General features: G+C 33.2%; 7 protein-coding genes and 2 long non-coding RNA genes across 21 annotated transcripts; 6 read left to right on the forward strand and 3 right to left on the reverse strand.

Moving 5' to 3' along the window:
- Positions 1-1,793: 1,793 nt before the first annotated feature.
- LOC147406828 (7-deoxyloganetin glucosyltransferase-like) lies at positions 1,794-5,268 on the forward strand. The gene is made up of 2 exons (XM_086435110.1): positions 1,794-2,419; positions 4,051-5,268. The coding sequence occupies exons 1-2, from the start codon at positions 1,879-1,881 to the stop codon at positions 4,983-4,985; spliced, it is 1,476 nt and encodes a 491-aa protein (XP_086291236.1). The 5' UTR covers positions 1,794-1,878; the 3' UTR covers positions 4,986-5,268.
- Positions 5,269-11,071: 5,803 nt separating this feature from the next.
- On the forward strand, positions 11,072-16,431 carry LOC147406829 (uncharacterized). 5 transcript variants are annotated; one of them, XR_015176608.1, is made up of 7 exons: positions 11,072-11,723; positions 11,844-11,955; positions 12,226-12,312; positions 14,021-14,276; positions 14,831-14,979; positions 15,329-15,400; positions 16,136-16,431. XR_015176608.1 is itself a non-coding variant. In XM_086435112.1 (7 exons), exons 4-6 carry the CDS (start codon positions 14,107-14,109, stop codon positions 15,398-15,400), a joined length of 306 nt encoding a protein of 101 aa, XP_086291238.1. In that variant the 5' UTR covers positions 11,072-11,723; positions 11,844-11,955; positions 12,226-12,312; positions 14,021-14,106; the 3' UTR covers positions 16,136-16,431. The 5 variants fall into 5 exon arrangements, 1 of the variants encoding a protein (XP_086291238.1); XM_086435112.1 differs by having other exon boundaries at positions 14,831-14,894; XR_015176609.1 differs by lacking the exon at positions 16,136-16,431 and having other exon boundaries at positions 14,856-14,979; positions 15,329-16,129.
- A 4,116-nt stretch (positions 16,432-20,547) lies between these two features.
- On the forward strand, positions 20,548-23,958 carry LOC147406830 (7-deoxyloganetin glucosyltransferase-like). Its single transcript, XM_086435113.1, has 2 exons — positions 20,548-21,173; positions 22,805-23,958. Exons 1-2 carry the CDS (start codon positions 20,633-20,635, stop codon positions 23,737-23,739), a joined length of 1,476 nt encoding a protein of 491 aa, XP_086291239.1. The 5' UTR covers positions 20,548-20,632; the 3' UTR covers positions 23,740-23,958.
- A 6,225-nt stretch (positions 23,959-30,183) lies between these two features.
- Positions 30,184-32,504, reverse strand: LOC147406831 (structural maintenance of chromosomes protein 5-like). Of its 4 annotated transcripts, XM_086435115.1 has the most exons (7): positions 32,216-32,497; positions 32,021-32,137; positions 31,790-31,917; positions 31,325-31,441; positions 30,923-31,022; positions 30,779-30,833; positions 30,291-30,503 (listed from the first exon to the last, which is right to left on the reverse strand). In XM_086435115.1, exons 4-7 carry the CDS (start codon positions 31,439-31,441, stop codon positions 30,416-30,418), a joined length of 360 nt encoding a protein of 119 aa, XP_086291241.1. In that variant the 5' UTR covers positions 31,790-31,917; positions 32,021-32,137; positions 32,216-32,497; the 3' UTR covers positions 30,291-30,415. The 4 variants fall into 4 exon arrangements, 2 of the variants coding, with proteins under 2 accessions (XP_086291240.1, XP_086291241.1); XR_015176610.1 differs by having other exon boundaries at positions 30,184-30,503; positions 31,212-31,441; positions 32,021-32,504; XR_015176611.1 differs by lacking the exon at positions 30,923-31,022 and having other exon boundaries at positions 30,191-30,503; positions 32,021-32,501.
- Positions 32,505-32,561: 57 nt separating this feature from the next.
- On the reverse strand, positions 32,562-36,580 carry LOC147406832 (uncharacterized). Its single transcript, XR_015176612.1, has 3 exons — positions 36,240-36,580; positions 34,391-34,466; positions 32,562-32,946 (listed from the first exon to the last, which is right to left on the reverse strand). It is a non-coding gene; the product is annotated as an uncharacterized LOC147406832 (long non-coding RNA).
- A 5,828-nt stretch (positions 36,581-42,408) lies between these two features.
- LOC147406833 (7-deoxyloganetin glucosyltransferase-like) lies at positions 42,409-45,693 on the forward strand. The gene is made up of 2 exons (XM_086435116.1): positions 42,409-43,003; positions 44,623-45,693. Exons 1-2 carry the CDS (start codon positions 42,469-42,471, stop codon positions 45,555-45,557), a joined length of 1,470 nt encoding a protein of 489 aa, XP_086291242.1. The 5' UTR covers positions 42,409-42,468; the 3' UTR covers positions 45,558-45,693.
- Positions 45,694-53,680: 7,987 nt separating this feature from the next.
- LOC147406834 (7-deoxyloganetin glucosyltransferase-like) lies at positions 53,681-55,793 on the forward strand. Its single transcript, XM_086435117.1, has 2 exons — positions 53,681-54,264; positions 54,592-55,793. The coding sequence occupies exons 1-2, from the start codon at positions 53,736-53,738 to the stop codon at positions 55,524-55,526; spliced, it is 1,464 nt and encodes a 487-aa protein (XP_086291243.1). The 5' UTR covers positions 53,681-53,735; the 3' UTR covers positions 55,527-55,793.
- A 178-nt stretch (positions 55,794-55,971) lies between these two features.
- On the forward strand, positions 55,972-62,299 carry LOC147406835 (uncharacterized). 6 transcript variants are annotated; one of them, XR_015176614.1, is made up of 11 exons: positions 55,975-56,149; positions 56,275-56,367; positions 56,453-56,654; positions 58,100-58,345; positions 58,430-58,497; positions 58,580-58,643; positions 59,308-59,529; positions 59,624-59,746; positions 60,082-60,172; positions 60,791-60,900; positions 62,041-62,299. It is a non-coding gene; the product is annotated as an uncharacterized LOC147406835 (long non-coding RNA). The 6 variants fall into 6 exon arrangements; XR_015176615.1 differs by having other exon boundaries at positions 56,043-56,066; XR_015176613.1 differs by having other exon boundaries at positions 55,975-56,367.
- A 1,997-nt stretch (positions 62,300-64,296) lies between these two features.
- LOC147406836 (Haloacid dehalogenase-like hydrolase (HAD) superfamily protein) lies at positions 64,297-68,171 on the reverse strand. The gene is made up of 11 exons (XM_086435118.1): positions 67,697-68,171; positions 67,516-67,609; positions 67,331-67,375; positions 67,187-67,237; positions 66,918-66,992; positions 66,794-66,827; positions 65,334-65,389; positions 65,174-65,233; positions 64,845-64,904; positions 64,680-64,726; positions 64,297-64,587 (listed from the first exon to the last, which is right to left on the reverse strand). Exons 1-11 carry the CDS (start codon positions 68,092-68,094, stop codon positions 64,539-64,541), a joined length of 969 nt encoding a protein of 322 aa, XP_086291244.1. The 5' UTR covers positions 68,095-68,171; the 3' UTR covers positions 64,297-64,538.
- Between the last annotated feature and the right edge of the window lie 2,684 nt (positions 68,172-70,855).

The following is a 70,855-nucleotide window of genomic DNA, read 5'->3' on the forward strand; positions in this document are numbered from 1 at the left end:
CTGAAACAAATCAAGAGAAGAAGAATCTGATTTAAAATAAATATACCTAACATAAAAATTAAATTAAAATTTAGATGGAATAATAGAATTCCATACATTTCAATTTGAATAATTTGAGAATCACTCTTCTGTCTCGAGAAGTAAATTCAAATAGCAATTTATGAAAATTATCAATCTCTCTTAGTTTCCTCCTATCTCGACCTCAATTTCTCTATTTTTCAAGGGTTTCTTTCTATACCTTTCATCTCCTTGATCCCAAATGTAGTCAAAAAGAGATCGAAAGAGATGTTATTTCAGATTTTGGGGGAGTTCTTCTCCAACTAATAGAGAGAGAAAGATATGTTTTAGTTTTAGGGGATTTATGAGTGACTAATAGCGAGAGAGAGAGAGAGAAAGAAGTTTCATATTTTGAGTGTTTACGAGTTCTTCTCCGACAGTGAGAGAAAGAGATATATATGAAGCCAACAAATTAAAAAGAGAAGAGACTGCGAAAAAAAAAATCTAAAAATTACACTTGTAGCAACGGATCTTTTGTTCCTTCCTTATCATTCATAACAGAATAATTGAATAATATTGTTGTAGTGTCATCACCAAAAAAGAGATATCTCTTATATGTTAAATATTTTAAGAAGGCATGACACATAAATTAATTTTGACTTCTAGGTTGTTTGAATTTGCATTTCACCCATTTAAAATCCGGAGAGTCAAATTTGTCAATAATGTACACTCGATTTAAATAGAAAGAAATTATTTGAATGAATCATTGACTCATTCGTCAAATAGGTGGAACTTTACACGAAGTGGACAACCAATTCTTTGTTTTTAGCTAATTAAATATGTAAAATTTTGTGAAAACTTTTCTATTGTGAGATATGATTTTTTTGTGAGGATGATCTCCACATGAAAAATCAGCCCAATCTAAAATTTCAAAGTCCATCAAAAGTGATTTACAAATTTTAAATAAAAAATCAACGACTCACAATTCTGAAATAATTTTGATGGGATTATAACTTTCATATTGGACTGATTTTTGGTGAGGATAAACTCCTCACCATAGAGATCGTCCTTAAAAAATAAGTTCAATTTGAAACTTTTAAGTTATACAGGACAAAATGTTTGTTAGCATTTTGTCATCCTAAGATTATCAATCGAACGCCCCCCCATATATATATATATATATATATATATATATATATATATATATATAAAAGGAGAATGCAAACATCCAAGACTTCATAGAAATACTTGTATTATCTAAACTTTTTTGTATTTAATCAGTTTAATCCAAAACTTATAAGCCATGTGTTGTCTCCCTTGTGTTGGTTGCCGAACCTTACCCAATATATATAAAGTTTTGAGATCCAAACTCATATAGTATTCATCAATTTTATTTTATTTTATCTATAAAAAAAATGGGTTCTTAAAATGTGATTTCAAAATAGCTATCGTCTTTCTCCGACCTAAACTTATACCCAAACACGGATATATGACCTTTATTGTTTATTTATTTTAATTTAATTTTTAAGAGGCGAAGTCAATTAATTTTCCGTTGAAATCCGCTCTATGACTTGTCCCCCACGCGAGCGGATACATTACACGCTATACAGATGCATAGTATTTTATTGCCAAGAAAGAGACCCCGTCAATAATCAAGCTTCTTGAAGCTTAGATTGGACTGCAAATTAATATTTAATTCGTACGCATAGTATTTTATTGCCAAAAGAGAGAGAGATAGATCCCGTCAATAATCAAACTTATTATAGCTTTTGACTGGGCTTCAAATTAATGTTCAACTTTCTCCTCACTATAAAGCCAAGACCTTCCTTCCCTTAGAACTACACCCACACCCCACCTACCTATAGGAAGAGAGGGAGAGAGATGGATTCTCTTATAAATGCTGTAGCCAGTAACAAGCCTCATGCAGTATGCATCCCAGGCCCAGCCCAAGGACACATAAACCCAATGCTCAAATTAGCCAAGATTCTCCATCATAGTGGCTTTCATATCACATTTGTTAACACAGAGTACAGCCACAAACGCTTACTCAAGTCCAGAGGTCCTGACTCTCTCAATGGATTACCCGATTTTCAATTTGAAACCATCCCCGACGGTCTCCCACCATGTGATATCGACGCCACCCAAGACATCCCAGCCCTTTGTGAGTCCATCAGTTATAATTGCTTAGTTCCCTTTCGCAACCTCATCTCCAAACTCAACCACATTTCATCATCATCACCATCATCAAGAGTAGGGCCTCCAATCTCTTGTATAGTATCTGATGGATCAATGAGCTTCACTCTACAAGTGGCTGAAGAGCTGGGAATCCCAGAAGTATTATTCTGGACCACCAGTGCATGTGGTTTCATGGGTTATCTTCAATACCCCCATCTCCTTCGTAAAGGCCTTACACCACTCAAAGGTATTATTATTATTATTATTAATTCAAGAGTTTACTTGCCACCCTTATTTCTGTTTTTATTAGATGATCCTGCACTCCTTAGAATATCAGATTGAATAAAAATAGCAAGTCAATCCTCTTTTGCTCATAGTTTAGATCAGATTTGAGAAAAAGAAATTTTTTTTACACCTAATCAAGTGTTTGAAAATAGACGGTAACCATTCGTTTAAATATTTGAACGACTGGATGTAACCGTCTTGATGATGGGCCACACCCTCACCTGTTGATGACAGCTACAGAAAAATCCGGCTACAGAGGATCTGCCCCCAAGATTGTATGGGTTATTTTAGACCCAAAAGAATATGCTATCCTGACATCTTTGATTTGTGGCCATTTAACATTCCAAGCCAGAGTGAGGACAATGTTTGGTCTTGTACGGCACTGAACAGATTTCTCAGCATTTTGTTTACAAAACCATCCCTATCTTCCTATCTCAACTATCGTTTGATGCTCTGAGTCAAAACATTTTCCGTGGACCTTTGGACTCATGAATCATGATAAGATTATTTATTATTTGGAAGAGATCATAAATATTGGCATTTAAAAGTAGAGTAGGGATCCATCCTTCCTAACTAAGGTCAGATGGCACCCCATGTTATAATACCATTTTAAAGTTTTAATGACCCACTAATCCAATGGATATGTGATCCATCCCTTGATGAATCTACACACAAAAAATCAGTTTGATTAGCGATATGCATCCATTGATAATTTCATTGTCTAAAGTTCTAACAGATACTAATATGACTAGGTATATGTCAACAAGAATGATGAATGCATGCTGTCTTGATATGCAGTTGGATATGTGGCTGATGTGGCAAGGGCACATAACAGCACATCTTTTTTGAGTGTATCTCAATAAAAATGATAAAAGGTTCTGTACCCTTACCACGTCAGCCGCATATCAAGACCGCGTGCATTCGTCACAAGTTCACGACTCATATATCAAATATTCTTTATTAAGAAATTTTTTATTGCCACTCCAGCATTTACTTGTAGCACATTATTAATTTTCCAGTTAACTAATTTACCTTACGGTAGATAGTTGGTCTTTATTTTTTATTATGGCACCATAGTTTTTTCTTCTCTAAGTGCTCATTTTAGAGAGAGGAGAGAAAAAATATATTTCTTCTCCTCAAAATATTCTCTTGAGAGAGAGGTATGGATGAATTTTGTGGAGACTAAGATTCAGCTTTTTTAAATCTAAGGTTTCTTATAAGATCCTTTGTTGATTTAAAAGTACATAAATATTTAAATCTAGGGTGAATTACCATTTCCGTGAGCTGAAAATAAGCTATTTAGGATTCCATCTTACTGTTCATTTTAATTACGAAAACGTGAATGATAACGTTTTCGCAGGTTTTAAGTGACTGTTTCCAATTAGCCACTTTAGACCTGCAAAATTGTCACCTTAAAAACATCCGAATTGGTTATCTCACATTTTGGCAATTAAAATGAACATTGAGCCATCCAGAATGGTAAATTTGTCAAAAGTTGATTACTCTTTCATAAATATCCCTTCAATCTAAGATTTCTAATAAGATTTTTGAAGTTAAGCCTACATTTCTATGGTGTTTGTGTATGCTATGTAGATGAGAGTTATCTAACAAATGGGTTTCTCGAGACTCCCATTGATTGGATTCCTGGAATGAAAGACATCCGTTTTAGAGATCTTCCAACCTTTTTTCGAACAACAGACCCCGACGATATCATGCTCAACTTCTTGATCAGAGAAGTAGGGAGAGCTTTCAAAGCTTCTGCCATCATCTTTAACACCTTCGATGCCATGGAAAGTGAGGTTTTAACTGCACTCAAGTCTCAATCTTTACCTCCAATCTACACCATTGGTTCTCTTCAGTTGCTTCTCGGTCATATTCCTCAAAATGAGTTGAAGTCCATTGGATCCAATCTATGGAAGGAAGAACTAGAATGTCTTGACTGGCTCGATTCGAAAGATCCCAACTCAGTCGTGTACGTGAATTTCGGTAGTATCACTGTCATGACTCCTCAACAACTGACCGAGTTCGCTTGGGGTCTTGTTAATAGCCAACAACATTTCTTATGGATCATTCGACCAGACCTTGTTGTTGGTGACTCTACAATTCTGCCTCCCGAGTTCATAATGGAGACGAAAGAAAGGGGTATGTTAGCAAGTTGGTGCCCACAAGAACAAGTACTTAACCACCCTTCGATTGGTGGGTTCTTGACACATAGTGGATGGAACTCAACGATCGAAAGCGTGTGCAGTGGTGTGCCAATGATTTGCTGGCCATTCTTCGCGGAACAGCAGATGAACTGCAGATACTCTTGTACCTATTGGGGTATAGGGATGGAGATAGATAATGATGTTAAAAGAGATGAAGTTGAGAGTCTTGTAAGAGAGTTAATGGAGGGAGAGAAAGGTAAGGAGATGAAGAAGAAGGCAATGAAGTGGAAGAAGAGTGGTGAAGAGGCTGTTGCACCTGGTGGGTCATCTTATGTTAATATCGACAAGCTTGTCAACGAAATTCTTCTCGCCAAAAATTAGTCAAGGTTTCTTATCTCAATCTCTATTGACACCGATCCAAATTGCAAGAGAGACTTTTGTTTTATTTAGTTTTATTTCCTCTCTTCTATGTAATAAGATGAGATAACTGGATAGTTTATAAAAAAATAAAAAATAAAAATTGGTCGGAATTTTTCCATTATTACTACTCATCTTGTATGTTTAATCGGTTTGTAATTTGTACCGAGTGTTTTAAAGACTCGACCATACAGGTCGTTCATCCAACCGAATTTTGCAATAAGATCAGGGGTGAATAACCATTTCATGAGCTGAGTTATTTACGATTCTAGCTAATTGTTCATTTTAATTACCAAAATGTGAATAATCACATTTTGTTAAAACAAAATTCAAAATAATAATGAATTCGACGATTTTAAAGTGCCTATTTCACAAGTTTAAATCAGTCACTTTAAACCTGTGAAATTATCACTTTATAAACCTCCCAATTCATTATCATTTACGTTTTGATAACTAAAATGATCACTGAGTCAGAATCATAAATTTGTCAACAGTTGATCACTTTTTCATAAATATCCCTAAAATCAGTTTTGCCTAATCAACCATCACTTTTGTGAATGTCATATATTTAAATAATTTTGAAATCCTTGTTCCCTTATATCTTCACTTTCAACTACACAGTAAGAAGAGATGATTTGTGGAAACAATCCTCCACCGTCAAATCCGAATTCAACATCATATTAAGGATGTTGTTTCTTGTCTTTTAAGGGCTTGTTTGCGTGTGCCTAAGGAGAGTGATTATTTGCTCACATCTCATCCCAACACCTATTTGACATGTGGCGTTGATGATATAAATAATAAGAGACAAAATTCTCACTCCTACCTGCATATCCACTACCTAAAAATCTTAATTTTTAGATTTCAAATCTTAAAAAATATTGTGGAATCCACGTGGATTATCATATTGACAATGGAACACCACGACCTTTTAGATTTCATGTAAAAAAAAACTCATTGTAAAAAAAACGAAAAAGAAATGTTTTTCAAGCTTAATAATGGTGTTGAAAATGAAATACTATCGAGCACCTAAAATTAAAATTAAAATATAATGGTGAAAAATAACTTTTAAAATCTTTTTTTTCCTTTCTGAAATTCATAGAATTTCATCCTCTACATTACCGTTGTATTGGATCATATTTTTGAATGCCACGAGGTGATCTTAAGAGAAAATTTAGTTTTTTTTACTATGGGCAGAAGATAAAAAAATCTTCTATTATTGTTTATATCATCAGTACCACATGTCAAAATGATGTTAAACTGTGAGCAAATTTACTTATAACGTTATGAGCAAACGATCACTCGTGTAAGGTTACGTGTTAAAGCACAATAAATATACTTTGGAAATTGGATTTTATATCGAAAATGTCCTTTAAATTTTTTTGAAAAATTTATCGGACAAACCTAGTTGTAGCATTTTAATTTTACGATTGAATTTTAATATTAAATCTGGAAGTTCAATAACCATCTATTTTCAACACCTGCGATCAAGCTAAGGTACTTTTTTATAATTTTTTCTTTTGAATATAAATTTTTTCATATAATCTAGATGTCTGTGATATTAGATTGGTAATTTGATAAGTCTCATGGGTCAATGACCCTTACAAAATTTGAAATCTTATTAAGTTAGTCATGCAACAGATGGATCTGCCCAGTAAATTTCTCTTATATTTTTATTATCAAAATATCCACAGATACCAATTTCACTTTGAAGTACGCGTGACATTAGGCACGAGTAAAACCCCGTCTTCTGACGAGAAAAAAAAAAAAACACCGTTCAGCCGACAATCCATTAATTTTGGTAAGCCGCGAGGAATGATGTCACGTGACATCCCATCCTTACGGAACTGAGATCTGTCGTTTCGAAAGTTACATGGAAAGCTAATGAACGAATGGCATGATGCCATGTGTGCTAAATGAGCAAAAGAGAGAAAATTTGGCAGCAGCTTAAGTGCTTATTTTTATGTAATTTTTTTATACACGTGGCGTTGTACTATTGATTCGTCAACTAAATACATAACTTTCAGAACAGCAAATCTCTTTCCAAAATTTAATGAGTCAACATTACTGAGTTATCCCTCTGTGGACCTGCATGTACGATAAAATCATACCGTAAATTCTAGTAGTTTTGATTATTTATGGTGGAGAAAGAGAATCATGTTTGATCTTCTTAGTTTGAATCATCAAACCCTTAAATCATTTGCATCTCAAAAGAATGATATTCATTTGTTTTCAATTCTATACAAAAGTGAAGAACATAATAACAAGATTGTGACTTATAGAATTATCATTGAGTGGACAATAACTAATATTTGAAAAGTTTTCTATGATTGACAAATAACAATTAATTTAAATGAAAATTTTGCAAGATAATAATAAGATCGACACTATGGAGCTAAATGTTGGATTGTTAAGAAGCAATATATTTATAAGATTCGGAGTAATAAAATAAGAAACAAATGTATTAGATGAAATTTAGTACTAAATCAAATAAGAAAGAGTTGTCGGAAATGATTTGAACATGTGTGAAGAAGATTAATAATTGCATTATTGGGGAAAAAATGTTTGGTATAAATAAAGACGTTAATGGAACGAGGAGAGAGACCAAAGAGCGATATAAATGAAGGTGGTGTGAAAAGATTGTAATAATAATCATTGAGTGAAGATATATAATTCATAGTACAATTAAATGACAAAGGGTTGGAGTCATCCATCGGGAAGAAATACAAAATCCTATATATGGTTAGAATTTGTATCTTATGAGTACATGATGTATCATTGAGATACGTATTTCATCCCAACAACATGGTTTAGAATTCGTATTTTTTATGAGAGCTTTTTCACTAGTACTCTGATCTCAAACCCATGATTAAATGTAGAGATTCTTTAAATGCAATGATTCTCATTACAAACCCTAATAATTAGGATAACAAGTAGTTGATGATGATTTCTAGCCCTCCAAATCAACAGTTAAAAATTATCAGAACATGTAGATTTTTAATACCCCAAATTAATCCTTCAGACCTTTCTTCATTAATCTCTATTTGATGTTTTCATAGGGATTTGATAAATTTGGGGTCTAACTCAAAATCAATTGACAATGAGTGAAGAGGCTCGGAAGCTTATAAGGAGAGAGACAAGGCAATTTATGTCTATTGTGGGACTAAACTCAATAGGGTCTTACAAAAACATCTACACAAAAAAGTTAGTTAGGAATTTGACAAAGTAACATAAGAATATTACAGATTGTTTGACATTGCCTTCAATTAGATCTATATTCATAGATCAGAATTTCTCCTTCAGAAAATTTTCTTATTAGGAATAAGTTTTCCTCTTACACAAAACTTCAAGGTTATCCTTTTGCCATGTATCTACAATTGTTCATGAAGCATATAAGATTATCCCATGATTTTCAAAGGCACATACATGTTTGCCTTTATAAAGGAATACATTCGGGATTTTATATTTGTGCTAATGACCAAGGAGCATGAAGTAATATATAATGGGTTTACAAGTTCGAACCCAACGTGGTTCAAATTGACCCTCTTCCTAGAACTTAGGATGATGGGATATCTACACGGGTGAATTACCATTTCGTGAGTTGAAAATGAGTTATTTACGATTTCGAATAACTATTCATTTTAATTACTAAAATGTAAATGATCATGTTTTCGTTAAAAAAATTAAAAACGGTAAGTTTTAAAGTGACAATTTCGCAGGTTTAAAGTGGTTATTTCCGATTCGTTGCTTTAAACCTGCAAAATTGTCAAATAGTCATTTTAAATCGGTAAAATTGTCACTTTAAACATGCAAAATAGTCACTTTAAAAACCTCTAAAATCATTACCCTTCACGTTTTGATAATTAAAATGAACAATGAGTCGGAGCCGTAAATTCATCAAAAATTGATCACTTTTTCATAAATATCCCTATTTAAACACAGACACAGACTTTTTATATCCCACCCTCACAATCTCACACAACAAGAAAAAAGGTCTATAGCAGTAAATATTTATGCTGCTACAGGGCAAGAAATCCATTGCTACAACCTATTGCAATGGAAAAAAAAAATCCGCTTGCGTCTCAGCCGCCATTATTAGTTTAACGACATAATTTGCATCAGTTGCTACATGGCTATTGTAACGGATTTATTCATATCCACAACAGTGGATATTTTAGCTACAGCAACAGACGTTTTTGAAACATCTATTACTACTGCTATTTCAAACAATGCTTTATAAAGTTGCTAATGTTACTTATATCACTACCTACTATTGACTACTAATACTAATAGTAGTAATTCCTTACTATGATACTACTAACTACAGCTAATTACAACTAGTGCTAGCATGATTTTGAAACAGGGAATTCACTGTACCATAACTAATCGATTTTTCAAAGAAAATAACCAAAACTTCACTTCCATTGACACTGAATTGCAGGAAGCAAATTTAATTATCTGAATTTTCAAGGCTCAATGCTAAGTTCAAATATCGAAGAGCTTTGTTCATCCTAAGAGTGATAAAAAAAAATGTATTGCCAATGCTAGATCTTTAACTCATGCGTCAAGATCCATTAAAAATCGGCTAAGAATCACGAATTAGATAACAAAACTAGTATGAACACTCGGATTTGTAATAATTTCTATCAAACTCCACAAAACATGCAAAATCTAATCGATTTACAAAAGAAAACAACCGAAATAGGAAAAATGACAAAAAATCGTCTAAGAAGAGCAAAATCAAACGTTACAAATGAAAACAACACAGACGAACAAGATGAGCTAAAATCGATGAAGAATAGGAGGAACTACAAAGACAAGAAAGCTACAGAGATAATTGTTTTTAAGAAATCGAATCAATCTCTTTCAAAATTTGTTTTAGAGATGAAGATTTTTAATAATTTTGAAAAGCTCTTAAACAAATCAAGAGAAGAAGAATCTAATTTAAAATAAATATACCTGACTTAAAAATTAAATTAAAATTCAAATGGAATAATAGAATTCCATACATTTCAATTTGAATAATTTGAGAATCACTCTTCAATCTCGAGAAGTAAATTCAGATAGTAATTTATGAAAATTATCAATCTCTCTTAGTTACCTCCTATCTCGACCTTAATTGCGCTATTTTTCAAGGGTTTCTTTCTATATCTTTCATCTCCTTGGTCCCAAATGTTGTCAAAGAGAAATCGAAAGAGATGTTATTTCAGATTTTGGGATAGTTCTTCTCCGACTGATAGAGAGAGAAAGATATGTTTTAATTTTAGGGGATTTATGAGTGACTAATAGCGAGAGAGAGAGAGAGAGAGAAGTTTCATATTTTGAGTGTTTACAAGTTCTTCTCCGACAGTGAGAGAAAGAGATATATATGAAGCCAATGAATTAAAAAGGGAAGAGACTGCGAAAATTTTTTTTAAAAAATTACACTTGTAGCAACAGATCTTTTGTTCCGCCCTTATCATTCATAACCGAAGAATTGAATAATATTGTTGTAGTGTCATCACCAAAAAAGAGATATCTCTTTTATGTTAAATATTTTAAGAAGGCATGACACATAAATTAATTTTGACTTCTAGGTTGTTTGAATTTGCATTTCACCCATTTAAAATCCGGAGAGCCAAATTTGTCAATAATGTACACTCGATTTAAATAGAAATGAATTATTTGAATGAATCATTGACTCATTCGTTAAATAGGTGGAACTTTAAACGAAGTGGACAACCAATTCTTTGTTTTTAGCTAATTAAATATGTAAAATTTTGTGAAAAATTTTCTATTGTGAGATATGAATTTTCTAATAGACTTTTCTTATAATTAAATGACTGAGATGTCCTGAGGTATATTGAGAAAAATCAATGCTTGTTTCCGAGGAATCAAATTAGCTAGGATTCCGAATGTTAGACTAGTTTAGATTTGATTTTCTATTATTAAAATTGATAAATTATTAAGAGAGTTATTTATTTCTTATATTAATTTTAGGAAGAATGATTCAAAGGACTTTTTTTGTGTGTACATATTTACAATAAACAAGTGTATTTTTTACCCATCTTCTTCAGAAAATAACTGAACAAGCTCTGTTTGATACAATATATCCCTTCAAATGTTTTGATGGAACCTGGACAATAGCGGTCCAAAGTAAAGGTAGAATTGTATGTATATTTGTTCTGCATAATAAGAACATCACGTTTCACTAAATGATCTCTTATGTTGAACACTCGTTGATATGTATCAGATGTTTGTGAAAATGGTTGTTACAGCAAGATCTTGATTAATTTTTCCTTTTTTTTTTGTTGTAATATTTATATATATGGGGACGTAGTTTTACTGTGTCCATCAATCTACAAGTCTTCTTAGAATGTGGTTAACACTATCTTTAGATTTTGTTATACTATATATTGCAGTACTATAAATAATTGCATTTGTATCTGATGTTTTTTCCAGGGTTATCATGTTTGGCTTCAACACATATTTTCTTGTCTGTCTGACAAACATTGTACCTATAATTTGTACTCAACTAGCTACCTCTTAATTATTTTAAGCACATTAAGAGTTACTTTGTAATGGTTTTCACAGTATACAACAAGTGGGAATATTAAGGCTGTCCAAGAATGTGATTCTGCACCTGCTGAAAATGGTGTATTGTCTGAGGAAAAACTTTTGAACTCTAATGTATTTACCGAATTTAAGTTGGCTGGGAGTCAAGAAGTAAGTCTTGTTATTTTAAGTTATTAACTATGTGATGATGCTTCCTTTTGATTTCACCTTTGTAATTCTAATAGACTTCCAATTTTCTGTTCTCTTGTTTAACCTCTTCGTATTTATTAGGAGGTAGCTGCTGATGAAGATAGTGTGAGAAAGGTTTGTTTATATCTTAAAGATGAAGTGATCCCTAAGTTTGTTCAAGATCTTTGCACGCTTGAGGTTTCACCCATGGATGGTCAGACATTAACTGAAGCATTACATTCTCATGGAATTAATGTCCGTTATATGGGAAAAGCAAGCATTAGCTGAATATGTGGACATTCCTTGTGCATAAAGGACATGTTGTTTAACTGCCTTTTCCATGCATTTTCTCTTAAGCTGTAGAAATTAGGAAAATAAGCCTTTCTTAATTCCAATTTGAAGATTTGTTATATTTCTTTCTTTTTTCTTTTTTAATCTAATCGCTACTTGGTTCTTTCTGATGAGTCTGAATCATGTTCTCCAGATAGCTGATATGACTAGGCATTTACCTCATATTTGGGATCATTGTGTTGTCAAAATTATTGTTAGGTCTGCAAAACACATTCTCAAGGTGAGCCTTCTTATCTGCTTAACTATTTATGTTCTTGAAGTTCTTTCTACAATTTTGAGATATTGGGTTTGAACCTTTACCATTGCACATTTAGTTGCAGTAAAAATCTGAAATGTTGCCATTGCATGTAAATAGAAAGTAACTTCATTGAATAGATCTTCCATGTTTGAAATTTGAAAGTAAAAACATATTTGAAACTTGAAAGTAAAAACATGGTGGTTTTGGTGCCAATCTTTAATGCTCTCAACCCTGCTTTTTCTACATACTATTCTGCTTTTACAATAAACAGGCTGTCCGATCAATATACAATATTTCTTTGCTTAGAGCCTAGCACCCACCTAATGGTATATTATCAATCCACTTGATAATGGGTGGTGGCAAACGTAAAAATGTGGCAGATTTTGAGATTTTGATGTTGGAATCCAATTATATATATATATATATATATAGCAAACTGAAAAACAAGACCTAAATTAAAGTTCTATCATCTCAATTATTATTGATTTATGGTTTCATTCCCAAATCTTAAGTCTTGTAGTTTTGACATTTCATCATGGACTGATTTGTTATGGCCATTCACCATGAAGCAATTTTTGTATGCACTTCTGCTAGAAGTTGTATCCTTGTTCTTTGCTTCTATGTCTATGAAGAAATTGTAATTTCAACTCATTTTTGTTACTCTCCTGATTCTGGACATTTCTGGAAAAAGCTAAAAAAAATAAAAATATAAAAGGAACAAAAGCAGACGATAAAACTGAAAATTAAATTGTTTATGCGTCGCTATTTTTCTTGTGTTAAGTTTTTTTTTTTTTTTTTGATCAGGTGCATTTTTCAAATTCTATTTTTTTAGTGGGTAAGCCTAGATTTGAACCCAAGACCTCAAAGTGCCATTGCAATCTGTAAATCAACTAAGCTATGGGTCCAAAACTGTCTAAAATCAATGAATTGAAGTTTTATGAAGAAAAAGGGCAATCGAATACTAATTGAAAAATAAGGGAACATGAAAAGGAAAGGAAGCAAATTTGATGTGGTGTTTTGGGTACTAATGTGACGCTATAGATTAGAGAGAGAGAGAGAGGGAGAGAGTGAATGGTTTTTGAAGTTGCTTGCTTTGACATCCATGTTGTATTCTACATTTTGGTTTCTTTTATGATCTACAATGTGCATGTTTGGCTCCCTTTTCACATTATTTTGGGTTTATAATTTGTATAAACCTTGCTTTATAGTTCTTTTTTCTTTCTATGTATTTAAATATGAAGAGCTTCTTCCACATTCACCGTTTGTTTAATGTTAGTTCAAACCATCCCATTGCTTCAGTTAACTAGAATATTTCGGCCTTTGTGACTTCATAATTTTAGAAAATCTTCTCAATTTAAATATTTTCTTTTTTAAATAAATTTTTGGTTGTGATTTCGTCATTTTTAACTTGACTTAGTCTATCTACTAGTTTTTTAGTTGCTGATGTCAACTTGTGGAAACAATGACATGTTTCATTTGGGATCATTGTTGTGGCTACAGTTGCATGGCTCATTTTTGAGTAGTCGGGATTGTCCTTTCTATCAATCTCTTCAGACATATTCCTGATTATAATCGTAACTACAGATATAGCTAATTACAGATATTCTTTCAAGAGTCGTTGTTGTCAATATGATTTGCACTTGCACTAAGGAAACAACTTACTTTTCTCTTTTATTGGATTGGAAAACAGAAGGATGCACATGCTTTGCATGCTTCACGGAAACCTGATCAGATTCTAGCACAAAACTCAGAACAACGCTTGGGAAACTCAGAACAATGATTAGGAGGAGGACTAGGGTGGTCTCTGTTTGTGCAGATCTCTCTCAATTGTACTCTCATGTCATCTATCTTGGGTCAAGAAGATTGAATTTCATTCAGCCCAAGTCTGATCCAAATCCAAAGCCCACCTCTATGAAAAACAGTGCTGAAGAACAATTTCATTCATTGTAAGTTCCAACTCCAACTTACTTCTTCAATCTAGCATAACGTGGTAGTCTTTTTAACAGAAATATTATTCTCTATCAGCCTCAAATTCTTTGAATCACTTCTATAAGAATCATGATTGCAATATCAATTGTTTGGTGAAGATATACAAGAAGTATTTTTTTGAGTGTAAAAGCACTTCCAAAAGCCACGAGGGTTTGGGTGAAAAACAGCTTATACATTTTTAATTGTGTTTTTATTGACCATACTGTCCCTTAAACAAGAGTAAGAGTTAATAGTAGAAATATGCAGGGGTATCTTAGCCATTAACAAAACAAATTTGTATCTTGATACCAGGAGACATTATCAGCATGTCAAAGAACTACTCAAATTATCATGACTCTTTTTTTGTAATAGTAGAAATATGCAGGGGTATCTTAGCCATTAACAAAACAATTTTTTTTTTAATATTATATCCATCTTATTTGAGAATAATAGATCTTCTGTTTGTCGAATAATGTTATTATAGTGAATTATATCATCTAGGCAAATATACATCTGTTTTTGTATTTGATAGGAAGTGTGTTTACTCAACAAAACAGATCAAGCTTGTGGAATTGCAGCATGAGAAGGAAGAAAAGGTATCCAAATGAGGTTGTAATCAACCTGGGTTTAACGTGGACAAGAATGGCTAGGAATCTTATCATTTTTTCTGTCATTCTAGAAGTGAGTCTTTCTTTCCAATTTCCAATTTCCAATTTCCAACAACATTGTTTGTTTCTTTCCTGAATCCAGATCCAATGACCTTATTATTTCATTTGTACATCCTTCCACGTGACTAGTCATGCCAATATGCCACAGACATAACTCTTTACTGCTTATCTATCAAATAAATAAATAAATAAATATATAAAACCTGTCAGTACTGTGATTTCTCATATCATCTGGTTCCTGAGATTCTGGATATGAAAGAAAAAAGTTACTTTCATTTGTAGTCATTGTTTCAGTTGTTAACACATTCTTGGGCATATAAGATTTTCTTTTTAACTCCAAGTTGGGTTGTTAATATTTTCAGGCTATTGCAGTGGGTTATGCCATCATGACTACTAGATCCGTCCATTTAAACTGGAAGATGAGTGCCCTTTGAGTTCTGCCCATGTTTCTTTTGCCTGGTTTATCTTCTGGCATTTATTCAACACTTATGAGCTTTACAATGATGTATAATTATCTTAAACTCTACACCTCATTAATTTAGCTTATTTTTTTTCTTTTCCGCGATTAATATTCATTTCTTACTTTCTTTTGTGCGCGCGCGCGCGTGTGTGTGTATAATTTGAGATTATCATTGCTGAATATGCATTTAATCTTTTATACATTTGAAGCTGTTGAATTTTTTACCCACTTGAATTTTTTTCTATAGTATGACTTCAGAATTTTATTAAATTGGGAAATCTGCTTCACAAACATTTCTGTGACAATTAAAATTGTAGTCTACCCTTTGGATCCTTATCTATATTTTTAGATGTGAAAATTTATTGTGTCTGATATCTTTGATATCCATTTTAAGATAATCAATTCTGTTCTTTTTTTTTTCTAATAATGTTGCAAAGTTTATAAAACCTATTAAATGATTACTTCCTCTCATCTTCTCCCTCTCTCTCTCTCTCTCTCTCTCTCTCTCTCTCTCTCTCTCTCTCTATGTGTGTGTGTGTTTTTCTTTGCTTTCTTGCACTATAAGAGCTGGCTTTTATGAAATTATATCCATTTTGTTTTAGTTTTTACATACAACTCTCTAGTACACTCATTCTAAATCGGTGGCTTTTATGAACTAGTGGACATGAAAGTTTCTCACCTTATAATCCTTGGTTCTTTGGTTGATCAGGAGCACTTGCTTCTCGGATACTCCTTTGAAGGTGCGGAAGTTTATTGTGAGAGTATGCAATGTGGTGATACGAAAGAATTATTTTATTGGTAGTTGCGGGCATTGTGGGGATCTTAAAGAAGATAGGAGGGATGGGAGTGCTGGCATTGCTTCCTTGTAAGGACTTGTGCTTGTGTAATGATTGTAAATGGTTTATCGATGCATTGTAATTTTGGATTTGTAAATTATGACTCATTGCAACTCTTTTTGTGTATAAATTAATGTGATAGAGAACCTCGATGTTTTTTATTTGGATCTATTTTAACCATGGGTAATAGGCAAATAGAAAAATAATAATAATAATAATTTTAGATATCGATTTATAACAATTTTAGATATCGGTTTATAATTGATGTCTAAAGTCTCAGACCTAGGACATCAGTTCTATAAAATCCGATGTCTCAAATCTTTTAGGGGTAATGTACGTTGTTATATAAAGACGCAGATTAGGAAGGGTTTTAAGCCGTTCCAAATTCAGAGATCTGGAACGGTTTTTAACGGTTCCAAATAATGAAATATAGAACGGCTTTCAGCCGTTTAACCTCATTAACGACGCCTCGATTAAAGACGGTTTGCAAGCCGTTTCATAGTGGATTAGGAACGGTAATAAACCGTTCCTAATTGCCATATTTGTTGTAGTGTCAATAAGATCCTACGAAAACATTTGGACAAACAAGTCAGTTGGGAATTTGACAAAGTAACGGTAAGAATATTAAAGATTGTTTGACATTACCTTTGATTAGATCTTTATTCATAGATCAAAGCAAAATTTTCTTATTAGGAATAAGTTTTCCTTTTACACAAAACTTCAAGGTTATCCTTTTGCCATGTACCTACAATTGTTCATGAAGCATATAAGATTTTCCCTTGATTTTCAAAGGCACATACATGTTTGCCTTGATAAAGGAATACATTCGGGATTTTATATTTGTGCTAATGACTAAGGAGCATGAAGTAATATCTATATAATGTGTTTACAAGTTCGAACCCAACAAGGTTCAAATTGACCCTCTTCCTAGAACTTAGGATGATGGGATATCTAAACGGGTGAATTACCATTTCGTGAGTTGAAAATGAGTTATTTACGATTTCGAATAACTGTTCATTTTAATTACCAAAATGTAAATGACCATGTTTTCGTTAAAAAAATTAAAAACGGTAAGTTTTAAAGTGACAATTTTGCAGGTTTAAAGTGGTTATTTCCGATTAGCTGCTTTAAACCTGCAAAATTGTCAAATGGTAGCTTTAAATCGATAAAATTGTCACTTTAAACATGTAAAATAGTCACTTTAAAAACCTCTAAATTCATTACCCTTCATGTTTTGGTAATTAAAATGAACAATGAGTCGGAGTCGTAAATTCGTCAAAAATTAATCACTTTTTCATAAATATCCCAATTTAAACGTGGAAACAGACTTTTTATATCCTACCCTCATAATCTCACCCAACAAGAAAAAAGGTCTATAGCAATAAATATTTCTGCTGCTACAGGGCAAGAAATCCGTTGCTACAACCTATTGCGATGGAAAAAAAAATCCGCTTGCGTCTCAGCTGTCATTATAAGTTTAACGACATAATTTGCCTCAGTTGCTACATGTCTATTGTGACGGATTTATTCATATCCACGGCAGCGGATATTTTAGCTACAACAACATACGTTTTCAAACATCTATTACTACTGTTATTTCAAACAATGCTTTATAAAGTTGCTAATGTTACTTATATCACTACCTACTATTGACTACTAATACTAATAGTAGTAATTCCTTACTATGATACTAGTAACTACGTGAAATGTTTAGCACCAAACATTTTGGCAAAACATGGGTTAGAAGTTTTGGAATGGGCTGATTTTTGGTGAGGATGATCTATATGGTGAGGAGCTCATCATCACCAAAAATCAGGCCATTCCAAAACTTTTAACCCATGTAGGACAAAAATGGTTGGCTAAAATGTTGGCCAAAATGTTTGGTGTTGAATGAGACCCACTAACTACAGCTAATTACAAATAGTGCTAGCAAGATTTTGAAACAGGGAATTCACAGTACCATAACTAATCGACTTTTCAAAGAAAATAATCAAAACTTCACTTCCATTGACACTGAATTGCAGGAAGCAAATTTAATTATCTGAATTTCCAAGGCTCAATGCTAAGTTCAAACATCGAAGAGCTTTGTTCATCGTAAGAGTGATAAAAAAAAAAGTATTCCAATGCTAGATCTTTAACTCATGCGTCAAGATCCATTAAAAATCGACTAAGAATCACGAATTAGATAACAAAACTAGTATGAACACTCGGATTTGTAATAATTTCTATCAAACTCTACAAAACAAGCAGATTCCAATCGATTTACCAAAGAAAACAACCAAAATAAGAAAAAATGACAAAAAATCGACTAAGAAGAGCAAAATCAAATGTTACAAACGAAAACAACTCAGACGAACAAGATGAGTTGAAATCGATGAAGAATGGGAGGAACTACAAAGACAAGAAAGCTACAGAGATAATTGTTTTTTAGAAATCGAATCAATCTCTTCCAAAATTTGTTTCAGAGATGAAGATTTTTAATAATTTCGAAAAGCTCTGAAACAAATCAAGAGAAGAAGAATCTGATTTAAAATAAATATACCTAACATAAAAATTAAATTAAAATTTAGATGGAATAATAGAATTCCATACATTTCAATTTGAATAATTTGAGAATCACTCTTCTGTCTCGAGAAGTAAATTCAAATAGCAATTTATGAAAATTATCAATCTCTCTTAGTTTCCTCCTATCTCGACCTCAATTTCTCTATTTTTCAAGGGTTTCTTTCTATACCTTTCATCTCCTTGATCCCAAATGTAGTCAAAAAGAGATCGAAAGAGATGTTATTTCAGATTTTGGGGGAGTTCTTCTCCAACTAATAGAGAGAGAAAGATATGTTTTAGTTTTAGGGGATTTATGAGTGACTAATAGCGAGAGAGAGAGAGAGAAAGAAGTTTCATATTTTGAGTGTTTACGAGTTCTTCTCCGACAGTGAGAGAAAGAGATATATATGAAGCCAACAAATTAAAAAGAGAAGAGACTGCGAAAAAAAAAATCTAAAAATTACACTTGTAGCAACGGATCTTTTGTTCCTTCCTTATCATTCATAACAGAATAATTGAATAATATTGTTGTAGTGTCATCACCAAAAAAGAGATATCTCTTATATGTTAAATATTTTAAGAAGGCATGACACATAAATTAATTTTGACTTCTAGGTTGTTTGAATTTGCATTTCACCCATTTAAAATCCGGAGAGTCAAATTTGTCAATAATGTACACTCGATTTAAATAGAAAGAAATTATTTGAATGAATCATTGACTCATTCGTCAAATAGGTGGAACTTTACACGAAGTGGACAACCAATTCTTTGTTTTTAGCTAATTAAATATGTAAAATTTTGTGAAAACTTTTCTATTGTGAGATATGATTTTTTTGTGAGGATGATCTCCACATGAAAAATCAGCCCAATCTAAAATTTCAAAGTCCATCAAAAGTGATTTACAAATTTTAAATAAAAAATCAACGACTCACAATTCTGAAATAATTTTGATGGGATTATAACTTTCATATTGGACTGATTTTTGGTGAGGATAAACTCCTCACCATAGAGATCGTCCTTAAAAAATAAGTTCAATTTGAAACTTTTAAGTTATACAGGACAAAATGTTTGTTAGCATTTTGTCATCCTAAGATTATCAATCGAACGCCCCCCCATATATATATATATATATATATATATATATATATATATATAAAAGGAGAATGCAAACATCCAAGACTTCATAGAAATACTTGTATTATCTAAACTTTTTTGTATTTAATCAGTTTAATCCAAAACTTATAAGCCATGTGTTGTCTCCCTTGTGTTGGTTGCCGAACCTTACCCAATATATATAAAGTTTTGAGATCCAAACTCATATAGTATTCATCAATTTTATTTTATTTTATCTATAAAAAAAATGGGTTCTTAAAATGTGATTTCAAAATAGCTATCGTCTTTCTCCGACCTAAACTTATACCCAAACACGGATATATGACCTTTATTGTTTATTTATTTTAATTTAATTTTTAAGAGGCGAAGTCAATTAATTTTCCGTTGAAATCCGCTCTATGACTTGTCCCCCACGCGAGCGGATACATTACACGCTATACAGATGCATAGTATTTTATTGCCAAGAAAGAGACCCCGTCAATAATCAAGCTTCTTGAAGCTTAGATTGGACTGCAAATTAATATTTAATTCGTACGCATAGTATTTTATTGCCAAAAGAGAGAGAGATAGATCCCGTCAATAATCAAACTTATTATAGCTTTTGACTGGGCTTCAAATTAATGTTCAACTTTCTCCTCACTATAAAGCCAAGACCTTCCTTCCCTTAGAACTACACCCACACCCCACCTACCTATAGGAAGAGAGGGAGAGAGATGGATTCTCTTATAAATGCTGTAGCCAGTAACAAGCCTCATGCAGTATGCATCCCAGGCCCAGCCCAAGGACACATAAACCCAATGCTCAAATTAGCCAAGATTCTCCATCATAGTGGCTTTCATATCACATTTGTTAACACAGAGTACAGCCACAAACGCTTACTCAAGTCCAGAGGTCCTGACTCTCTCAATGGATTACCCGATTTTCAATTTGAAACCATCCCCGACGGTCTCCCACCATGTGATATCGACGCCACCCAAGACATCCCAGCCCTTTGTGAGTCCATCAGTTATAATTGCTTAGTTCCCTTTCGCAACCTCATCTCCAAACTCAACCACATTTCATCATCATCACCATCATCAAGAGTAGGGCCTCCAATCTCTTGTATAGTATCTGATGGATCAATGAGCTTCACTCTACAAGTGGCTGAAGAGCTGGGAATCCCAGAAGTATTATTCTGGACCACCAGTGCATGTGGTTTCATGGGTTATCTTCAATACCCCCATCTCCTTCGTAAAGGCCTTACACCACTCAAAGGTATTATTATTATTATTATTAATTCAAGAGTTTACTTGCCACCCTTATTTCTGTTTTTATTAGATGATCCTGCACTCCTTAGAATATCAGATTGAATAAAAATAGCAAGTCAATCCTCTTTTGCTCATAGTTTAGATCAGATTTGAGAAAAAGAAATTTTTTTTACACCTAATCAAGTGTTTGAAAATAGACGGTAACCATTCGTTTAAATATTTGAACGACTGGATGTAACCGTCTTGATGATGGGCCACACCCTCACCTGTTGATGACAGCTACAGAAAAATCCGGCTACAGAGGATCTGCCCCCAAGATTGTATGGGTTATTTTAGACCCAAAAGAATATGCTATCCTGACATCTTTGATTTGTGGCCATTTAACATTCCAAGCCAGAGTGAGGACAATGTTTGGTCTTGTACGGCACTGAACAGATTTCTCAGCATTTTGTTTACAAAACCATCCCTATCTTCCTATCTCAACTATCGTTTGATGCTCTGAGTCAAAACATTTTCCGTGGACCTTTGGACTCATGAATCATGATAAGATTATTTATTATTTGGAAGAGATCATAAATATTGGCATTTAAAAGTAGAGTAGGGATCCATCCTTCCTAACTAAGGTCAGATGGCACCCCATGTTATAATACCATTTTAAAGTTTTAATGACCCACTAATCCAATGGATATGTGATCCATCCCTTGATGAATCTACACACAAAAAATCAGTTTGATTAGCGATATGCATCCATTGATAATTTCATTGTCTAAAGTTCTAACAGATACTAATATGACTAGGTATATGTCAACAAGAATGATGAATGCATGCTGTCTTGATATGCAGTTGGATATGTGGCTGATGTGGCAAGGGCACATAACAGCACATCTTTTTTGAGTGTATCTCAATAAAAATGATAAAAGGTTCTGTACCCTTACCACGTCAGCCGCATATCAAGACCGCGTGCATTCGTCACAAGTTCACGACTCATATATCAAATATTCTTTATTAAGAAATTTTTTATTGCCACTCCAGCATTTACTTGTAGCACATTATTAATTTTCCAGTTAACTAATTTACCTTACGGTAGATAGTTGGTCTTTATTTTTTATTATGGCACCATAGTTTTTTCTTCTCTAAGTGCTCATTTTAGAGAGAGGAGAGAAAAAATATATTTCTTCTCCTCAAAATATTCTCTTGAGAGAGAGGTATGGATGAATTTTGTGGAGACTAAGATTCAGCTTTTTTAAATCTAAGGTTTCTTATAAGATCCTTTGTTGATTTAAAAGTACATAAATATTTAAATCTAGGGTGAATTACCATTTCCGTGAGCTGAAAATAAGCTATTTAGGATTCCATCTTACTGTTCATTTTAATTACGAAAACGTGAATGATAACGTTTTCGCAGGTTTTAAGTGACTGTTTCCAATTAGCCACTTTAGACCTGCAAAATTGTCACCTTAAAAACATCCGAATTGGTTATCTCACATTTTGGCAATTAAAATGAACATTGAGCCATCCAGAATGGTAAATTTGTCAAAAGTTGATTACTCTTTCATAAATATCCCTTCAATCTAAGATTTCTAATAAGATTTTTGAAGTTAAGCCTACATTTCTATGGTGTTTGTGTATGCTATGTAGATGAGAGTTATCTAACAAATGGGTTTCTCGAGACTCCCATTGATTGGATTCCTGGAATGAAAGACATCCGTTTTAGAGATCTTCCAACCTTTTTTCGAACAACAGACCCCGACGATATCATGCTCAACTTCTTGATCAGAGAAGTAGGGAGAGCTTTCAAAGCTTCTGCCATCATCTTTAACACCTTCGATGCCATGGAAAGTGAGGTTTTAACTGCACTCAAGTCTCAATCTTTACCTCCAATCTACACCATTGGTTCTCTTCAGTTGCTTCTCGGTCATATTCCTCAAAATGAGTTGAAGTCCATTGGATCCAATCTATGGAAGGAAGAACTAGAATGTCTTGACTGGCTCGATTCGAAAGATCCCAACTCAGTCGTGTACGTGAATTTCGGTAGTATCACTGTCATGACTCCTCAACAACTGACCGAGTTCGCTTGGGGTCTTGTTAATAGCCAACAACATTTCTTATGGATCATTCGACCAGACCTTGTTGTTGGTGACTCTACAATTCTGCCTCCCGAGTTCATAATGGAGACGAAAGAAAGGGGTATGTTAGCAAGTTGGTGCCCACAAGAACAAGTACTTAACCACCCTTCGATTGGTGGGTTCTTGACACATAGTGGATGGAACTCAACGATCGAAAGCGTGTGCAGTGGTGTGCCAATGATTTGCTGGCCATTCTTCGCGGAACAGCAGATGAACTGCAGATACTCTTGTACCTATTGGGGTATAGGGATGGAGATAGATAATGATGTTAAAAGAGATGAAGTTGAGAGTCTTGTAAGAGAGTTAATGGAGGGAGAGAAAGGTAAGGAGATGAAGAAGAAGGCAATGAAGTGGAAGAAGAGTGGTGAAGAGGCTGTTGCACCTGGTGGGTCATCTTATGTTAATATCGACAAGCTTGTCAACGAAATTCTTCTCGCCAAAAATTAGTCAAGGTTTCTTATCTCAATCTCTATTGACACCGATCCAAATTGCAAGAGAGACTTTTGTTTTATTTAGTTTTATTTCCTCTCTTCTATGTAATAAGATGAGATAACTGGATAGTTTATAAAAAAATAAAAAATAAAAATTGGTCGGAATTTTTCCATTATTACTACTCATCTTGTATGTTTAATCGGTTTGTAATTTGTACCGAGTGTTTTAAAGACTCGACCATACAGGTCGTTCATCCAACCGAATTTTGCAATAAGATCAGTGGTGAATAACCATTTCATGAGCTGAGTTATTTACGATTCTAGCTAATTGTTCATTTTAATTACCAAAATGTGAATAATCACATTTTGTTAAAACAAAATTCAAAATAATAATGAATTCGACGATTTTAAAGTGCCTATTTCACAAGTTTAAATCAGTCACTTTAAACCTGTGAAATTATCACTTTATAAACCTCCGAATTCATTATCATTTACGTTTTGATAACTAAAATGATCACTGAGTCAGAATCATAAATTTGTCAACAGTTGATCACTTTTTCATAAATATCCCTAAAATCAGTTTTGCCTAATCAACCATCACTTTTGTGAATGTCATATATTTAAATAATTTTGAAATCCTTGTTCCCTTATATCTTCACTTTCAACTACACAGTAAGAAGAGATGATTTGTGGAAACAATCCTCCACCGTCAAATCCGAATTCAACATCATATTAAGGATGTTGTTTCTTGTCTTTTAAGGGCTTGTTTGCGTGTGCCTAAGGAGAGTGATTATTTGCTCACATCTCATCCCAACACCTATTTGACATGTGGCGTTGATGATATAAATAATAAGAGACAAAATTCTCACTCCTACCTGCATATCCACTACCTAAAAATCTTAATTTTTAGATTTCAAATCTTAAAAAATATTGTGGAATCCACGTGGATTATCATATTGACAATGGAACACCACGACCTTTTAGATTTCATGTAAAAAAAAACTCATTGTAAAAAAAACGAAAAAGAAATGTTTTTCAAGCTTAATAATGGTGTTGAAAATGAAATACTATCGAGCACCTAAAATTAAAATTAAAATATAATGGTGAAAAATAACTTTTAAAATCTTTTTTTTCCTTTCTGAAATTCATAGAATTTCATCCTCTACATTACCGTTGTATTGGATCATATTTTTGAATGCCACGAGGTGATCTTAAGAGAAAATTTAGTTTTTTTTACTATGGGCAGAAGATAAAAAAATCTTCTATTATTGTTTATATCATCAGTACCACATGTCAAAATGATGTTAACGTTATGAGCAAACGATCACTCGTGTAAGGTTACGTGTTAAAGCACAATAAATATACTTTGGAAATTGGATTTTATATCGAAAATGTCCTTTAAATTTTTTTGAAAAATTTATCGGACAAACCTAGTTGTAGCATTTTAATTTTACGATTGAATTTTAATATTAAATCTGGAAGTTCAATAACCATCTATTTTCAACACCTGCGATCAAGCTAAGGTACTTTTTTATAATTTTTTCTTTTGAATATAAATTTTTTCATATAATCTAGATGTCTGTGATATTAGATTGGTAATTTGATAAGTCTCATGGGTCAATGACCCTTACAAAATTTGAAATCTTATTAAGTTAGTCATGCAACAGATGGATCTGCCCAGTAAATTTCTCTTATATTTTTATTATCAAAATATCCACAGATACCAATTTCACTTTGAAGTACGCGTGACATTAGGCACGAGTAAAACCCCGTCTTCTGACGAGAAAAAAAAAAAAACACCGTTCAGCCGACAATCCATTAATTTTGGTAAGCCGCGAGGAATGATGTCACGTGACATCCCATCCTTACGGAACTGAGATCTGTCGTTTCGAAAGTTACATGGAAAGCTAATGAACGAATGGCATGATGCCATGTGTGCTAAATGAGCAAAAGAGAGAAAATTTGGCAGCAGCTTAAGTGCTTATTTTTATGTAATTTTTTTATACACGTGGCGTTGTACTATTGATTCGTCAACTAAATACATAACTTTCAAAACAGCAAATCTCTTTCCAAAATTTAATGAGTCAACATTACTGAGTTATCCCTCTGTGGACCTGCATGTACGATAAAATCATACCGTAAATTCTAGTAGTTTTGATTATTTATGGTGGAGAAAGAGAATCATGTTTGATCTTCTTAGTTTGAATCATCAAACCCTTAAATCATTTGCATCTCAAAAGAATGATATTCATTTGTTTTCAATTCTATACAAAAGTGAAGAACATAATAACAAGATTGTGACTTATAGAATTATCATTGAGTGGACAATAACTAATATTTGAAAAGTTTTCTATGATTGACAAATAACAATTAATTTAAATGAAAATTTTGCAAGATAATAATAAGATCGACACTATGGAGCTAAATGTTGGATTGTTAAGAAGCAATATATTTATAAGATTCGGAGTAATAAAATAAGAAACAAATGTATTAGATGAAATTTAGTACTAAATCAAATAAGAAAGAGTTGTCGGAAATGATTTGAACATGTGTGAAGAAGATTAATAATTGCATTATTGGGGAAAAAATGTTTGGTATAAATAAAGACGTTAATGGAACGAGGAGAGAGACCAAAGAGCGATATAAATGAAGGTGGTGTGAAAAGATTGTAATAATAATCATTGAGTGAAGATATATAATTCATAGTACAATTAAATGACAAAGGGTTGGAGTCATCCATCGGGAAGAAATACAAAATCCTATATATGGTTAGAATTTGTATCTTATGAGTACATGATGTATCATTGAGATACGTATTTCATCCCAACAACATGGTTTAGAATTCGTATTTTTTATGAGAGCTTTTTCACTAGTACTCTGATCTCAAACCCATGATTAAATGTAGAGATTCTTTAAATGCAATGATTCTCATTACAAACCCTAATAATTAGGATAACAAGTAGTTGATGATGATTTCTAGCCCTCCAAATCAACAGTTAAAAATTATCAGAACATGTAGATTTTTAATACCCCAAATTAATCCTTCAGACCTTTCTTCATTAATCTCTATTTGATGTTTTCATAGGGATTTGATAAATTTGGGGTCCAACTCAAAATCAATTGACAATGAGTGAAGAGGCTCGGAAGCTTATAAGGAGAGAGACAAGGCAATTTATGTCTATTGTGGGACTAAACTCAATAGGGTCTTACAAAAACATCTACACAAAAAAGTTAGTTAGGAATTTGACAAAGTAACATAAGAATATTATAGATTGTTTGACATTGCCTTCAATTAGATCTATATTCATAGATCAGAATTTCTCCTTCAGAAAATTTTCTTATTAGCTAGGAATAAGTTTTCCTCTTACACAAAACTTCAAGGTTATCCTTTTGCCATGTATCTACAATTGTTCATGAAGCATATAAGATTATCCCATGATTTTCAAAGGCACATACATGTTTGCCTTTATAAAGGAATACATTCGGGATTTTATATTTGTGCTAATGACTAAGGAGCATGAAGTAATATATAATGGGTTTACAAGTTCGAACCCAACGTGGTTCAAATTGACCCTCTTCCTAGAACTTAGGATGATGGGATATCTACACGGGTGAATTACCATTTCGTGAGTTGAAAATGAGTTATTTACGATTTCGAATAACTATTCATTTTAATTACTAAAATGTAAATGATCATGTTTTCGTTAAAAAAATTAAAAACGGTAAGTTTTAAAGTGACAATTTCGCAGGTTTAAAGTGGTTATTTCCGATTCGTTGCTTTAAACCTGCAAAATTGTCAAATAGTCATTTTAAATCGGTAAAATTGTCACTTTAAACATGCAAAATAGTCACTTTAAAAACCTCTAAAATCATTACCCTTCACGTTTTGATAATTAAAATGAACAATGAGTCGGAGCCGTAAATTCATCAAAAATTGATCACTTTTTCATAAATATCCCTATTTAAACACAGACACAGACTTTTTATATCCCACCCTCACAATCTCACACAACAAGAAAAAAGGTCTATAGCAGTAAATATTTATGCTGCTACAGGGCAAGAAATCCATTGCTACAACCTATTGCAATGGAAAAAAAAAATCCGCTTGCGTCTCAGCCGCCATTATTAGTTTAACGACATAATTTGCATCAGTTGCTACATGGCTATTGTAACGGATTTATTCATATCCACAACAGTGGATATTTTAGCTACAGCAACAGACGTTTTTGAAACATCTATTACTACTGCTATTTCAAACAATGCTTTATAAAGTTGCTAATGTTACTTATATCACTACCTACTATTGACTACTAATACTAATAGTAGTAATTCCTTACTATGATACTACTAACTACAGCTAATTACAACTAGTGCTAGCATGATTTTGAAACAGGGAATTCACTGTACCATAACTAATCGATTTTTCAAAGAAAATAACCAAAACTTCACTTCCATTGACACTGAATTGCAGGAAGCAAATTTAATTATCTGAATTTTCAAGGCTCAATGCTAAGTTCAAATATCGAAGAGCTTTGTTCATCCTAAGAGTGATAAAAAAAAATGTATTGCCAATGCTAGATCTTTAACTCATGCGTCAAGATCCATTAAAAATCGGCTAAGAATCACGAATTAGATAACAAAACTAGTATGAACACTCGGATTTGTAATAATTTCTATCAAACTCCACAAAACATGCAAAATCTAATCGATTTACAAAAGAAAACAACCGAAATAGGAAAAATGACAAAAAATCGTCTAAGAAGAGCAAAATCAAACGTTACAAATGAAAACAACACAGACGAACAAGATGAGCTAAAATCGATGAAGAATAGGAGGAACTACAAAGACAAGAAAGCTACAGAGATAATTGTTTTTAAGAAATCGAATCAATCTCTTTCAAAATTTGTTTTAGAGATGAAGATTTTTAATAATTTTGAAAAGCTCTTAAACAAATCAAGAGAAGAAGAATCTAATTTAAAATAAATATACCTGACTTAAAAATTAAATTAAAATTAAGATGGAATAATAGAATTCCATACATTTCAATTTGAATAATTTGAGAATCACTCTTCAATCTCGAGAAGTAAATTCAGATAGTAATTTATGAAAATTATCAATCTCTCTTAGTTACCTCCTATCTCGACCTTAATTGCGCTATTTTTCAAGGGTTTCTTTCTATATCTTTCATCTCCTTGGTCCCAAATGTTGTTAAAGAGAAATCGAAAGAGATGTTATTTCAGATTTTGGGATAGTTCTTCTCCGACTGATAGAGAGAGAAAGATATGTTTTAATTTTAGGGGATTTATGAGTGACTAATAGCGAGAGAGAGAGAGAGAGAGAGAAAGAAGTTTCATATTTTGAGTGTTTACAAGTTCTTCTCCGACAGTGAGAGAAAGAGATATATATGAAGCCAATGAATTAAAAAGGGAAGAGACTGCAAAAAAAAAATTTTAAAAATTACACTTGTAGCAACAGATCTTTTGTTCCGCCCTTATCATTCATAACCGAAGAATTGAATAATATTGTTGTAGTGTCATCACCAAAAAAGAGATATCTCTTTTATGTTAAATATTTTAAGAAGGCATGACACATAAATTAATTTTGACTTCTAGGTTGTTTGAATTTGCATTTCACCCATTTAAAATCCGGAGAGCCAAATTTGTCAATAATGTACACTCGATTTAAATAGAAATGAATTATTTGAATGAATCATTGACTCATTCGTTAAATAGGTGGAACTTTAAACGAAGTGGACAACCAATTCTTTGTTTTTAGCTAATTAAATATGTAAAATTTTGTGAAAAATTTTCTATTGTGAGATATGAATTTTCTAATAGACTTTTCTTATAATTAAATGACTGAGATGTCCTGAGGTATATCGAGAAAAATCAATGCTTGTTTCCGAGGAATCAAATTAGCTAGGATTCCGAATGTTAGACTAGTTTAGATCTGATTTTCTATTATTAAAATTGATAAATTATTAAGAGAGTTATTTATTTCTTATATTAATTTTAGGAAGAATGATTCAAAGGACTTTTTTTTTGTGTACATATTTACAATAAACAAGTGTATTTTAATCATTCTCCCAAAATTTTATTAGGATTCATAATCACTACAACAAATGTGTCAATTAGGAACGGTTTATTACCGTTCCTAAGCCACTATGAACCGGCTGTCTTTAATCGAGGCGTCGTTAATGAGGTTGAACGGTTGAAAGCCGTTTTATATTTCATGATTTGGAACGGTTAAAAACCGTTCCAGATATCGTAATTTGGAACGGCTTAAAACCCGTCCTAATCTGCGGCTTTATATAACAACACACAATAACCCAATAAGATTTGAGACATCGGATTTTATAGAACTGATGTCCTACGTCTAAGACTTCAAACATCAATTATAAAACGATATCTAAAATTGTTATAAATTGATATCTAAATTTTTTTTTTTTTTTTTTTGCTACTTGCCTATTACCCACGATTAAAATAGATCCAAATAAAGAATATCGAGGTTCTCTATCACATTAATTTATACACAAAAAGAGTTGCAATGAGTCATAATTTACAAATCCAAAATTACAATGCATCGATAAGCCATTCATAATCATTACACAAGCACAAGTGCTTACAAAGAAGCAATGCCATCACTCCCATCCCTCCCTATCTTCTTTAAGATCCACACAATGCCCGCAACTACTAATAAAAGAATTCTTTCGTATCACCACATTGCATACTCCCACGATGAACTTCCGCACCTTCAAAAGAGTGTTTGAAACAAGTGCTCCTAATCAACCAAAGATGATGTAGATAGCTGTCTAATCAATTATTTCACTATCTATGGAACACAATAAATAGCTATTGTTTTACAAAAAATTATTGATGGAAGAATGTGATTCATGTCAATATAGTCGGGATAGAGGTGGTGATGATTATATAGCAAAAATTGTCGTGGGTCATAATGGTGATGATGATGATGATGATGATATAGCAAAATTTGTCACAGGTTATAATTACTAGCACAAATGTAGTAAAAAGTCATTTTCCCAAAATGTGACTCACCTAAATTTCACTTTTATAAGGATCCCAAATTTATCAAAGTCCATGTCATGCTCATCTGAAATACATCATAAAAAACGAAATGAAAACCAAGGGAATTGTTTTAAAAGTAAATTTGTTAACAGCCGTGGGAATGAAATTAAGTACCTAATAAAACTTCTCCAGCAACAGCCATCTCTTGGAAGTTTCGACTGAATGTCTCGTTTATCTGAGCAACAAGGTTTCTCAAAGTTGGAAGCCAGTTTTCCTGCAAAATCTCTTGGATCAGAAAATTATTTTTCAAGCAATGACAACTAGTTTACAATTCTACAGATATAGAAAAAGTATATGGATAAACTTTCAGAATAATAAGGAGAGAGAAGACAGAATGGAGAAAAGAAACAACAGGACTAGCAGATATTACAATCACCAAAAAATTAAATATCTGTATTTTCACCTTCAGACTGTCTATTTTACTTAAACACCGTTTTGTAACAATGACTTCTATCTGTAGGAAAATGGTGAAAATGGATATCAAACAACTAAACACCCAAAAAATGATAAAATTACCTTACGCTGACGATTTTCATATTCTTCCAGAACATTGTGGTTTAGAAAAAGAATAGAATTTGCTTCAGAAATATTATCTTGAATTCCAGCTTCCAATTCCTCAATAGTACCAGGCATCTGCAATTAGAAAAAGTGCGAAAATAGTGAACATTAAGCTTCAAGGAAGCCTAATCCAATTAGGCAGATCCAATTATATTACTTGAAAAATGGTCAAAAAGGAAAACCAAACAGCACAACCTTCAACTATCTAGTTGTAAATATAGGTTCGATCTATGTAGACATTTGCATCCATTACATATTGTTTGAATGGTTAGTTCATGGAAGGCAGGTAAGATTGTGCTGTGTACCCACATTAATGTTCACCAAAACTGAAATATAGTGACAGCCACAACTAATGATGTGATGTGGATTGAAAATACAGACTAAAACAAAGTTCATAAATAGTCAAAACCTATGCAGCCTTACCGAAGAATGTGTGGACTCCAGTGGCTATAACAATGGCCTCGATTTCACCTTGCTTACAAGTGGACCCAGAGAAGACTTCATCACCAGGGTTATTTGTAACTGGTAGGGACTCTCGAGTGCGGGCTTTCCTGTGTTTTATTTTTTTTTTTTCAAGCATCATAATAGCTGCAATTTCCATGACCCATGATAGATGAAGTGTTATTATTAAAGAAGAAATTGATAAAAGCTTACCCTTAGAGCAATCTTCTTGAATTTATTCATCGTAGAGAAACGCATGAGGCGTGATAAGACAGTAGAGTCTAGAGGTTTATACGGGGGGAACTCCATCATCCACAATCCATGGGTGACCTGTTAGTATAGAAACCCACTATCACACTCACAAGGAAGAATCAAAGGCATAATACTGAAAAAATTAAGCTCACTTACACAGAACTTCATGAGTAGTCAATCTATCCTTTGGATCCCTTTCAAGCATTTTTCGTATCAGATCTTTTGCATTTTCTGAGATTTCAGGCCATGGTTCAGACTCAAAATCTATCTTCTCTTCTAGAATCTGTTTGAGGATGGAATCCAAATCTTTGTCTACAGTGAACAAGTGATACAATTAAAAGTTGTTAAAATACATAGCATGGATAGAAAGTAATAAACATGTTAGAGGTTGATACAATAAAAAGTTGTTAAAATACATAGAAAAGTTAACATCACCAAAAATAGTGTTAAACTTAAAATGAAAGAACAGATGCAAAGGAACACCGCCTCGAATATAAACTACTTTTTTAATGAACAACTAATATTTTATTAGAAAGAAATCAAAAGGGTGAGGGGACAAGAGCAGCACTGAGGATAGAAGGTTCCTGAAATTAATATCCTGGGTATGGTCGACGAATATTTGATTGTAATCTCTGCTAATAATGACAATCACTCAGCTAGAAACAAAATCCCGTGAAAAGAATTCCTTCAGAATAGAATATTAAAAGCAAATGTCATAATATATGTTTCATAAAATGTTCTACTATACTCTTTGTAAGAGGCAAGTGGGAAAAAACTTGGAATCTATTGGTGATGATTGTCTTCTGAAAGTGACATGGCAGTCACATACCTTCAATAACCTTAGCAGGGCCTAACTTTGCAAGAGCACGCTCAACTTCTTCACTAACCTGTTTTGCATTCAATGAAAATAAAAATTAAATAGGAAATACAATAAGCACAAATTCATTGCACCAACTAGACAACTAAATGAAAGAAAACTTTTTTTTTTAATAAATATCAAATCAGAAGAACAATAAGTCAAGTGAAAAAGTAGAAGAAAACACCTAGACACAAAAAATAAATAAATAAAAATAGAACAAAGCAAACAAACACCTCCCTTCATCTCGCCACTACTTACCGATTCTCATATGAAAATGAAGTCCTCAAAAAAGAAAAACCTATATTCTTCAAACAAACTTATCCCAAAAAATAAGACACCTAATAAGGTGATGATTCCGTATCCACTACGCTCTTTCCTTCGGATATATATATGTTCCTCTTCTTCTAGATGCTCCAAAAAAATGTAAGAGAAAGAAAACTCCACAAAATTCTCTAATGTGATCTAAAAGGAGAAGAAATCCAACTTGGGAAGATAAAGCATTGACTTGGTGAATACCCATAGGACACAAAAAGTATGACCAAATAATTCGAACTAAATTGCGATTAATTAGAATATGATTAACAGATGAGAGATGAAATAATCCACAATCAGAATCTTATTAAATGCAGCAAACGAAATGAAAAAGACCACCTTAGAGGGAACTCAAACCCAGATGAAGGATGTAGGGAAAGAGGTTCGAGAGTTTGACTGCGATTCAAAGAAGCACATGACTGGAAAATTACATTGCAGCTCTTTACTCCATGCCCAAACATTCTCATTTGAAGAACAGATTGGGGTATCAAATCTAAGACTGCCAAGACTAGCTAAAGAATCAACCTACAAGTCATTAAAATTTCTCCTAAAATCAAGGTCCGAAGATGTCTCACCCTTTGCCATGGCACCACGAAATTTTGCATCGGTAAATTTTACTCACCCGGAATAGCACACAACTCATAAAACTGGGATTTAAGAAGGGACTCGCTAAACTCAAAGAGAACTCCCTTGTATCATAGGGCACCAATTCACAGAGCCGCCTGATAGAGGCCACCATATGCAAATTTGAAGGCATAAGCAATCACAAATGTATTCTTTGTATAGAAAGAGGGAAAATATACATTGAGTTAGAAGCAAAGAAAAGTGACAATAAGGAAAAGGAACTGTAAAGTTTCCAAAGATTAGATGGTCCATTTCTAATGTTATGAAAAGTTCATATCTGTGATTCGAGTAGTGCATAATATGTTGATTAAACGACAAGATTGTAATTGTATATTATACTTTTTACAAAAACATTATAAATAAAGGAGGGATCAAAGTATTCGGTCGGCATCATAGTTACTGTCTGCATACTTCACAAAAACACCTTAATATTACGAAAGGAAATGGTACTTTCCAAAAATGTCACGCAACCATTAAAAAAAGAAAGAAGTAAAGAAAACTTGAATAATCACTGTATAAGAGGTTGTTTATCTTACAACTCTGCGAAGAATAGGCTCCAATGATGAGCAAAGTTTTTGAAGGCTATCCACCTTGAGAGCCTCCACAATTACACTGCACGATATATGTCAATAAATATCACTCAAACAGAATAGCTAAAGGTCATACCCAATAAAGCATCCAAAGAAAAAGAACATGCCCAAGCCAACAGAACCAAAAGCCTTCTTAAGAGGTAACTATAGAGCATGAATATTTTTAAGTCCAAACTCAAGTTTCATAAAATTAAGAATACGTGAAAATGAATCGGCAAAAATAACCCAACTTCTTACGAATGTAAGTGAGACTTCTTATGAATGTGTCACAACTTGTCGATAACAAACTCGTATATTAGACAACTGATTTTATACACATGCACAAATGCATTTAACTTGGTGAGGCACGTCGTAATTAAATTCGTGTTTTTCTCGTTTTCTTCGTCATATATTACATTATAGCCCAAGTGAAAACCATACTCAACCTTTTATTGATCAAAAGCACATGTTCGACAACTAGGAGTATCTCCCTCACTTGAGTGAGGCCACTCCCAAATTCTGCATGGTAGATCCAGATACTATCACTAATTTCAAGTTATATTTAGATATCTTTATGGGTGTACTAGCTCCTGGGAAGCTTGTATTGTTCTGTTTGTTTCTATTAGTGCTTCTCTGTTTGCCTTGAATACGAAAGGTTAGGTGATTCAAGGAGTGTGTTTGTGTGTGATATGAGATGCTTTTCATCAAGATACAAATGAAAATCATCTATGGTTCCTATCCACTTTCACGTCAAGAAGTGCAATATGAGGTTCTAGCTTGAGGTCACTCCAACATGACTCGTTTTTTTAAAAACCAAAACATTGTAAAGAACATTTAGAAATAGTTATAATTTTTAAAAATTAAAGTCTTCCCCAAGAGACTGGTCAAGGGTCATGGCATCAGTTTTAATCAAATATTTAACAAAACATGTAAGAGGGAATCAATTCAACAAGAAATAAACTCTTCAAAACCCTATCATTCATAATATTGATCAACTAAAAAAGATCTAGGCTAAGAGAGGAATATATGAATCAATCAACATAACTGATCAATCTGAAACACCTAAATATAGCTAATTACAATATAGGCAACAGGGAAAAGAGGGAATCAATAAAGAATCTGATCACCTCAGCAAAGTTGCCTTTTTTTTTTTTTTTTTTTCAAAGATCAAATCAAATTTATTATATCCACCACTTTCATTTAAATTCAACCGAAAAAAAAAAAAAACAACACCAATACAATTTATTCTCCTATCAGAGTAATTATGACAAAAAGCCTCACTTGGTTTTTTTTTTTTTTTTTTTTTAAAACGAAAAAAATCCATAGCTCATGACAAGTATTCATCATATAGGGCATCATTTTGTACACTAGAAATCGTAGATCTGACTTTTTTATTATTTGAAGCAAATGAAAACTACATAAATATTTTTCACATATCAGAAAACAAAATAAAAAGTGTGAAAGAAAAGTAAACATTTTTTATAAGAACAAGCAGCAAAATGAGGGGATTGGAGTTGTTGTTAACCTCTGGACATTTAAAAATGATTTATGTCTTCTAGGACAATAACTAAAAAATCCCACAAACATTAACATGAATAGGCAAAACTAGTTCATTTAAACCACATTGTTTCCAGTACAAAAGAAAATCAAAAACATCAAAATAAGGTCAAGAGATCTAAGATTGAATCCAATGTAAATCAGAACTGTGAGATAATAGAACTAACAAAACTGTGTTTAATCACATCTAAAAATCTAAATCTTCAATCCAAATCCCTAATACAATCTATATAAAGAAAAGAGGGATTAGAGAGAGTACCTAGCCCGAGAGATAGATTGAGCGAGCGACTGAGCAAGAGAGAAATGAAATTGAGGGAGAGCGACTGAGATCAAGCGAGCGACTGAGCGAGAGAGACGACCGAGCGAACGACTGAGCGAGAGAGAGATGAGATCGAGGGTGAGCGACTGATCGAGAGAGAGAGACGATCGAGAGAGAGAGAGAGAGAGATGAGATCGAGGGAGATCGAGAGAGAGAGAGATGAGATCGAGGGAGATCAAGAGAGACGATCGAGAGAGCGAGAGAGACGAGAGAGAGGCGATCGAGTGAGAGAGAGACGAGAGAGCGACTGAGAGAGAGAGAGAGAGGGACGAGTGAGAGAGACGCCTGAGAGAGTTCTACTGCACTTTCGTTCCATCTAAAGAGACGGATATTGGGTCGGATAAAACGGTTATTAAAAGTAAAACGGTTTAATATCGTTTTTTAATAAAAACGGCTTAATACCGTTTTAACCTAATGTTCCAATTTTGCAATTTTTTTGTAGTGATACCTCAATTAAGGGAATAAATCTGACTACATTCTTCACATAAATCACTAAATAAAAGATAAATGAATAAAAATTTGCTAGCCTAGCGAGTATTCCCACCTTCTTGTGAGACTAATCCACTTGGGTTGTTGCACATATCATCCTACCTTGTCATGTGTCACTATGGGTAAGTAGTGGCATTTTTGTGAAAGGACATATGATTCAAAGTAACGACTTAAGGAGGACAGAAAATTAATAAATATTTTTGACTAGAAGTTGGAGATGAGGTTACATTACCAAATTGGTAATGTTCAAGTTCTTAATTGTCGGCATTTACTTAACCTTCAAGGGAATATTATTTCCGACTAGTCACTTTAAACTTACAAAATTGTCATTTTACAAAATATTCACTTTGAAACCCCCAAATTCATAACCGTCACGTTTTAGTAATTAAAATGAACCCGGAGTCAGAATCGTAAATTCTTCAAAAATTAATCACTTTTTCATAAATATCCCTATTTAAATATGAACATGGAATTTGTCATATCAACAATGACGGATATTTAAATTATAGAAAAAGACCTTTTCAAGTGGAAGAAATTTACCGTTTGAACATCGACGATGGGACCATTTTCAAGTAGCAATCGAAAATTGACAATCCAACAATCAATTTTCAAGTGACCCATCGAAAATCGACATTTAGACTATCGATTTTCATTTTAATAGTCAAATTAAAAAAACAAAAATTGTCTCTTCGATTATGCTCAAACAATTACATTTTTCACTTTGCTCCTAATGGTCATGAAAAATCTCACTATAAATAATAAACTCATTCACAATTTTGCATAGTTTTATAAGTAATTCTATTATTTAGTTTCTTTACGTTTTTACTCTCGAATTTATCTTAATTGTTGGTATATTCTTTTTAAATTTTTTGCAAGAAAATTTTAAATTTTTTAGATGGTTATTTGAAGTATGATTATATTCCAGTATTGAGGTTACTGTGAAGATCTGACTTATATTGGTGGTAATATTCAAATTTTAATGGTAACGTCAGAGACTATATTTTTTCGTGTTACATACGATGATTTCTTCAAATTGTTAGATTATAACAACTTTTATATATAGGTCAGTTGTTACGATAGATTCTCGTTTAATTTTAATTGATATTTATAATCAATCTACTTAGAGTACATATTAGAAGTGAATTAAATTTTCAAAGTATATTTATTGTGTAGTCCATGTCAAAAATTCATATAATTTAAGAAATTTTAAAATGGGACAAGTCATAGTCATGTAAATTCACAAGGTGAGCCTAGCTCCTCAAATAAAAAACATGAAAATGCATATAATCCTATTATACATAATTCCGTTGAAAATAATTATATTGCAGAAGAAAATAGATTTGATAGTGATAATGATGATCTAATAACTAATATATCAAGTTCATCATCAGACAATGATAAAAATATGCTTGAGATTTATGTAGGTAAGATTTATAAAAATATAAAAAATAATAATAATAATAATAATTCAATTTTCATATTCTTGATTAAACAATAAAAAATAATCTTTTTCATAAATTATGCATTGGATAATATATTTAAAAAAAATGCAACAATAAATTGTGATTATGAAAATTGCACATGTAGGAATCGCTAATGATGATCTTTTCACTATTTGTATTTTAAATGCTATGTACACATGTAATGATAGGATGGACTCAGGACCACATCTTCATCCACAAACAACTAATAATTGGATAAAAGATAAAATTATAAATAAATTAAAAAATAATCAATTTTATATTCTTCATACTATAATAAATGATATTTTTGATGAACATAGTATAAGAATTTAACATGTTAAACTTAAAAAACTAAAAAATAAATCTAACCGCGAAATACATGATTGTAAAGTTGAAAGATATATGAACCTTGATCATTATTGGGAAATCAGTTTAAAAACAAATCCCAATAGTTTTAGTTTTCTTAAAACTAGTCTAGAAGGAAATTTTCAAAGAATTTTTAATTTTTTTAATTTATGTATGGATGGATTTAAAAATTAATATAAGAGTGTTCTCTATTTTTTTATATTAATTTTAGGGAGAATGATTAAAAAGACTTGTGTTTTTTTTTTATAGTCATTCTTCCAAATTTTTATTAGGACTCATTATACCTCATTCTTCACATAAATCATTAAATAAAAGATAAATAAATAAAAATGTGTTAGCCCAACGAGTATCCCCGTCTTTTAGTGAGACTAATCTATTTGAGGGGTTGCACACACCTTCCCACCTTGTCGTGTGTCTGGATGGGTAAGTAGTCACATTTCCATGAAGCACACCCAATCGCTTCTTACCACCTCAACTAACCGCTGGTGAGTAAGACAAATAAATTTTAGATGAGACGTAGGAGTTGGTAAAATTTTAAGAAAAATTAATAAATATTTTTGACAAGAAGTTGAAGATGAGGTTACGTTACCAAATTTGTAACGTCAACGAGTCTCACATATGGTGACACGTCATTTTGTAATATCTGCAGGACATCATATGACATTACTGCTCTCTTATTGCCCAAATTAATGGGATGTTACCAGCATCGCATATTTTGTCATGTTTTACCGAGTCAGCTTAGGTTCTTAATCGTCGGCGGCGTTTACTTAAGTTTTGAGCAGGGGCAGAGCCAGGATTTTCGTATAGTAAGGGCAAACTATGGTTAGTTGTATAGTGAAGATACATGATTTTAAAGAGAAATTAAAAGATTTTTTATTAGAAGTTGAAGAAAATAATATCTAGGTCATTTTCAATTAATATTTGAGAAGTACCAGTCAAGAGGCACTGTCATTAACCAAAAATTGGAAAGGTGAGAGAGTGGGGACAAATGGGGCATATAATTAGTTGAAAATATAGAGATGTCTTAAAGTTCTGTGGGGACAAATGGGGCATGTTATTCATATTTTCAAATAAAAGTTTAGTCTCACGTTGAGGCTCTCCGTCAAATAAACGGTTGAGATGATATAGGTTTTCAAGAAAAATGTACCCCTAGAAAAAAAAATTATATTAGTTTCTAGACGATTAATATTGATTTTTAGGGAATATTCGTTATTCCTCTTATCTCAATTGTTTATTTGATGGAAGAGTTGGAATTTAGCATTTTCAAAAATAATAAAATGAAAAATGAAAAATGAAAGTGATGTAATTGTCCATAAGCGGATTTGTAACTTATAATCCAAGACATTGAATGCATTTTTGGATGTGTGGTTCGATTTGAATTATCCAACTAATTAAAAAAGTATTCTGGTGAAGCTTATAAAACATTAATAAGATAGAAACAGGAGTGGAGCCAGGATTTTCCTGTAGTGGGGGCAAACTATGGTTAGTTGTTTAGTGAAGATGAATGGTTTTAAGGAGAAGTTAAGAGATTTTTAGTTAAAAGTTGAAGAAAATAATATTTAAGTCATTTCCAATTAATATTTGAGAAGTCCTGATCAAGAAGCAATGTCATCAACAAAATATTGAAGAGGTCAGGGAGTGGGGACAAATGGGGCATGTAATTAGTTAAAAATATAAGGGTGTCTCAAAATTCTGTGAGGGCAAAAATTGGAGGGAGGTGAGGTTGTAAGGGCAAATGGGGAGAGAGGTGAGGGAATGGGGACAAATGGGGCATGTAATTAATTTAAAATATAGGGGTGTCTCAAAGTTCTGTAGGTGCAAAAATTTGAAGGAAGTGAGGGTGTGGGGGCAAATGGGGAGAGAGGTGAGGGAGTGGGGACAAATAGGGCATGTAATTAGTTGAAAATATAGGGGTGTCTCAAAGTTCTATGGGGGCAATTGCCCCCACTAGCTCCTTACTAGATCCGCCCCTGGTTTTGAGGGAAGAATTTTCTCTTATTTTTTCAAATTCACATTGGTTGGAGGCGAAGTATATAGTCACCATATAGTATATAGTCAAGGTGAGCCTAACTCCTCAAATCAAAAACGTGAAAATATATATAATCCAACTATACATAATTCCATTGAAAATAATTATATTGTAGAAAAAAATAAATCTGATAGCAATAATGATGATCTAATAGCTAATATATCAAGTTCATAATCAAACAATGGTAAGAATATGCTCGAGATTTATGTAGGTAAGATTTATAAAATTGTAAAAAAAAAAAAAAAAAATCAATTTTCATATTCTTGATTTAACAATACAAAATAATTTTCCTGTAAATTATGCATTGAATAATTTTTTTATTTTTAAATTAATAGTAAATTGTGATTATGAAAATTGCACATATAAGAAGATCGTCAATGGTGATTTTTTTACTATTTCTATTTTAAATACAGTGTACACATGTAATGGTAGGATGGACTCGAGATCACATCCACACCCACAAGTAACTAGTAATTGGATAAATGATAAAATTATAAAATAGATTAAAAAATAATCAATTTTATACTCTTCATGCTATTATAAATGATATTTTGGATGAACGTAATGTAAGAATTTTATATGTTAAGCTCGAAAAACTTAAAAATAAATAAATAAAATCTAACCACGAAATACACATTTGTGAAGTTGAAAAATATATGAACCTTAATCACTATTGGGAAACCAGTTTAGAAACAAATCCCGATAATTTTAGTTTTCTAAAAATTAATCCTGAACGAAATTTTTAAAGAATTTTTATTTATTTTTAACTCATGTGATGATATGATTTAAAAATGATTATTTACATGTGTTAGGATTATTATTTTAAAAATAATTAATATTTACAAATAATAAAAATTATTATTTTTAATAATTATAACTATTATTTTATTTTGTTCATAATGTTCCTTAAAAATAAGGGAAAATTATTATAAAAATAATATAATATTTATTCAATAATTTTAATGAATTTTTATCAATATAAAAAATTAAAAAAAAAATTTTTAAAACATAATTCTTACTTGATATTTTCAAAATAAGAGTGAGTGAGTGAGGTCCTTTTACCAAAATGAGAGTGGGTGAGTGGGGGACCGTGCGAATTTTGTGTAGGACGAAAATCGGCATTCCAACAGTTAGTTTTCATTAAAAATAAGTGGTTGGTAATTAGAGAACAGATTGGTATGAAAATCAACCGTAAAACCAACAATTTATTGTTGATTTATTACTTTTTTTTATAATTTTGTAAAAAAAACTTAAATAATTTTTCCTAAAAATAAACCAAAAAAGTTGAGGGGAAGGTGGGGTCAAAATGTGGTGGCAACACGGTGAAAAAGGGGCATTCTCTAAAAATAAAGGGTATCCCAAATTATAATCATTTGTAGAAGAGGTTTGTAATAGTTTTGGGTCCAGTAGGCTATCGTCTTTAGCCGACCTGAAGTTTGTAATCTTCATTCTTTCATTTATTTACTTTAAAAGAGATGAAATATTGAACTATTTTTCCAGTGGAACTGTGCCCCATCGCCTCACGCTTTACATAGTATTTTGTTTTTTTTGTTTTAAACGTGAAGAGTTCCCATTAGACTTGTTTTTTTTGATAAATAGACTTGTTCGTAAGTCAAGGATAGTTTTTGGGATTAAAATATTCAAAGAGAAAAAAATAGATCAACCTCTCTAGCTTTTGGATTTGACTTAATATAATATTTAAGAGAGAAAATTTAATCAACCACTGTTTCCCTCCCTATAAAACCAGGACCTTCCTTCCCCTTCAACAACACCCACAACTCATCTTTATTAGAAAGAGAGAGAGAGAGAGAGAGAGAGAGAGATGGGTTCCCTTAATGCTGAAACCAACAAGCCTCATGCAGTATGCATCCCATACCCAGCCCAAGGACACATAAACCCAATGCTCAAATTAGCCAAGATTCTTCATCACAGTGGCTTTCATATCACATTTGTTAACACAGAGTACAATCACAAACGCCTACTCAAGTCCAGAGGTCCTGACTCTCTCAATGGATTACCCGATTTTCAATTTGAAACCATCCCCGACGGTCTCCCACCATCCGATATCGACGCCACCCAAGACATCGCATCCCTCTGTATCTCCACCAGAAAGAACTGCTTAGTTCCCTTTCGGAACATACTATCCAAACTTAACCATACTTCTTCTTCTTCTTCTTCTTCTTCTACAATACCTCCAGTCACTTGTATAATCTCTGATGGAGTCATGAGCTTTACTCTACAAGTTGCTAAAGAGCTGGGCATCCCAGAAGTATTGTTTTGGACTACAAGTGCATGTGGTTTCATGGGTTATTTTCAGTATTCCCAGCTCATCCAAAGAGGTCTTACACCACTCAAAGGTATTAATGAATTCAATATATATTTTACTAAATATATTTCTCTTTTTTATAAGAAGCTCCTCTTTATCAATATATATTTTTTTTTGATAAATAGTATTGTATTCATGAAAAAAAAATCAAGTTGGTCGAGATCAGGGGAGGGGCGGAACTAGTAAGGAGCTAGGGGGGGCAATTGCCCCCACAGAACTTTGAAACATCCTTATATTTTTAACTAATTACATGCCCCATTTGTCCCCAGTTCCTCACCTCTCTCCCCATTTGCCCCCACACTCTCATCTCCCTCTAATTTTTGCCCCCACACCCTCACCTCACCTCTCTCCCCATTTGCCCCCACACCCTCATCTCCCTTTAATTTTGGCCCCCACACCCTTACTTCCCTCCATTCAAGTTCTTCAACTATACAACTAATCATAATGGGAAATGTTCAACATCAAATAATTTGGCAAAACATTTTTCAAAACATGGGTTAGAAGTTTTGGAATAGGCTGGTTTTTGGTGAGGATGATCTCTACGGTGAGGAGATCATCATCACCATGGTTTACAAAAAATGAAGGGTCCACGATTTTTCAACTTATAAACATGGGGCTAGAAGTTTTGGAATGGGCTGATGTTTGGTGAGGATGATCTCCCCACCGTAGCGATCATCCTCTCCAAAAATCAGCCCATTCCAAAACTTTTAACCCATGTAAGACAAAAATGATTGGCTAAAATGTTGGTCCAAATGTTTGGTGCTGAACGGGACCAATCATAATTTGCCCCCATTATAAAAAAAATCCTGGCTCTGCCCCTAGTCAAGATGATCAACCTGGTGAGGCCTTACAAAATAAGACTACTCACGCGTAGAACAATAAATCCCATCCCACCTATACTCCTCCTTATCAATATCAATTGACAAATTATCAAATTAACAAATTTTGTTCATTAAATCAAGGATAGATTAATTGACAATAGTTGATTTAAAGTAATAAAAACCAAAAAAGAATAATTTACCAAAACGGTACACTATAACAAATAATTTCAAAAACGGTAAATTTACCGTTTTCGGAATTAAATTTTTTTATCAAAAAAGTAAAAACAGTCAAATGTATTTTTTTTATACCAAAAATACCCTTTTTTTTGTTTTACATATGTATTTACAATTTTAACCTTAAAAAAATGAAAATCCAACTAAAAATATTCAATCTGTTTCGGTAATCTAACAATCATATGTATTTACAATTTTTTTTTACCGAAATCAATTTTTCGTAATTTCAGTCAAAAAATAAAAAAGGGTATTTTCAGTATTAAAAAAAATACATTTTACTGTTTTTACCGTTTTGGTAAAAAAAATTAATTCCAAAAACAGTAAATTTACCATTTTTCGGAATTATTTGCTATAGCGTACCGTTTTGGTAAATATTCGAAATGTTGTGCATGTTTTGGTAAATCTGCCAAAAAAAAAAAAAGAAAAGAAAATAAGACGGGTGACTCTAAATTTCCTTTAGCTTCAATGAGGTAGATCATATGTTCTTGATTAATGAATAAAGTAATTAATAAGAACCTAACTTACAAAAAAAATATGTTTTTTGTTTAAATTGTAGGCTAACATATTTTTTGTGGTGTTGATGTGTAATGTGTAGATGAGAGTTATCTAACAAATGGGTATCTCGAGACTCCTATTGATTGGATTCCTGGAATGAAAGATATCCGTTTGAGAGATCTTCCAAGCTTTATTCGAACAACGGAACCCAACGACATCATGACCGAATTCATCCTTGGAGAAATAGAGAGAGCTTCCAAAGCTTCTGCCCTCATCTTCAACACCTACGATGCCCTCGAAAGCGAGGTTTTAACTGCACTCAAGGCTCAATCTTTACCTCCAATCTACACCATTGGTTCTCTTCATTTGCTTGTTCATCAGATTTCTCAAAATGGGTTGAATTCCATTGAATCCAATTTATGGAAGGAAGAACCAGAGTGTCTCCAATGGCTCGATTCCAAAGATCCCAACTCGGTCGTCTACGTGAATTTTGGTAGCATTACTGTCATGACTCCTCAACAACTCACTGAGTTCGCTTGGGGTCTTGCCAATAGCCAAAAACATTTCTTATGGATCATTCGACCCGATCTTGTCGCTGGTGACTCGGCAATTCTGCCTCCCGAGTTCGTAATGGAGACTAAAGAAAGGGGTATGTTAGCGAGTTGGTGCCCACAAGTACAAGTACTTAACCACCCTTCGATCGGTGGATTCTTGACACATAGTGGATGGAATTCAACGATCGAAAGCGTGTGTGGTGGTGTGCCAATGATTTGTTGGCCATTCTTCGCCGAACAGCAGATGAACTGCAGATACACTTGTACCCATTGGGGTATAGGGATGGAGATAGATAATGATGTTAAAAGAGATGAAGTAGATAGTCTTGTGAGAGAGTTAATGGAGGGAGAGAAGGGTAAGGAGATGAAGAAGAAAGCAATGGAGTGGAAGAAGAGTGGTGAAGAGGCTGCTGCACGTGGTGGGTCTTCTTACGTTAATGTCGACAAGCTCGTCAACGAAATCCTTCTCGTCAAACATTAGTCAAGGATTGTTATCTCAAGCTGGACCGTTTCAAACTGAAAGAGAGACCTTTGTTTTGTTTTATTAGGTTTAATCTTTGTAATAAGGAAACTATATTCTTCCTCATTTATTTATTATTTTTTAGTTGGAGATTTTCCATTTATTGCTCATGATGTATGTTATGTTTGATTGTATTGTACTCAATACGGGGTAAACCCATAGTTCGCCCAGGTCGAACCTGACTTTGCAATAAAATTGATTTGGTTGCCAAATTCCCAGATTGTTGTGAATGGTGCTTCTCTTTTTTTTTATTTTTTTTATTGAAAGAGTGATATTAAATACACGTTGTTTTTGGCCAATTCTTTCTCTTTTCTGTCCATAGTAAAAAAAAACAAACTTTCTGATTTGATCACCTTGTAGCATTCAAAAACATGACTAGATACAAAGAAGTTGTTGAAGGCAAAATTATATGAATTTTAAAAAAAAAATAATTATTTTTCACAGTTAAAATTTTATTTTTAAATTTGGGTGTTAAATGGCCATCCATTTTCAACGCATTAGATCAAACTTGAAAAATAATATTTTTTTAATATGATTATTTTTATAAAATCTAAAAAATTGTGTTGTTGGATTGTCAACCTGATAATCAATGTGGGTCCAACAACCTTTTTTAAGATTCGAAATCTAAAAAAATAAATATATGAGCAGGGAACAAGAGAGAGTAACTCTCTCTATTATTGATGTCATTACATCACATGTCATACGTTTGTTAGGTTGTGAGCCAACACGTCACAGGTGTTTAAGACGTTGGCAAAAAATGACGTCCATTTAACATCTTTTTATGAAAACAAGTGAAGGTAATTTATGAAAAAAAATAAAAGTAGACATATTTTTAACTTTTCAATGGACTTTCTTGGAGATCAATATTCAACTTTTGTGAATGTCATATATTTGAATAAAAAGTTGATCATTTTTTCGCAAATATCCCTAAAATCAATTTGTCTAATCAACCATTAGCTTTTGTGAATGTCATATATTTAAATAATCTTGAAATCCTTGTTTCCCTATATCTTCACTCTCGACCACACTTTAAGAATAGACAATTAGTGTAAACAATCCTCTACCGTCATATTCAGATTCAACATCCAAGGACTTTGCATTTTGTCTTCTAAGGGTCTTGTTTACGTGTGCCTTAGGGGAGTGATTGTTTGCTTACATCTCATCACAACACCTATTTAACATGTGGCATTAATGGCGTAAGTAATAAGAGAGAAATTTCTCTCTCTTACCCACACATCACTGTTTAGAAATCTTTATTTTAGATTTCAAATCTTTAAAAAAAATTGTGGAATCCACGTGGATTATCATATTGGTAATGGAACACTATGACCTTTTAGATTTCATAAAAAGAAACTCATGGTAAAAAAAATTGTTAAAAAAAAAATTCGAACTTAGTAATGGTATTGAAAATGAACAATTACCGAGCACCCAAATTTAAAATTAAAGTATAATGGTAAAAAATAACTTTCTAAATATTTTTTTTTTTCTGAAATTCATAAAATTTCATCATCTTCAATACCATTATATTGGATCATGTTTTTGAATGTGACAAGGTGATCTTAAGAGAAAATTTAGTTGTTTTACAGTGGATAGGAGAGAAAAAATCTTCTATCATTGTTTATGTCATCAGCGCCACATGTCAAAATGGTGTTGGGCTATGAGCAAATTTACTCACAACGCTATGAGCAAACAGTCACTTGTCTAAAGGTACGTGTTATAGTGCAATACACTTTAGAAATTGGATTTTGTACATAAGATGTCTTCTAAATTTGTTAGAGAAATTTATGTGAAAGGCCTAATTATTACATTTTAATTTCAAAAACACCCTTGGAGTTTTGACAACATTAAGAGAACTTCATTTCTGAAGTTTGTTACCCATCAAACCTCCATTTATTGAGTTTGTTACCCAGCAAGCCTTTGAGAAGGGATCCACGTCATAGAAATCAAATGATTTCTGTTAATTTGTTACTTAACATACCTTGAAATGAAAGTTCAATAATCATCCATTTTCAGCACCTACGATCACATTCAAAAAGGTCTTTTTATAATAATTTTTTTTAAATCTGAATTTTTCCTTAAAATCTAGATATCTATTGTGTTGGATTGTTAATTTGATAAATCTCATGGGCCGAACAACCCTTAATAAAATTTAAAATCTTACTAAGTTAGTCATACTATATTAATTCATAAAATAAGATTTCTACAAGTAACATACATGATAAATTAAGGGAGTTTTTAAAATAAAATTTCTCTTTTTTTTTTATAATCAAAATATCCTCAGATACCAATGTAACGTACGCGTTACCTTAGACACGAGTTAACAAAACCCTTCTTCTAATGAGACAAAATAAAAACACCGTTCAGCCGACAATCCATTAACTTTAGTAAGCCGCGAGGAATGATGTCACGTGACATCCCATCTTTATCGAACTGAGATTTGTTGTCTCCAAAGTTTCGTGGACGTGGTAAGCTGATGACGAATGACATGACGTCATGTGCGTTAAATGAGGCAAAAGTGATTGGTCACTGAGAGAAAATTTGGTAGCAGCCTAAGTTTTAAAAAAAATTTAATACACGTGGCGTCGTATCATTGGTCCATCAACTAAGTTACGTAACTTTTTAAACAGCAAATCTCTGTTCATCCTTATCTGTAAATACATTCCAAAAATTAATGAGTCAACATTTCTGAGTTTTCCTTTGTGAACCTGCATGTACGATAAAATCATACCGTAAATTCTAGTAGTTTTGATTATATATTGATGGAGAAAGAGAATCATTTTTGATATTCTAAGTTTGGATCATCAAACCCTTAAATCATTTGCATCTCAAAAGAATGATATTCATTTGTTTTCAATTTTATACAAAAGTGAAGAAAATAATAACAAGATTGTGACTTGTAGAATTATCATTGAGTGGACAAGATTTAATATTTCAAAAGTTTTCTAAGATCAACAAATAACAATTAAATTAAATGAAAACTTTGCAAGATAATAATAAGATCGACAAATAACAATTGGTTGGAGACGAAGAATATAGTCAATATTTTCACCTTTTTTCTTATAACAATTTTTTTTTTTTTTTAGAGTCGTGATAATCTGACTATCCCATGTGGCGAACTCAATCGATTATCTGACGTGACAAATTCGAGAATCGTAGATCTACACTCCTAGAGATACATAATACCTTTAATATCTCGAGGAGTGTAGATCTATAGTTCCTGAACTTGTCACGTTAAGGTAGTCGATTGAGTTTGCCACATGGTGGTCGAGTTATCCCGATTCTTTTTTCTTTTTCTTTTTTTAAATTTAATAAATTACTAATACTATTATTAACTTGATCTACAATATTTTAAATAATATTAATCAAAAGAAAGATTGAGGAGTTGGAATGAAACAAGGTAAAAGAATCCATAATCATTGTTATGGTTTTTTTAAGAATAAAGGCAGTGACCTCAAGATTGTACCTCATATTGCACATGATGTGCAAGTGTATAAAATCATAGATGCGTTTCATCAAGATATGAGTGAAAAAGCATCTAGGGTTCCTACACATTTTTATCATAGGAAAGTATGATATAAGGTATAATCTTGAGGTCACTCCAGCACAACTCTTTTTCCACTAGAATCAATCAACGAATGAATTTTTGTGGCTTCTTCTGAATAGTTATCATGATTCTAATGAAAAAAATCTTTAATGTGAAGGAATAATTTAAATTTGTTGTTAGAAGTAAAAGCTTTAAGAAAATTCAATTGCTAAAGCAAATAAAATTTCAGAAATTATCAAAAAGTAATAAATCGACGGTCCAATCGTCGATTTTCAAGAGGACAAAATTACCCCTTGAAAATCGGCAGTTGGGCCATCGATTCTCAAGTAGCTATCAAAAATCGACAATCTAACAGTCGGTCTTCAAGTAACCCATCGAAAATTGACGTTTGGACTGCCGGTTTTCACTATAATGGTCAAATTTATTTTTTTTCTCTCTCTTCGATTATGCTCCAACAATTACATTTTTCACTCCACTCCTAACGGTCATGAAAAATCTCACTACAAATAACACATTCATTCTCCATTTTGCAAAATTTTATAAGTAATTCCACTGATTAATTTCATATTTCTTTAAATGTAATGATTCTCATTACAAATCCCAATAATTAGGATAACAAGTAGTTGATGATGATTTCTAACCCTCCAAATCAATAATTAAAAATTATCAAACATGTAGATTTTTAATACCCCAAGGTGTTATATATTTGTATCTTGTATTCTATTGGTGGTATTATATTAGTAGAATCCATTGTACTCCAAGAGAGACTCCAAAGGGTCCAACTCATTTGTCAATTTTGTAACTTTTGCCTTAGGATCCCTATGAGGGATTGACAGTTTATAACTTTACAAAGTTTCATGGAAATAGTGAAAAGATATGCTCGTTGTCTCTGAAGACAAACAATCCTGCCGAATCACTTAAATTTTATATTCTATTTTATTTATTTTTATCACTGTTTCATTTTCCAGTTTTTCTCAATGGTTATCACGCTCAAATTTCGACAAAGGGATTGATTGAACATCCATGAATAAGGGGCCAAATGGATGAGATGTGGTTGGGTTTGAGACGTTATATTTTAAATATTTTACATAGTCATGATAATATGACACATCAGGTGGCATACTGAAATGACTCCACAACGTGAACAAGTTCGGGTATCGTAGATCTATGTCTCAAGATACATTTTTTATGGGGAAGTACAATCATGTATTCCGAGACCTGCAGATCTAAAATATCTCCCTAGTTTACAATACTCCAAGAGGGAAGAGTTAACAAGTCGTTATTATAGGCCTTTCTAGCATTCATCCGTTACACCCCATAGTTTAAAAATATTAAAAGTTTTGATCATGCTTGATGTAATTGAATCTGATAAAGTGGTAGCTTTGTATGGATGTCTGACAAAAACCTCTACAGAATCCATAAATAAAGAACAAACAACAACAACATAGTTCATATTGGAAACATTGTCAACCACCCAAAAAAAAAAAATAGTTGGCACAAGTTTGGTGCTTGAAACCCATCAATCAATGGATTCCAACAAGATTTAGATGATCAAAACCAATTTGCAATGAGTGTGGGGAGGGGGGGGGGGGTTGATTTTCAAATTAATCCTTCAGACCTTCCTTCAATTATCTCCATTATTTGATGTTTTCATAGGGTTTGATAATTTGAGGTCCAACTCACAACCAATTGGCAGGGGGGAGGGGGGGGAGGGTGTTCAGACCTTCCTTCATTAATCTGATTTGATGTTTTCACAGGGTTTGATAAATTTGAGGTCCTACTCAAAATCAATTGGCAATGAGTGGAGAGGCCCAGAAGCTTATTAGGAGAGATATAAGGCAATTTGTATCCGATGTAGGACTAAACTTAACAAGGTCCTACGAAAACATTCGGACACACAAGTCAGTTGGGAATTTGACGGAGTAACAATAAGAATATTAAAGATTGTTTGCCTTTGCCTACGATTAGATCTTTATTTATAGATATTTTTCTTAGAGCTGTCCTTCACATTTTGAACTTTCTAATCTGAATTTCTCCTTAAGCAAAATTTTCTTATTAGGAATAAATTTTCCTTTTACACAAAACTTCAAGGTTATCCTTTTTCCATGTGGATAACAATTGTTCGTGAAGTATATAAGATTTTTCCCTTGATTTTCAAAGGCACATACATGTTTGCCTCTATAAAGGAAAATATTTGGGGTTTTATATTTGTCCTTATTTATGCTTAAGACTTAGGAATGAAGTAATATATAATGGGTTTACAAGTTCAAACCCAACAGGGTTCAAATTAACCCTCTTCCTAGAGCTTAGGATGATGGGATATCTAAATGGGTGAATTACTATTTCATGAGCTGAAAATGTATTATTTACGATTCTGACTAACTGTTCATTTTAATTGCCAAAACGTGAATGATCATGTTTCCATTTAAAAAAAATTAAAAACGATAAGTTTTAAAGTAACAATTTAGCAGGTTTAAAGTGACTATTTCCGATTAGTCGCTTTATCTTACAAAATTGTCACTTTAAACATGCAAAATAGTCACTTCAAAAACCTCCAAATTCATTACCGTTCACATTTTAGTAATTAAAATGAATAGTGAGCCGGAATCAAAAATTTATCAAAAATTGATCACTTTTTCATAAATATCCCTATTTAAACGTGGACACGGAATTTTTATATCCTACCCTCACAATCTCACACAACAAGAAAGAAGATCTATATTGACGGATATTTCTGCTGCTACAACCTATTGCGAAGAAAAAAATTCCGCTTGCGTCTTGGCGGTCGTTATAAGTTTAACAACGAAATTTGCATCAGTCGTTACATGTCTGTTGCGGCGGATTTATTCATATCAATAATGATGGAAATATCCATCACTACAGATTAAGTGTTATTTTGTTGCCATTTTAGCTACGGTAACAGACCTTTACAAACATCTATTACTACTACTATTTCAAACAATGCTTTATAAAGCTGTTAATATTATGTCCGAATTTGCGCTTCACCCATTTAAAATCCAGAGAGCCAAATTTGACAATAATGTACGTTTGATTTAAATAGAAATGAATCATTTGAACGCATCATTGACTCATTCATCAAATAGGTGGAACTTTAAACAAAGTGGACAATCGATTATTTGTTTTTAGCCAATTAAATATGTAAAATTTTGTGAAAACTTTTCTTTTGTGAGATAGGAATTTTGGAAAGACGAATTTTCAAATGGACTTTTCTAATAATTAAATGACTGAGATGTCCTGAGGTATATCGAGAAAAATCAATGCTTGTTTCCAAGGAATCAAATTAGCTAAGATTCCGAATATTAGACTAGTTTAGATCTGATTTTCTAATATTAAAATTGATAAATTATTAAGAGTGTTCCCTATTTCTTATATTAATTTTAGGGAGAATGACTGATACATATTTACAATAAACAAGTTTTTTTTAGTCATTCTTATTAGGACCCATCGTACCTCAATTAAGGTAATAAATCTGATTACATTCTTCATATAAATCATTAAATAATAGATAATTAAATAAATAAAATTTTGTTAGCCCAGCAAATATATCCGTCTTTTAGCGAGACTAATCGCTTCTTACCACACCTCAGCCAACCCCCCGTGGGTAAGACCAATAAGTTTTAGATGAGATGTTGACGGTGATGAAATTTTAGGGAAAATTAATAAATAATAAATATTTTTTACAAGAAGTTGAAAATTAGTTACGTTACCAATTAGTAAAGTCAACGTATCTCACATATGGTCAAAGATGGTGACAGGCCATTTTGTAATATCTGCGGGACGTCATACGACGTCACTGCTCACTTATTGCTCAAAGTATTGGCTGTTACCAGCAATCGTCGCATTATTTGTCACGTTTTCCCGATCTGCCTTGTGTTCTTAATTGTCGGCAATACAGTCAATATTCTCACTTTTTTTCTTATAATAATTTTTTTTAGAGTTGTGCTAATCTGACTATCCCATATGACAAATTCAATTGATTATTTGACGTGATAAGTTTGAAAACACAGATTTGTACTCCTCAAGATGAATTTTTTTATGATAAAGTGTAATTGTGTATCATATGGAACGTAAATCTAACAATGTGAAGGCAACAGAGTGGAAAAAGGGTCATTCTCAGAAAAATAAAAAGTATCTCAAATTATAATCATGTGTAGAAGAGGATTTTAAAAGTTTTGGATCTAGTCGGCTCTCGTCTTTAACCGACCTGAATTTGTGATCTTCATTATATCATTTATTTATTTTAAAAGAGATGAAATATTGAACTATTTTTCCACTGAAAACGGTGCCCCATTACGTGTCTGTCATACTCGCTTTACTTTAGTATTTTTTTTTTCTCTTTCTTTAACGTGAAGAGTTCCCCATTAGACTTGTTCATAAGTCAAGGATAGTTTTTGGGATTAAAATATTCAAATAGAAAAAACTAGATCAACCTCCCTAGCTTTTGGGTTTGAATTAATAAAATATTCAAGAGAGAAAATTTAATCAACCTCTCCCTCCCTATAAAACCAGGACCTTCCTTCCTTCCCCTTCAATAACACCCACAACTCATTTTTATTAGTGAGAGAGAGAGAGATATGGGTTCCCTTAATGCTGAAACCAACAAACCTCATGCAGTATGCATCCCATACCCAGCCCAAGGACACATAAACCCAATGCTCAAATTAGCCAAGATTCTCCATCATAGTGGCTTTCATATCACATTTGTTAACACAGAGTACAATCACAAACGCTTACTCAAGTCCAGAGGTCCTGACTCTCTCAATGGATTACCCGATTTTCAATTTGAAACCATCCCCGACGGTCTCCCACCATCCGATATCGACGCCACCCAAGACATCCCATCCCTCTGTATCTCCACCAGAAAGAACTGCGTAGTTCCCTTTCGGAACATCATATCCAAACTTAACCACACTTCTTCTTCTTCTTCTTCTACAATACCTCCAGTCACTTGTATAATCTCTGATGGAGTCATGAGCTTTACTCTACAAGTTGCTAAAGAGCTGGGCATCCCAGAAGTATTGTTTTGGACTACAAGTGCATGTGGTTTCATGGGTTATTTTCAGTATTCCCAGCTCATCCAAAGAGGTCTTACGCCACTCAAAGGTATTAATGAATTCAATATATATTTTACTAAATATATTTCTCTTTTTTATAAAAAAACTCCTCCTTATCAATATCAACCGACGAATTATCAAATTAACAAAAAATTGTTCATTAAATGAAGGATAGATTAATTGACAATAGTTGATTTAAAGTAATAAAAAAAAAATTAAGAGAGGTGACTCTAAATTTCCTTTGATTTCAATGAGGTAGATCATATGTTCTTGATTAATGAATGAAGTAAATAAGAACCTAACTTACAAAACATATGTTTTTTGTTTAAATTGTAGGCTGACATATTTTTTTGTGGTGTTGATGTCTAATGTGTAGATGAGAGTTATCTAACAAATGGGTATCTCGAGACTCCTATTGATTGGATTCCTGGAATGAAAGATATCCGTTTGAGAGATCTTCCAAGCTTTATTCGAACAACGGATCCCAACGACATCATGACCGAATTCATCCTTGGAGAAATAGAGAGAGCTTCCAAAGCTTCTGCCCTCATCTTTAACACCTACGATGCCCTTGAAAGCGAGGTTTTAACTGCACTCAAGGCTCAATCTTTACCTCCAATCTACACCACAGGTTCTCTTCATTTGCTTGTTCATCAGATTTCTCAAAATGGGTTGAAGTCCATTGAATCCAATTTATGGAAGGAAGAACCAGAGTGTCTCCAATGGCTCGATTCCAAAGATCCCAACTCAGTCGTCTACGTGAATTTTGGTAGCATTACTGTCATGACTCCTCAACAACTCACTGAGTTCGCTTGGGGTCTTGCCAATAGCCAAAAACATTTCTTATGGATCATTCGACCCGATCTTGTTGCTGGTGACTCGGCAATTCTTCCTCCCGAGTTCGTAATGGAGACTAAAGAAAGGGGTATGTTAGCGAGTTGGTGCCCACAAGTACAAGTACTTAACCACCCTTCGATCGGTGGATTCTTGACACATAGTGGATGGAATTCAACGATCGAAAGCGTGTGTGGTGGTGTGCCAATGATTTGCTGGCCATTCTTCGCCGAACAGCAGATGAACTGCAGATATACTTGTACCCATTGGGGTATAGGGATGGAGATAGATAATGATGTTAAAAGAGATGAAGTAGATAGTCTTGTGAGAGAGTTAATGGAGGGAGAGAAGGGTAAGGAGATGAAGAAGAAAGCAATGGAGTGGAAGAAGAGTGGTGAAGAGGCTGCTGCACGTGGTGGGTCTTCTTACGTTAATGTCGACAAGCTCGTCAACGAAATCCTTCTAGTTAAACATTAGTCAAGGATTGTTATCTCAAGCTCGACCGTTTCAAACTGAAAGATAGACTCTTATGTTACTTTTTTTTATTAGCTTTCTTCTTTGTTTTTTTGTTTTTTTGTTTTTTTGATAAATAAGTTAACCATATACTTCTTTGTAATAAGTTAACCATATACTTCCTCCTTTATTTATTATTTTTTATCTGGAGATTCTCCATTTATTGCTCATGATGTATGTCATGTTTGATTGGATTGTACTCAATACCGGGTCGACACATGGGTCACCCAGGTCGAACCTGATTTTGCAATAAAATTGGCTTGGTTGCCAAATGCTCGCACTACGTGAAAATCTAAAATTTGCATAAAAAAAATTTGTTGGGCCTGGCCCGTCGAATTTTAAAACCCAAAATTCGCGGCCCATGGACCACGTTTTAAAACCCAAATGATAATCTCACTCTCTCACTGTTTATGTGCCTCTCATCGATTGATCGCCTCTCTCACGGTCTCTCTCTCTCGCAGTCTCTCTCTCAGTTTTCGATCGATCGATCGATCGCCTCTAACGGTCTCTCGCTTTCTCATAGTGGTTCTCTCGATCGATCGACCTCTCTATCTCGTTTTTCTTTTATGGAGTTGTATTTGATCGATGTAATTTACAAAGAAATTAAAAATAGGAAAGATTCTCGCAGATCTAACTTTCGTAGTTACTTTGAATCAGAAAGAATTTCAAAATTCTTGTTTGATTGTTTTGTTTTCGTTTTGATTCTCTTTAGATCGAAGCTCTGGTTTTAGGAGTCTTGGAGATGGCAGATTCATTATCGGATTATAGGTTTTAGTAAGGATTTGATGTCTAAATGTGTGAAAAGGTATAAATTTGGGAAATTAATTTCTAGATTTTGGCAAACGAAAATTTTCAAGAATTTAATTTGAGATTTGTTGATGTTTCTTTAGGCGACAGGGAGAGTCTTCTTGTGGTTTTGGAAGGATCTGAAATCTCGGTGATTGAGAATAATAGATATAATGGAAGATAGACGGGAGAGTATCGAACTTAAATTCCGTATCTATGATGGTACAGATATCAGTCATGATAGCTATGCCCCATCAACTACTGTTCCAACACTGAAGGAAAGGCTAGCACCTGAGTGGCCTCAAGGTTTGAATCTGCTTGCTTTTGTTTATTTTTGTACTTTATTCTTCGAGTTATATATTATATGTTTGAATCGATAGGAATTAAGTTCAGCTGATTTTTATTCTTCAAACTAAGTAAAGTTTGGGCCATTTCATCAATATTTGGGGTTGGTGAGGTAACATCTAGAGAAAGCTCAGCGAGGAAACCTTATAGTGAATCTGTTGACGACTTTGAGCATATACCTTCTATGATTCAGCCAAGAGAGGTAATGGCTTAGCACATGGTGATCGATTTATCTATCAATGAATGGTTTCTGCAGATTCTGACTTGAGTAGGTTTGGGACAATTAATGGTCCCCCATAACTGTTTCATTAGGACTTTTCTATCTTTAAGTTTTAAATTCAAGAGAACTACCAAGTTACTTCCCATACTAGGCCACATCAAGATTTTTTTTTTGAGATCTATCTCTAACCCTGATGTGCAGGGGAGTAACTTTAATGGGTGACAAAACAAGAGAAGAATCATTTTTCTTCATACCTTCTAGTATAAAGAAGTTATTATTCAAGTTCAAATTTGTATTTTGAGGAGACCTTAGACTCACAAATTGTAGGTGTTGAAGTAGTTGTGAATGTTATTGTGTAAGTGTTGAAGTAGTGAATTCTTTGGAAGTTGATTTTTGTCTTTCCTTATTTCTGTTTCTTTCCTATTTCCTTAGGATTTAGGGAATGACATTAGGCAAATGCATTGGCATTAGACAATAAAATTAGGAATCAGCATTAACATTAGTTGCCCGACCAGCCTAGCTCCCAAGCCTGAGCTTGGCCATCAACATGAGTCAGACCTAGCCCATCCCAATAACTAAACGGGACAAGTAACACTACCAAAAACCAGCCCATGATGAGCTGGACTGGGCCAAAACCCAGCCCATTGACTGTGTTAGAATTTGTTCATACAAAACAGCCCCTAGGAAGGCTTTTTTGAATTTCTTAGTGGACATTTATGCAATGGGGCCCACCTTATGTTATGTATGTGGGTCCCACATATTTTATTAGTTAAATTTATTATGTATGTGGGTCCCAAGTGAATTTCACATTTTTGGTTATGCAAGAACCAAGATTTCAGATGATGAGTTAAGGGATCATATACGTGGGTGAGATATCTTACTCAAGGTTTTATCTTCATGTGGTTCACCTAAAGTTTTCTCCTTGACAGTGAATCATTGTTATCGGATATCTTAATATTTGTAGGATCTTTGATGGGAAACTACGGACTTCGTTAAAATATAACAGCAGCCTTTGTAGACTATAACCTGGAATGTCTTGCTCTATTTCATGCATAGAGATATGCTGGGGCTAATCATTTCCTGGCTTCTAGTATAGCACTCACTAGACATTTGTTTGGGGGATCGATACTTATATTTTCAAATTGTGGTACATCCACTTGTGACTGATTTTACAAATTTATGGTAGATTTCTCCTGAAGACATTCGATGGGAAGGTGTTGATCCATGAATCTCTCATCGAGGGGGCCGTGGTGGACAAGGTCGTGGGATTAAGAAGTCTGTTAGCCGTGGAGGTGTTGCTCCGGGTACAGGAAGAGGAAGGGGGGCAACAAAGGGTCAGTCCAAGAAAGAATTCCCATCATCACAGAATGGCATTGGGAAGAAGGTTTCGGATGATATCGAATTACTTCACACGAATACTCTAATCAATGAGGTATATTTGAGCAACTTGAGCCCATTTATGAACTGCAAACATTTTGAGTGGTTTTCTTATTTTCTTTTTGTTGATTTTGAGCAGGTAGAGAGAGTTTTGGTGCAAGTCATCCTGATCCTCTTGAGATTGAGAAGGCAAAGAAAGCACTGAAAGTAAGAACCACAATACATTTTACAATATTATGAATCTTGCATACTTTATTTGCAAAGCAAACTTGATTGATTGTAATGGCAGGAGCATGAACAAGCGATGATTGATACGATTGCAAGGCTTGCAAATGTGTCTGATGGTGAAAGTGGTAATAAATATATATAAGACCCTTCTGCTTTATGTTGTCCTTTGCATCTTCTGTTATCTCCAAGGTTAAAATCCATATTGTCTTTTTATGAATTGTGTTATATCAATTAATCTCGAGACCAAAGAAAAGGAAAAAAAAGGAAAAAAAAGGAAAGAAAAGATATGTCTTTGTACTTGATATTGCTTCAAGTTAAATCAGACATCTGGAAACAGATTTGTCAGTTTTCTTTCTCAAATCGTCCAACATTCTGTCTTAGTACAGTCTTTACTAAAGAAATTGTTTAACTGTTGACGCTGGAGTTATAAAGCCTAATACATGCTCTTATGTATATTATTTGAAGTGCGACGTCTGTTGTCTAATTGCTGGAAATCACTTCGTGTGTCAGACACATCTAATTTATGTGGAGTTATTGTAGTTTTCAAGTATGTAAAAGATGTGGACTAAGATAATATGAAAAGAAGTCATGCCTTGACAGATTATATTGCCCAATAGAGATAAATGGTGAAATAAGATTCATTTTTCCAAACCTAATTAGCTGCATGGGGAAGCAGGTTTTGTTAAATTTTTGTATGTCCTTCATGGACTAATTATAACATGGAAGACATCACTATTTTAATTTTTCTAGCTATCTTAATGAATGTGTGGTCTATTTGCCTTGGTGCAGACGACAATGAGCATCAATTCTCGCATGGGCAATCCATGGACCAAGAACAAGGGTGGAGAAATCGGCCTTATGGTGGGAACCAGCACGCAGTAGAGTTTGAAGAGATGGGTGGAGGAAGGGGAGAAGGCTCAGATGGTGATCAAATAACTGGAGAGGGTAGACATGCATCCGATGACCAACAATATGGTGATGACATCTGATTTTGTGGTTTCCACCCGAAAGGTATATACATCCTTACCTAGTCACTTTGTGTTTAAGAGAGGGATTTCTTTGGGTAAATATCTAACAATGTTTCTTCTCATGAAATGTATTGTAGAAATGGCTGAACTAACAAAGAAGTTGTGCTGGGAGTTGGTAGAGATTAAAAATGATACAGTGAACGAAGTTGATGCAGCAATATTCTCCTCTGGTTCCGTAAAGGAACAAACCTGAAGGGAAGGTATGCAAGTTGGCTATTAAAATAGTACAAAATCTGTGTTTATCCTTTAATTCCTTCTGTTTTAATACCCATTTGGTTGGACCGTTCTGAATATATGCATCTCTTCATACACACCACCCATACACCCATCCATCCAAGTTGCATAGAACAAATCTTGAACATGGAACCTATTTTGGTAATGGGTTCCATTTCTCTGCATGTCCATCACATGTATGTGTGTTTTGGTTGATAGATCTTAGGTTTGGGTTCTGAGAGTATCTTACATTTACTCAATTAAAAAAAAAAATCCAAATATCTATCGTTAAATCTCCTCTCAATCAAGATATTTTGTATAGGAACTTTGCTTCAGAATTGATAAAGCAAAATTTGGTTTTTGATGGAAGTGAAGAAGGGAAGTTGCTTGCACTTCGGCAAAGTTTTGCAAAGGTATACTGCTGCTGAATTGGATATATCTGTTAAAAGTTATTCTGTTACTTCATAGCTGTTATCCACACTTGTTCTCCAACAATTTAAGATTTCTACAAAACAATTTAAGATTTCCACACATTGTGCATAATACTTGGACTATTTATTTACTTATTAGGGAATTGGTAAACAGTTACACATCCAAGTGTAACAAATGAAGTGCAGATTAAAAATCTTCATTGAGGCCTTTGAGTTTTTAAGGATCACTTAATTACAAAAAATCAGCCTATTGGAATGTTCGAACCCTATGAAAAAAGGACTCAAAGTTGATGGTTAAATGAACGACCCATATTGTTCTACTTGAAAACCACTTTTGATAGGTTAAACGTTTTTGGGTTGGAGTTTTTTTTGGTGTGGTCAATCTGGCCCCAGCAAATCTGTGTAAAAACCATGTAAATATATCCTGTATATTGACATAATTTAGCCTAAGATGTCCAATTATGCTCCATAAAGTGGGAATCTTTATATACAAGATTGTGGGTGTAGTCTGCTAAGTAAAATATGATTCCTAGTTATAAATTTATGGTGCAGTCCCAAGAACAGATCTAATCATCTAATTTCTTGTTCTCCAATGACTAGGTGTATTTGGAGTTAAATTGTAGAGAGCATGCTTTAGCATATTGAGCTAGCTGGATTTCGCCTTGATACTTTCCGTGCGATAAAGCCTCGAGTTACCCATGCACCTTCAGGTAGTAAGAATTAAATCTAATTTGTTACTAGTACTGTTTCATTATGAGTTTCTCTATCTAATATAATTTTGTTCTTTTTGCTAAATCTGTCTCTGTTCCTCACAACTTATTATTTGATGAATCAACACATTGTTATTGTTATTGTTAGACTTCCTTGGTTGTTTTACACCAACTTCATTTAGTTTTCTATAAAACTTAGATTCATGTGAATTACTGCAAATTGGCTTTTACATTGATGATTCCAAACTACATGAAGGTTTTGTTAGGTTAATAAGCGTGAGAAAAGAGTAAAATATGGTTGCTAATAAGTTTGGAGTGATTCAAATAGAAATAATTCCATAGAAGCACTTATACTGAAATCTGAGATGGGTGATTCTTTTTGGTCTCAACTCTCAACAAACAAACAGGAGGATACTTCCAAACGTGCCATGGAAAATGTTGTCACCAAGAAAACAGCCCAAAACAGAGGAAAAAAAAAAAGAGACATAAATGAGTGAGTACTGAGTACTCACTATTCAGTGATTTGTATGATACTGCCATCAAAACAAGAAAAAGATAAGGACTGAGAATATCACATCAGCTTTTACCGAACCCATAAAGCAGACTTCATTGAATTCTTGATTACAAGAAAGAAAGTAACAATGGAAGTTACAGTCCCAACCATATCAAGTGGAGGGGACCTTATGGTTCCAGTTAGGACTCTTTATAATTCACCAAATCAAAATAGAAAACCACACGCCAAGATGTAGGGAAGCCTAATAGTAGGGAAAGGCAAACCTTTCTCTTGCTTGTATAAACTGTTTGCAGTTGTTTATGAGGAGCTACAGCCATTGTTGTTGAAAATAGGACCGACGATGCAGCCAACAGTCTTTGTTGTAGTTGTTGTTGTTGTTGTTGTTGTTGTTGTTGTTGAGGTATAAAGAGATTATGAGTTAAGGACCAAAGCAAACACTCAAAACAGTTGCAGAAGACAAAAATAGGGACACTCTTATTTAAGGCATATTTTTGAACGTTAGTCTGTTAATTTGGCATTGAAGGCTTTGTTCTTATACAGTCTAGTCTTCATATTCCCCTTTGAATGGTTTTTACTTATCGATGGATGCAATATAGGGAAAATGATTAATGAAATGCTGCATGCAGGAGGATGTGCTGGAAAGGGCGAAAAAGGCCAAGGAAAAAACGGCACGTGAAGCACAAGGGTTCATTCCCCAATCTACAACGATAACAACACCGACCTCCACCAAAGATGTTACCGATCCAGTAATTTCAATATCATTTGGTCTTATTTAGTATAATTATTGTCAGTTATTTGTAGCTTCGACAGAATTTTCGATCTTAACAAAGAGATTTACATGTATATTAATTTTGGGTTATTTAATTTAATTTGGAGTTTGTTTTATGATTTTTCTTTTGTTTTTTCTTTTTCTGATTTTTTTTTTTTTTAATATTATTTCGTTCATTGTGATTGGTGAATTAGAGGACCGTGCTATTGTTTGTTAAACCTCCAAATTTGACGGTCATACTCTATGAATTTTTTTTTTTTTTTTTGAAGTCTATTCTCCAATAATTTGATAGTCCAGGGCCGTCAAAAAAAAAAATTCTACAAGAGAATATTTAACGGGCATATTTGATGGGAGGGTCCGTCAAATTTCTCAAAATTTGACGGGCTAAGACCGTCAAATATGAGCCTTTTTCACATAGTGTCGGTTAGTTATGCATGTTTTTTTTTTTTTTTAATTGATTGAAAGAGAGATGCTACATACACGTTCTTTTTGCCCAACGCCCCTATAGTATTATCTTTTCAATGATTATTTAACACATAAATAAATAATTTTATTTAATAGATAAATGAATGACATTTTTTATGGATCAATTAATAATTTATTATATAAGATTTTTTATTTAATTTTTTATTTTTTATTTTCATTAATAATATGTTGTTTTTAAGTAAAATTATAAGATATTGGCAACCCATAGAATCAAACCGATCTTAGATTGATTTGATTTGATTTTATGGGCATTTCGATTCGATTCTGATTCTTATTTAGTGGAATCAATCTATGGTGGTTCGATTCTAATTTTATCACAAATCAAACCAACCAGAACCAAATTGCCCCCTCCTATAAAGTATTAAATACGATGTACCACACTTTCACATATAGATAACAACTCTCTCTCTCTCTCTACGATGTACCACACTTTCACATATAGATAACAACTCTCTCTCTCTCTCTCTCTCTCTCTCTCTCTCTCTCTCTCTCTCTTAGATTCGTAATTGTCTATATCAAAAATTTTCTAAGCTTGAAATTTCTCAGATCCGTAATTTTCTGCATCAAAAATTTATTGGAACACTTCAAGAATTGGGCCCAAATTGTTTTACTTTAATTCTTCTTAACCCTAAGCCCATTTTATTGGTTAGATCCTAAATCTAATCATCTTCTTTCTGGAAAAAAAAAGCCCTCATCTTCCTCTAGTCTTTTCCACATCTTCTTCATCTCTACTTTGTTCTAGTTCTTCATTTCTATTTTAGTTTTGCCTATCAGCTTTCAGGCAATAATCAAGTTGAATTCTCCAATTCTATCAATAACAAGCAATTGGCAACCCTATTCCACAAATCTGTGGTGATATCAAACGCTTACATTCGATGTTTTTGACTACCGATCATCAATCACATTATGGCACAAGGGCATTGCTATTATGTAATCAATCGCACGTTCCTCAAAGGAACATGCCATTACAGGAGAGTATTAGTTATGTTATAATTTATTAAGATGTATTGAGATGCATAGAATCAAATAGTTAGGTTGTCTTATTTTAAAGTGTATTGAATAGTACTGGATCATGTTTATAGTTAGGGTAGTTACATAACCATATGCATCCACCTTCTCTATTTAATAGAAAATTCAGACCAGAATCAATTGATCTGAATTTTCACATAATCTAAAATTTATAAACCATACAAGAATTTTATCATGATTGACAAATGTAATACTTAGTCGTGTTAGAGTGACTTTAAAATTTACATCGATTCACACTTTACTAATGTGGAGGTGCTCACAAAATCATAGATGCTTTTCAATTGTATCTCAATGAAAAGCGTATATGGTTCCGGTTTGATACACACATCACATCAGCAAAGTGTAAATCGATGTGAATTTTAGAGTCACTCTAACATAATTCTTAATACTCTATCGCATTCCTTCGAGTAAGTAATGATTAGTCACCTCCACCTGTATCATAGAATATTTTCAAATCTCAACAACAATAATTAATAAAGAGAGTTACTATTGCCACACCAACTTTTACTAATGCCTCACCAATCCTTTATAAATCACCCAGAATTGCACATAGTTGGTGTGGCAATAGCAACTCTCTTTAATAAAAAGAGAATGTATATGGTGCAAGGTTTATTATTATTTTTTAGTTGAATTTCTTGAGTTCTGATGGCATAATATGACTCCTGTTAGTCATATAAATGGATCACAAGCCTTCACCTGATTGTAGAAGCTCATACGCTCTGATAAAGGATGAATCAGAGTTCAATGTATTTACGATAAATTGAACTATAAATTGTGTGGTGCCTTAGTCCTAATGAGGAATTGGTTCAACCCCAACTTTGGAGGATAGGATGCATTTATCTACTTTGCAACGGGAACGTTTTGAAGCAACAATTCTAGGTCTTCCAACCTGAAAGAACAGTAGGATCAATATGTATAAATGTTACATGAGTGAATAAAATTTGAAGTCTACGATATATACATGAAATGGTAATTACCTACCTTACATTACTCAAGTCAGGGTAGATTGCAATTGCATCTTTGAAATCCTATACACAGTAAATGAGAGTGAGACCATAGGTTACCTCAATAAGAAAATTTTCGAACTCCCATATGTGAACTATTTTCAGGGGAAAAAAACAATATTTACTGAAACTAAGACTTCACCTGGTCAGCTGTTGAAGATGTGTACGTTACCACGCATGACATTCCTGCTCTGGTTGCTGCCTGTGAAGAAACAAGCTTTGCTCAGTCTCAACCAAGGTTAAAAATCTCAGTTTCTATGTGCAGATTGGCCAGGACTGAAACCGATATGACTTGTTTGTAAAAACTCTGCTGAGTCTTTGTCACAGTTGAATGAAACTCTTCATACATAAGCAAATCGCTCATGAAGCCAGGACAACAACAAGTACAACACATCTCAAGATTGTTAGTGATTTTAAATGTTGGTCTCAACTACCTATCTTGAGCTAATCATTGTTGAGCACAAGATCTACCTGTAGCCCAATGACGCTATCTTCCACCACCAAACAATTTTGTCCTAGCACACCTAACCTCTGCACAAAATGAAAATGAATAATGTAAATATAGAAAAGGGAAAAAAAATTATCATCTTACAAGCACAAAACATTAATAATCTGTTTCACAATCACATACCTTAGAAGCTGTTAAATAAATTGATGGATCAGGCTTCTTTTCCTTAACATCATCACCTGCAAACATAGAAGAAGACTGCTTTAGAATCATAAGGATATTGGAATTGTTTGAAGCTCCAATAAGGTTGCATAGGCATTTTGCTTTAGATGCATGTTGGTGTTAAAATATATCAAAAACACAATAATGGATCATGCAGTTCTTGCAAAATATATACTAAATCTATCTCGTGAACATAATCCAATCTTTTTGAAAAATACATGGAAGCCTCCCATGCCAATGTCAATTTTCTAGATGCTAAACCCACAATCACATGCAAATAATGTGACAATCATGTACCTCAACTCTCTAACCTCTTATATAACATGTACAAATATACATCCACCAATCGGTAAAGGATTGAAGTGTTGATTCAAACATGATTTTGGTCCAGGTGATCAAAGCTAAAATTCTTGCCACAATTTTATAATTTTTGTGAAATTTAGAAAAAACAATAACTGATGAGAAAATTCTCATTAATGGCCTTTATTACTGGCAACAAAATCTTATCTAATTAATGACTCTATTAATAAAAAGAATGTCTAACTTGTCAATACTTTGCAATAATATGTTAAACCAAAATTTGATTAGGTCATTTCAGAATTTCCTGTGAATTTTTAATATTGACATTGAGAAAAGCCAGAGATTGCTACAGTTGTAAATCAAGTTGGGCTTGTAGAGATAATGGTAAAAAGAAATGATGCAATAAATATAGTTGAGGAATTTTATATAAATCCAATGTTATAACATGGAAAACATTAAAACTTTAAGGATTACGATGTAATAACGCTATAAAAATATAAAGAAAAATGTATACATTACAAATTCTCATAAAGCAAGACGCAAGGCATAAGACTCAAATACCTTGAAAACACTGGCATTGGAAAGTTAAGGATCAAAATTGATACAGTATATTTATCATTGTTTCCTAGATCGTAGTCAGGCCGTATATATTAACCACTCAAATGTGACATAATCTCAAGCGAGCCTCAAGGCATAAGCCTCCAACACCTTTGAAAACACTCGACAGAAGAAAATTAAGCGTCATAACTTATACAACAGTTGGTTTATCCTTGTTTCCAAGTCCGTAAATGGGTCCCCTATATAGATCACTCATTATCAAAAGCCAAAAGCGACAGGAGATTCTAAACAAACTCTCAATGTTCTCAGTTAATGCACCAAGATTTCAACAGAGGTGATAGTAGACTTTCATTTGTGTGCCTTTATTTATCTTCTACAAGGTTAGATTAGGAATTAATTTTTTTTTTTTTTCTCATCATCTATTGCTTTTGTCTTTATAATGTTGTTTGATAAATTTAGGGCTCATCAATTGAATAAGTCTTCTTCCTCAAAGCATGCTCAAATTTTTCAGCCACAACAAATATCAAGACATCAAATTTAAAAAAAATTGGAAGGAAAACTACCTGCAAGGAAGCAATCAAGACCTTGAAAGCGGTCCTACAACAAAGACCAAAATAAGAAACAAATAAATCACATCAAAGATAAGAGTAATTCTAATGAGAACCAAATGTTGAAGAAATGACTCACGATTCCTATAAGGTTTTCAAGACAGAGTATAACTGAACTTTTCGTTGCTGCAGAGCAAACAGCTAGTTTGATTCCCTAAAACATAGAAAAATAAATTATTGTAAACCAATGGTCACATGTCATTGCACATTAATTCTACACAAATGAGAGGAGCCGCGGCCAATGAAATAAATACTCCTATCATTTAATTAGGAGAAGAAAAGATAAAATGAGAGAAATTCATGTACCAATATAGAATAAGTGAATTTTAAGGTACGTAATTATCTTACAGCGGCCTTGGCCTCATCCATCAATCTCAAAACACCAGGTCGAGTCTCCACCTGACCAAAAGATCAAATTTAATTCTTTAAAATGATTTACTTCAGCATAATTACAATTGACAAGCATAGATGGAAAATGTATTTTATCCTTACAGTTCCAGATTTAATTATTTCTTTGTACCTTTCAGTTTTCCAATCCTACCAAACAAAAAAAACCATCAAAGAATAATTATATAAACAATGTAGTTCAACTTAAATTCAAGTAATTGTGATTTTTGAATGAAAAACAAGAAATTTAATACAGAGCAAATTGTAGAAAGATAATGAGAATTACTAACCTGAAGGGTGTCGATCAGCCTTGCTTTATCAAGATCATCTTCTGGTGGTGATTCAAAGATCGAAGAAGACGGCCATCCGTTCTCCTTAAAATACCTAATTAATCCACAATTCAATCATTCATCAATCAGAGATAAAATAACTAAATCTGAATTCTGAAATTAAAAAAGAAGAAACACAAACCATCTCATCTTAGGTTTTCCTCCACCAATCTGATTCTGGAGCACATCGTAGAACTCAGATCCCCAATTGAGGGGCTCTGAAGCCGAAATATTGCATCGGACATTAAAATGAGCAAAAGCATCGTTGTAGGCTTGTCTATGTAAGTGCTCGGATTCAAGGATGACTCCATCACAGTCGAAGATGAGAGCTTGAAGGGCAGAAGAATTTGATACAGAGAGAGGTTTCAGAGAAGATCGTCTCCTGTGGATCGTATTGGATCGAAGAAAGTGAGATTGCGAGAGAGAATTAGTACAAGTTAGGGCTGAAGAAGTAGAGGTTGAAGAGGGAAGGAAGAGAGATCTTAGAGAGAGAGAATTTGAAGGAAAGAGTAGTTGAGAGAGCATCGCAGAAGACGCCATCTTTCTTTCTGTTTAATCTAAGGGAGGACTTTGAAGTTGAGTAGCTTTGGAGCTGATGATGGGTTCTCTAAACAACATGTCACTATTTTATTGGCTAGTTGGACATTTAGCGTCCATTGACGTTGGATTATCCAAGGTAGAGGATTCGTTCGTGTGGCTGGCATCTATCTCCCAAGATTAAATTATAGTAGCAGTGGGAAATATGGACCGTTAAAACCGTTGTGGCGCAACGGTTACCAATATGGAAAGAGTCGTTATAATCTGACGCAATACGCCCCCATCACAGAACCGTAGATCCATTACTTCAGAATACACAAGGATATATTTATATGATTTTGTACGGTTTTGGTGGAGGAAGCGTACAAATAAGTGAGTCCTTTTATCAGGATTCAAATTTTAATTTTTCTTATTTTTGAGGCCAGTGCAAAGTAATATAACCTTCTCTCCTATGTATGGATTCCAACAATTGAGGCTTCTGGCCCGGTTGCCCACTCTAACTCGTCTGACAAAAAATGGGTTAGGACTTCCATACTGAGCTTGCAAAGGTAGGCCCAGGCTCAACAATTATCAACCCATCAGATTTGGGATTCCAATCGGCCCAGCCCATTACTATATCTTGTTGAAATATTCATAATATTATAAATTATATGAATATTTTTTAATAAAAGTAAAATAAATTATATAATTATAATTTAGTTTTTTTTTTATATGAAAATTATAGTTTAATAAAACATTAATTTCCAATTCAATTGGATGATCTCCAAAAATATAACCAAAAACAAATTGAAAAATACTTTTTTTTTCAAGTAAAAAATATTGAAATTTAGTGATGTTATTAGGCCTGAATCAAGCCCAAATTTTTTAGGGCCAGGCCAGTGTCTAATAGACTTAGACCTGAAATGGGTATACGGATCAACCAAGCGTGGCCCAAATCCAAACCCAAACCCGCCCATTGACAGTCCTAGTGAAAAGAAGACCAAACAAGAGAACTTGATGAGGGCAGGTTTGATCACCCGCTAATGATTTTTTTTAAATCAAAGACTACTGATTTTTTTTTTTAAACTTAACCTGACAGCGTGACTCAAAAACTCACCAACCATGTCATGCACAAAGAACCGTAGATTCTTTCGCTCAGGATACACAATTGCAGATGGCTGATCGGTCAGGTTGGTTGTGTATCCTGAGTGACAGAATCTACGATTCTTTGCCCATGCCACGTTTGTGAGTTTTTGAGTCTCCGTTTGAGTTAAGAAATTAGCAATCTTAAATCAATAGGAGTCTAAATGTAGGGATGACAGTGTCTGATGCCCACCTTGTAGGTGCATGTATATAGCTAGTTGCAATTATATAAAAAAAACAAATTGAGTATTGAATCCAAAATTTATCAAATTGATTGGATTGTAGTGGTAAGCTTTCACTTTTCTTAAAAATCAAATAAATGTATTTGTAATTTCTCGTTGGACGCATATCAAATGTATGTATATCTGTTGGCACATTACATGTATTAAAAATACCTATTCTGAATATTATCGTCCCACTAGGGGACTTTATAAACAAATAAAAATCCCTAGTCTCATCCTTCAAATTGAGATAGGAATTACGATCTTTTGACACCACCCCTCCCCCTCTAACAAATGCTCATTGACGTGGCATGGGCTAGAACCATAGATTTTTCCTCAGGATACACAACTGCACATATTTATGGGGATATACAGTTTTGTATCCCGAGGACAAGTTATAGTTCTCGCCCATGCTACGTTAGGGAGCGTATGTCAAAGTGGGTGTCAAGTTATCAGTTGCTTCTAATGATTTAATTGATATTTGAAAATCATAATCCTGTGGGTTTATTGGTGTTATTGGTAAGGATTTCCAACGATTGGTATCAAAGCAGCAAGTATTGATTTTCAATCAAAATTTATAATAATAATTTAAAATATATATATTTATATGAAGTTCTTCAAATTTCATAAATTAATTTATTTATTTATTAATTAAAAATTGATGAATTATGCAAATCAATTGCCAGGCGGCGGTCCTCTCTCACACTTGATATTCAACATTCAGTGGTCAAAGTCTTGAAGATAGGTTTGAGAAACCCATTATTAAAATCAAAACAAGGTTGAGAATGAGCTATCAAGCCCAGCCCAAATTAAATTGGACCAAACTGTGTCCAATATCCAAGAACTCCGATTAATTAATTAGCTGACTTCCAAATCTTTTAGATTAGGCTTCAATAGTTCGATGAGGACGCTGAACTATTGAAGAGCTACTTCCTACTTATTATACATCTGTATACAACAAGGCCCAATAAGGTTAGGCCATTTTTAAACCAAAACCCTAAAAACTTTAGTAAACTTGAAAACTCTCAAAGCCCACTTAGAACCCAAAGGAGGCGCTTGTCTTGAATCCCATTCCCAAAATAGAAAAAAAAAATTAAGGGAGGGAGGGTGGTGGGGGAAGGCTGCCTCAAGTCTCAACAACTTTGGCAAATTTTGGTTTATTTTGTTGAACATCTTTGATTGATAAATGGATGTTCTACACAAACGAATTAATTTTTTTTTCAAAATTTACCTAATCGGATACAATTTTAAAATATTTACGTATCCAAATAAATTTATCTGTCTATGTTTTTTTTAAAAATTGTGAATTTACCTGTATACCCTTTTTATTTTTGAAAATTTATGCAATCAAATATTATAAAACCGAAAGAGTATAAAGGTAAATCTACCACTAAAGTTTTCGGTAGACAGTGGACCGGGCC

Source organism: Akebia trifoliata, chromosome 3 (assembly GCF_017979445.1).
Source record: "Akebia trifoliata isolate Shusen 1 chromosome 3, ASM1797944v1, whole genome shotgun sequence".
Classification (NCBI taxonomy): Eukaryota; Viridiplantae; Streptophyta; class Magnoliopsida; order Ranunculales; family Lardizabalaceae; genus Akebia; species Akebia trifoliata.

Excerpts from the sequence above, each read along its gene's own strand:
- LOC147406828 (XM_086435110.1), top strand. The coding sequence starts at position 1,879 with ATGGATTCTCTTATAAATGCTGTAGCCAGTAACAAGCCTCATGCAGTA. Across the intron at positions 2,420-4,050 it reads AGGCCTTACACCACTCAAAG|ATGAGAGTTATCTAACAAAT; the intron begins GTATTATTATTA and ends TATGCTATGTAG.
- LOC147406829 (XM_086435112.1), top strand. The coding sequence starts at position 14,107 with ATGATTAGGAGGAGGACTAGGGTGGTCTCTGTTTGTGCAGATCTCTCT. Across the intron at positions 14,277-14,830 it reads GAAGAACAATTTCATTCATT|GAAGTGTGTTTACTCAACAA; the intron begins GTAAGTTCCAAC and ends TGTATTTGATAG. Across the intron at positions 14,895-15,328 it reads AGCATGAGAAGGAAGAAAAG|GCTATTGCAGTGGGTTATGC; the intron begins GTATCCAAATGA and ends TAATATTTTCAG.
- LOC147406830 (XM_086435113.1), top strand. The coding sequence starts at position 20,633 with ATGGATTCTCTTATAAATGCTGTAGCCAGTAACAAGCCTCATGCAGTA. Across the intron at positions 21,174-22,804 it reads AGGCCTTACACCACTCAAAG|ATGAGAGTTATCTAACAAAT; the intron begins GTATTATTATTA and ends TATGCTATGTAG.
- LOC147406831 (XM_086435114.1), bottom strand. Across the intron at positions 30,834-30,922 it reads TGCTGGAGAAGTTTTATTAG|ATGAGCATGACATGGACTTT; the intron begins GTACTTAATTTC and ends GATGTATTTCAG. Across the intron at positions 30,504-30,778 it reads CTTATAAAAGTGAAATTTAG|GAGCACTTGTTTCAAACACT; the intron begins GTGAGTCACATT and ends TTGGTTGATTAG.
- LOC147406833 (XM_086435116.1), top strand. The coding sequence starts at position 42,469 with ATGGGTTCCCTTAATGCTGAAACCAACAAGCCTCATGCAGTATGCATC. Across the intron at positions 43,004-44,622 it reads AGGTCTTACACCACTCAAAG|ATGAGAGTTATCTAACAAAT; the intron begins GTATTAATGAAT and ends TGTAATGTGTAG.
- LOC147406834 (XM_086435117.1), top strand. The coding sequence starts at position 53,736 with ATGGGTTCCCTTAATGCTGAAACCAACAAACCTCATGCAGTATGCATC. Across the intron at positions 54,265-54,591 it reads AGGTCTTACGCCACTCAAAG|ATGAGAGTTATCTAACAAAT; the intron begins GTATTAATGAAT and ends TCTAATGTGTAG.
- LOC147406836 (XM_086435118.1), bottom strand. The coding sequence starts at position 68,094 with ATGGCGTCTTCTGCGATGCTCTCTCAACTACTCTTTCCTTCAAATTCT. Across the intron at positions 67,610-67,696 it reads GGAAAACCTAAGATGAGATG|GTATTTTAAGGAGAACGGAT; the intron begins GTTTGTGTTTCT and ends TGGATTAATTAG. Across the intron at positions 64,588-64,679 it reads CCTGACTTGAGTAATGTAAG|GTTGGAAGACCTAGAATTGT; the intron begins GTAGGTAATTAC and ends CTGTTCTTTCAG.